A 64159-nucleotide genomic window follows, 5' to 3' on the forward strand; every position below is an offset into this window, starting at 1 on the left:
GCAAAAGTTGTGAGAAGACTTGCCGGTGAGTTCTTCGATGGGCTGGAATCGATCGGCTTTGCCAGGGACACGAAAACCATGAACTATTACTCGATGCCCTTTGCAAAGAGGAGAAAGTTGAAGTGGCTTGAGGAGCATTTTCAGCACTCAAGCCTCCCATTGCTCCCGAGGCTTATACTTTCAATATTTTCGTTCATGTTGTTTGAAAAACCTTATTACTCTTTACAAACTCATTTTTAAAAACATTTTTTTAAAAAAAAAATCAAGCCATTTTAAAAATGAATTTAAAAGATTTTTTTTCTTCAAAATATATTTTTTTTAATTTTAAGATATTTTGAGAAGTATTTGAAATAATTTTGATTATCACGTGACTGGCATGCGTTCCACAACTAAAGAAAAAAAAAATGAAGTGCACAAACAGTGAGTGAGGATCCCAATCTTTACAATAATCATATCCTTCATGGCGCATTCTAAATCTTAAATCCTAATCGATGCAGGAATACCTAGATGAGGAACTGGAAGCGGGTGCAAATACAGACGCGGAGAAGGCCCGGGGGACCAATCATTCAGCTGCTCCGGTAGATTTAATCGGTGCACCATCTTCCTTATCGAACGCTTTCTCGCTTTAATCGAATGCCTCGATCACCGCCCAATCACTCACATTCTCTCTCTCAAATCAATTTCTGACCGTAGAGCGAGGGGCATGAGCGTTCGGCTTGAGATACGAGTTAAGAAAAATAATATGCTCAAGTAAATACTCAAGGATAAATATATAAATGATGGAACATATAAAGAGTGAAATGTGAACGTGGTCCATGAATTTCTATATCTATCTAGAGCATCTCAAGATTTCTTGAGGCTCTAGGCAAAAAAAAAATTAAAAAAACAAAATTTTTTAATATATTTTTAATTTTCTTTAACATTTTTCATTTAGATTGAAAATAATAATTTAAAAAATATTTTTAAAATTAGTTATTAAAAAAAATATTATTTTTTAAAAAAACTAATTTTTGATATAAAATTTAGTTTTGTATTTTGATAATAATTTTATTTATTATTAATAAAAATATTAAATTATTTAATCTTTTTAGTTAGAATGTCAAATACACTTTATTAATTTTAATTTTAAAAAATTTATTTTTGTTAATGCATTTTTCTTTGTATTTTATGATAAAAAAAATCTCTAATTCATATTATTATCGAGAAATAAAAAGAAAGAACGAGGAAGAAATATTATCGGCAAAGGAAGAGAAGGACGTTCTCTGCGAGTATCATTAGTGAGGAAGGAGAAACATGTAAAATCGTTGATGAAAAAAGAAAAGGACACAATGCACTAATGAGAGAACTATTAGGATTTTTAAGAAATATTGAGGAGAAAAGAATTCATTAGGTTTTATAAGAATAGTATTACTAATTGCAAAATAAAATGGGAAATAAAATGGGAATCTGATTAATAATAAAAAAAAAGAGAAAAAAATATGTCAATTTAAAAATGAATTATATTTAAGGCAGAATAAAATCTCATATAAAATTATGGTAGACAATTAATGAGGAAATAAAGATAAGTATAAAGTATAAATAGGAAGTTGAATCAATAATGAATTAATTAACAAGGTGTCATTAATGAATTAGTATGACATTTATAATTAATTAATATTAATGATGTTAATTTAATTTTTCAATATATTTAATTAATTAATCAATGAGCCCCAAATAAAATTGGGACTCTAGGCATATGTTTTAATGGTCTATGCCTTGAGCGGGCTTGTGTCTATCTTTAAATATTTTTTTAAAATTTTTACTTAGGTATATCATTCCTCCATAAGCTGATTACCGATTTATGCAACCAAAGGAAGCAAATGCGATCGAGTCGCTCCGTGACCCTGAGTGACCTTCTTCGCTACGATCAATAGGTAGCGACTTTAGTCACCGAACCGATGCGGCACGACGCTGATATTTCCGGCATTAAGGTAGACCCGGAGTTATGCCCAGGTCCAACATCATCCGCATGGTCACATTGAGCACTTCAAATTGTTCCAAAATACCGATATTAAGGTAGACTCGAGTAACGTTCACTAGAAATTTGTGGGGCTGGCGTCCCAAGTTTAACATTTTTTTAAATCTGTGGGGCCATCATCCACATGAGAACGAATTCCTCCCAGGTGTAAAAATCAACTTCGCCAAAATCCATAAAATATTTTAATAATCCTGGAAAGAAAAGACAAGAAGGAATCTAGACACTTCCTTAAATTAACAATAAAACAGTAAAATTTTAAAAAATAAATTAATCACTTAAATTACAAATAATATCATTCATCTCTTACCATGCTATTAAAAAAACAATCTAAACACTTCTTTAATAAAGTAGTCAACTAAAACATATGTTTAATTCCATTATAGTTTCACGATATAATTATAATTTCTATAATCCATCGGTTTCCAAAAATAAAATAATAATAATAATAATAATAATAATAATAATAATAATAATAATAATAATAATAATAATGGCAAGTCAAGTGAAATTTGACTCCTTCAATGACTAGGCTTATTTTATTTGCTTCCTTCGTTTAAACCTAAAAGCAAGTGAGTGCCGTCACCTTCTGTATGGCCGATCAGATGGACGAGTTTGGCGACCTTATCGCCGCCTCCCGCTCCGCTATGGCCAAGCACATTCATGAGTTGAAGTAGCTTATCGCCACCTCCCGCTCCGCCGCCGCTTCATCCTCCAGCGAGAAGCTGTTGTTGGAGACTAAGTTCCGCGGCATCTTGTCCAGTCTCCTCCACGACTATGTCGTCCCATCTTCTAGTGCAGGTACATCTTCTAGTGCAGGTACGTCGGATTTTCTTCCTTCGTTTCCGAACATAAAACTTATTATTGATAGTAAAATATTAACTTTCCTGTTGAGATATCTTCAAGCATTTATAACAGCCTTGGTTTAGATGAACAATCCGGGAATAAAGCAGCTCGATAAGAACCTAAACCTAGAACTAACATAATATAACTCAATTGAGACATTGTGGAATAGGCTAAACTTCTTTCTATTTCTGTTTGAGCAAGAGCCAATGTAGCTCCTAATAGTACTGTTATTACACTTATTAAAGAAATAATATTCATTATGTAAGGTATGGATATGAAAAGAGGAAGAAATCTAGCTACAAGAAAAATTCCCGCTGCTACCATGGAAAATTCCCGCTGCTACCACCATGGTAGCAGCGTGTATAAGAGCCGAGATAGGAGTAGGTCCTTCCATTGCATCAGGTAGAACAATTGATAGTTAGAAAGAAATTTTATTACTTAATTATTACTTCATAAAATAAAATAATTATTTTATTACTCTATAAAATATAAAATGAAAACTTTTAGTTAATTACAATTACATTAATATTAATTTTTTAAATTTGAATAAATAAGAATTTAATGATAATTGCAATGAAATTTTTAGAAAATTCTATTTCTAGTTAGTAACTTCTATTTAATTTATTTTTGTTTTCTTCTTCTTCTTCAGCTCGGATAAAAAATGTAAGATTTAAGCCGATACAAAATTCAATAGGCCCGACCAATCTCCTAAAGCAAAATAAGCACAAGGAAAGAACAATAGGCCGGACCAACCCGCAGGTAGAGCCAATAACTCAATAGGCTAGACCAACCTCCTAAAGCAAAATAAGCACAAGGAAAGAGCAATAGGCTGGACCAACCTACAAAAAGGAAACTGCCTCTATGAAACCAACCATCCATAATATCAAATAGATCATTTTCTTCTTTGGTAAATTTACCAATGGCTATAGTCATAGTGATCCTCCTATTTAACTACTTCAACCATTTCTGAACACCTCATAGCATTTCCAAGGCATAGGTTAGTTTGATTATATGTGGACTTTTTCTAGTTCCATGCCCTGTACAATGATGGGTATCGAAGATACAAATTATCCTTTTCTATTGGGGCACAAACCAATCTAGGTAAATAAATCCATGAGCTCAATTTGATTAGTCCTTATAGCTTATCTTAATACTTTCTTTTATAACTTTATTTATACATTTATACTATAAATAAAATACTATAAAAATACTATTATTTTATAGTTATGTATCTGTCAGGTAACGAGAGGGATGTTAACTCGGTTCTCAAGTTGCTCTCATACGCAGCTCGCAACTACCCCGGTGTCTTCTACAATGGTCAGGCCGCTGTTGTACTTCCAGTAGTCGGCCGTGTTCTTCCCTTCCTTGCGGAACCTGCCTTCAGGTCACATCTTCAACCTTAGATCTAAACACATTTCCAATGAGCATCAAATAACTAATCCTTTTGGTTCCAATTTCTCTAGTTCCCGCCATGGAGATATATTTGAGACAATTACTTCTCTTTTATCGCTACTTGGAACTGGAGAGCCTGAAGTCTACAGACAATTCTTTTTGGATGCCATGGACCTTGTTCGAGGTACAATTTCATTATTAGAAGCGTTGTGATCTACTTTTTTTTCCACTCTCTCATGTAGAATTTCATTCTATATTCTATAATTGGCTTATGTTATATTCACAGATGTTTTGTACATTTCATCAACCTCAGATAGCGTTTTGCTGAAGTGTTTCAGCGAGTCATTTTCTTTGATATTAGAGTGCCCTGTGACGTTTAGTGAGCTTCCGGTTTGTTGCCAACCTCTGGATGGCCCGGGTGTACTGGTTGGTCTCACTGATAAAACTAGATGGCAACCATTTGTTGCATGGACAATCAGACTCATTAACAAGTGTATGATGGAAGGGACTCTCCATGTGGAAGAGCTTATTAATGTTTCTTTTGCTTATTCAGTCTGTTCTTCTTTACTGTGCTATCGGGATGCAACTCTGAATATGGTATGTTGGTATCGCTAAAATTAATTTATCATGAACATGCTGTATACATGCTGATGAACTTGCATTTTTGTATTCTATGGGAATTTGGTTTTATGCAAACAGGCTTGTTTTGACTTTGCACGAATAACAACTGAGGTGATCGATGCAGATATAATACCCGTTGAAAATGTTATTCGTTCAATAGCATGCATACTGTGTCTTGATGAAAGTAAGTCTGTGGCATTCAGGTATGGACTTTATGTTTGATATTTTGTTCAGTCTTTGTGCAGATTTTATTTCTACTTGCTGTAATTTTTAGAAGTGGCAACAAATTGATAAATACACACACAAATAATGTCGAAAGGTAGAGTGATTCTTGTCTACAAATGGTATTTTACACTATCTCCTTTTTGCATACAGAAGTAGTGCTTGATCTTGACATAGAGTTTAATACCCCTCTTCCCATTAATCCCACAAGCTAGGTTGGGAGATCATTTAACTTTTCTACATGGAGGTTATACAAACTTGAAAGTTAACAAATGTAAAAAACTTGGAGATTAGTACTGTAATTGAATAAGAAGTTGAGAAAAATAAAATAGCACATCTTCAAGAATATGTTAATGACCATTGAATCCGCCAGTGTCAACTAGTTGAGTGTTAATGTGGTTAGTAGTTTAGTAGTGTAGGAGAGTTTTTTGTAAGAACTTGAAATAGCTCCCTCATCAACCATTGATGATAATCTCTAAACTTTTTTTTTCTCTCCTTAGATATAATTACCAAGGGGATAGTTTACTGACCAATGCTATACACAAAGCCTTGACTTTTGGCTGGTTAGAAGTTTGTAGTAGGAGCTTGCTGTCTCGTTTGTTTGAGACAGCTGCAAGCTCTATCTTGCAACACTTCTTCTTTTAAAAAGTTCTACGTTCAATTCTCTAATGATGCACTAAATCTTTGCAGAAACACAATATATGATTCTTGTATGGGTGCTTGCCTCCATCTACTACATTCTTCTTGTTCGGATAAGATTATTGAATCCACAGCTAATGAGATTATTAGTGCTTTCCCTAGATCCATATGTAGCACAGAGAGCCGTGAACTTCAGGTCAATTAACTGTTAACTTTGGTATTTTTTTATAATTCATTTTTGGTTCTCTAAGTGACACATGGTTTCATCAGTTGGCTATGTGTAGTGCCTATACAAGAATTGCTAAAAGCTGCCATCCGCAAATTTGGGAACCTAGACTTCTTGTTAGGATGCTATGTTCAGAAAGACCTTGTTTACCCTTGATTCAATGCATCCGAGCAGCAATCACTATACTAACTCCCAGTTATGTTCTAGAAGGTGAAGTTGATACTAGCACATCTGTTGCTAATTTAAAGTCATCTGTGTTGCCGCAAATCAGTAGCAAAAGGTCAATGGAAATCAACTCTACTGTTGAGTGCAAGCGTCAAAAGACTTCAGATTTTCTTGTGGATATTGAGGAGAAGAAAAAGTTTGCAAATGAACTGAAGAGATCAATTTGTTTGTTTCTTGAATCTGCAAAACCTGCAAGTTTGAAAGCCTCTACACTAAAACCAGAAACAAATATAACAGCTCTTAGCCTCCTCTGCCTTTCCTTTTCAGCTCACCCACATTCCAGTTTATCCTCTACCATTTTCCATCAAATTTTTTCTTGGATTCCTTGGATATGCAAGCAGGTTTGTAAATCAATGTCAGATGAATGTACTGCAGAACAATACTTGTGATTTTTTTTATTCATTTTCCATTATTAACTCTCAACTATTTAGTTTGCTGCACAGGCAAAGGATTCAAGCTTACTAGTATCTGCTTTGCCAACCTATTTACAAGCTGTTCACAACATATTGTGTCTTCAAGGTATGCACCACCTAGCATTCTATCATTTTCTTTGTTGGATTGTATGAAATTACCAACTAGGTTTCTACAGTTTATTTTTGCTGGCTTTGTTTTAGGTCGTTAGTTCAGTCAAATAACTTCTTTTGTTGTTTTTTTTCAAGGAGGTTGTTTAGTTAAATTTTAACCACATTTTCAAGAAATCACCTATTTTTCAATTTTTAAGAAATGATGGAAGATACACACAAAAAGATGCATTTCAAAAGGATTAACTGATCAAAGGAAATAGGAGCAAAAAACATAGAACCATAACAAGTCAATTCAAGGAATGTGGAAACAAAGTAATATTACACAATAATATACACATTGCTCACCTGACTTTTAAACTTAAACTCTGAGGTTGAATATACTGATCTTTCTTCATTCTGAAATACTACTGTTCCTTCCAAACACTTGGCTACAAACATGCCTAATTGGACTGTTCTTTTTATTCGGTTCACATTTTTATTTAGGCACACAAAAAGTTTTAGTTTACCTTGATTTGTTCTTTTGTTTGGTACACAAAACAAGCTATGTTAAGGTTGTGGATAGTGGATATGATAGTTTGGAAAGTTTTAGAAATTACTAACCCATACCCATGATACATAGCAACATGCTACCAGAAGATCCAGAGTTTGTTAATGCATGTCAAGTATTTTGAAGTTTGAATCATGAACTCATACAATAAGCTTTGTAGTTATTGCAATTCATTTTTTTTTGTGCGGTTATGCATGTGAGTAGATGTCTGAGATTTTGAAGCAGTGCTTGGTTCAGTGCTAGATGAGTGTCTGTTTCTACTTTCATTACAGCATAATCTTTTAATGTTTAGGCCCATGTACTGATGTACCTTATTAATTTTGTGGAAAAATAGTTAACTGCATTCAATGAGATAGCCATATACATAGGAGGTCCTTTGAAAAATTAACTAAATCAGGCTTAAGCTGTTCGCTTAGGTTTACAAGACACTAGTTCATTTAATATAGCCATAATTCTCCCCATAGTTTGAGATTTTTTTGCCTGAGCCTCCCATCCCATACTACTTTTGTCTCCCTTTTTTATTCAATATCAGTGACCTATACTAATTTTGATTATCTTTTCTTATTTCTCTTCCCTGTGTAAAGTCACTCTTGTCTTGTCTGTTTTCTCATTCATTATTATTATTATTTTAATTTTGTTACTGTTTTTTTTTGTTATAATGTGAAATGTAGAATTTTTTGTTGTTACATGGTTGGTGCTTTATAACTTATTTATTTGTCATGTTAGATTATTAGGGATACAATTGTTAAATACGAAAGTTAACATTAGTTTTTTCTTAATTTAACATAGTTCTATTTTCTATTTCAATATTATTTTAACAATGGCTGCCTAAGCCCCTTGCCTACCTCCTAAGCACCTGACATTAGGCTGACCGTCTATCGTCTAGAACAACCTTTTATGCAATATCTTTTCGCCTTATTATTTGCTATTTTATATCCAAATTTGTTCATTTTTTGTAATCTTTAAATCTTGTTTTCTTTTTTGGTAGTATATCTGCAACATGTTTCTGATTATGTTGCAATTGTACTTTTAATTCTCCAAGAAATGACTTTGTCATGTTCCTGTAATTATCATCTGAGCCAACATTGTATTAACAGTGTCTTATATCAAGTTTGATCCTTGATTATTAATTCTAGTTTAGTTATCTGCATTTCTTAACGCCAACTTGTTTAATTCTTAATCAATGATTCAGATCTCGAGTCACGAGAAAAGTTGTTCCAAGACGATGAATTCTTGACTGATGTTGAAAGAAGCAGCTGTATATACCCAAAATATGCAGATCTTCTAGAGTTGTTGAAATTGCCTTGGACTTGTAATTCTATTATTCAGCAAGCTTGTGAAGTCGGTAAAATTAAATGTCTATGTATTCAAGTTTTCTCAAAGATTGGTCCTAAACTAAATGATGAAAGTGATTTAGAAGTTCTGGACTTGGCTATTCATGATGAAGATGAAGAAGTTTGTATTGAAGCTGTCACATCAATGCCAGTCATTGTATTATGCTCTGGTCAGATATTTTTTGAGAAAATTCTCAGAAAACTTGAGTGAGTAGACACTACATATGCTGCTTACTTACATTCATTGAAATCCCTAATGTTTGCTAATTTCTGTTGTTTTTCCAAGTCCTACATACTACCATCTCCGTTATTATTTTCTAGATACATCCAGATTGTTAATGACTTCTCAACTCACATGTTTTACAGAAAACATGCTCTTTTACTTGAATAGAAATAAACTTACTGCTTTAAATTGATATATGGACATTTCCTGATGCAAACACTTGTTTCTTTCCTTTTAAGTATATCATCTTTCTAGCTCTACATGTTAGCTTTGTATCTCATGAATTTCATTATTAAAGAAGCATGTTCTATGATGAATAGGCAGTGGGTGCTATTTATCATTATCGATCAGAAGTAACTATATCCATGTTACATCCATGTCAAAATTTCCTATGATATTCTGCATATTACTTGTCTCTTATTCAATTTCAAACCTCTGCCTTTAAGCTGTCATGTTTTTTCGGACTATATTTCTTGCCTTATAATGTTTGAGATTCAAGCTGTCCCTGAATTAAGGTTTTGTCTGTTGATTTCTCTGTCCTTTTGTATTTTTTCTCTATTTCCTTGTTATGTTATTAAACTCCCTAATATGTATGCTTACTCGGTCTTCCTATTACAATTTATTGGGACGAGCTTATTTACTTTAATTGTCCCCACATGGTTAAATTATTCCAGTTGTTGATCACTTAAGGTGGAGGCAGTTAACCTTTGTTCGAATGGCCAATAGATGGAATTAGTTCTGTAGACATTGACGGTAGAAGACTCTTGATAAAGTATGGTGCTTTCCTAACTATGGAATATGGATTGAAGTTGTTGTTGGTTGTTCCAACTCCCAACAAAATGATTCCTAGTTCCAAATTTCTTAATCAGTATGCATTTTGTTCCTAGGCTTGGGCAAACATGGACTATTACTACAATATCAACCTTTTTGTTTTCAATTGCTTTTACACCCTGGTTTAAAATTTCGTATCAGAGTTTCGGACTTTGATCGAATAATAAATTTTCGGTACCGTATCGTGTCGATATTATTTCAGTATTTTTTTAATATAGAATATATTAATAAAAATAATAAATTTAACTTAAATATTTAAAAAACGAAAAATATTAGAATTTTTTTAAAAATACATATGATAATTAAATAAATTTTATTATATATTTTTAGACTTAAAATAAATAAAATATATAATTAATATAATATTTTTATTAGGGTTTAATAGAGTCTATTTAGATTATTCCTACTATAGCTGGGAGTTAATTAAAATTATTAAACTAAGTTTTAATTAAAAATTAAGACATTGACATGCAATCCAGCTCGCGGGACTCGCCGACGTAACTGTGTGGGTTGACTGAGGGGTTGTGTGAGCCCTCTGATGATTTAATTAATTATTTTTTAAAATTATAATAAATAAAATATATAGTTTATTAGATAATTTTGTTAGGATTTAATTTAGCCTTTTTAGATTATCCCTTTCATAGTTACGAAGTTGATTAAGATTATCAACTTAAATTTAAATTAAGACTCCCTCCGACTCGGTCGTGGGGGTCACTAAGCCTTTTGTGGCCATCGCAAGGTCACACAACGCCTTCGTGGCTGTTACTAGACCTGGTGTCGAGTCGTGTCGGTGTCGATCGCGGTTGCAACGAAATTTTTCACTCGTTTCGACTGGCTCGGCATGACACGATATTTTAATAATACCTTTAACCCCCTATTTTCTATCAAGTAACATTTTACCCCTCTGTATTTAAAAAATAACATTTAACCCCCTTTGACCAAAAGTCAAATGTGAAAAAATGTAATAGACAATTGTGCCCTTCTCTTTTTGATATTTTTTTTATAATAATCTTAAGAGGAAAAAAACATATTGAATTGACTATTATATCCTTGGGTAAAACGAAGAAAATTAACACATTGAATTGACCAAATGTGAGAAAATTTGTAAAAGAGCTTTGACAAAAACTGAGAAAAATGCATCTAGACAGAAAAAGTTCATATTAGCAACTTTAGCATTGTTTTACCTATATTATGTTAGTTGTACCTCACAAAAGAAGGCAAACTGCTACAAGTATTTGCCTTGATATGAGGAGACAAACCAAAAGTTAATGTATTGAATCTAACATCTAGAAGGTACAGCCTTCACAAAGTATAATCCATAAGCACACCATAATATTGTTCAAAATTATGAAACTTGCATGCAAAATAACTTAAAGAAACAATAGATCACATATTTTCTCCACTTTCTGGACCAACATCCCTGACAAAATGCATTCCACTTGATGACTGTTGAGTGGACAATAAGTATTCACCACGCGCAGACATATGTGCTTGAAGCTACAAAAAATAAAGTGTATAAACTGTAAACAAAGATAATGTAACGCTCATAGATCTAAAAAACTAGATAACCAAATTGCTAAGTAAATGTGTATAAGAAACATACTCGAGGATTTTCATTAGTCCCTGCTATTTGATTGTTGGCCCCACTTGTGACACTACCTCCTTGAAAATAGTCAAATTCCTTCCAAAATTCAATAAAATTAGAATGTCTCCATATTTGTAAAATGGGAAAAATTGATAAACTAGTGGATTTTACCTGGTCAAAAGCCACAAATGTACGCATATTAGAGTATCCAATTCCATTCCACACTCCTATACCACTCAAAGGCCTACTATTTTGCCCCCAACCTCTATTAAAACTCCCAATATGTTCTTTGCTAACACCCCTTCCATTGCCTATGCTTTTCCCCTTTCTTCTCCCCCCTTCACCATCTTGGCCACAAATCTCAGCATTTCCTCTGCCTCTTCCCCTTCCTCTACTCCTAGAACTTCCTACACTTTTTTTTTCCAACACTAACCTTGCCCCTTCCTTTATGTGTCCTCTCAATTTCTACTCCACTCGAATTGACATCACCTTGAGGTTCTTGATTTTCAACACTTAGCACCATCTTACACATCCAAGAAAAACAAAAATGTTAGATGATTGTGCAAAAGCAAACTAACAATTATTTAAGAACTTGATACCTGTTGAATTTCCTTCCTCATCAACTTGCTGTTTGGATGTGTGGAATTTGTGCAGGATCTTAAATTGTGTCCCTGCTGTAAGCAATTGCAGCTGGTTTTGGCATATCCTTTCCTTGTTACCCTCTCAATATCATCTTTCTTTTGGCAAATTTCATCAGCACTCTTTCTTCTTAACTTTTTAGGTTTACCTGGCTTTCTTCTAGTAAGAGGTGGGTCAATAGGTTCACTACTAGATTTAACCCATAAATTGCGATCTGGTATAGGCATGATCAACTGCTGGTAGCATTTTTGGTAAAATGATACAGAGTAATAGGAATGCACATAATTTTCGAGCTCCAGATTCTGTGAATGGAGTAATGCAGAACATGCATGTGGACAAGAAATTCCAGTTATGTCCCACTCTCGACAAGTGCAACTTGCCCTATTTAAATGAACAACATAGTTTTGATTGTAGGTTTTGACATCCCACACCCCTTGCCCTGCATACAAAACATCATAATCATTAGATTTCTTGCAGTTTTCCTCAATTTTTATTCCTTAGGACAAATATTCCCTTTCACCTTACTAATCCATTCTCTTTTTCTTGAAACCTACACATTATCATTCTCCTAATTGTCTCCATCATTGTTAAAATAGGGTCATCTCTAGCAACATTTATGTATTTGTTGAATGACTCACTGATGTTATTGCTAAGTAAATCACACTTACTTTGCGTCCCAAAAAAGCACCTTGCCCAGAACTGAGAAGGAATTTGAGAAAGCCACTTATAAGCCTCTTGATCAACATTTTCAAGTTCAGCCATTTTTTGCTCCCATTTAGCTTGTGTATAAACTCTAGCTGCAGCCCAAAGTATGCTCCTCAACATCTTGTCCTTAAACCTCAGTTTGAAATTGGCATATAAGTCTCGTGCATAGAATCTGTGTTCAACACCTGGATACATTCCCTCAAAGGTCTCAACCAGCCCCTGAAAAAAAAGGGGTCAAATAATATGTTAACATCATACTAAAGGATAATGCAAATGAAATATGCATATTATTATAGAACTGTGAACTACCTTTTGTCGGTCAGAAATGAACACTATCCCCCTATCCATTGGTGAGCCAATTTGCTGTGATAGCAGATCCAAAAACCAAGACCAACTATCTTTGCACTCTAACTCCACAGATGCTATAGCTAGTGGGTACATTTGATTATTTGCATCCCTTGCCACTGCATGTAATAAATGGCCTCCAAAAACTCCCCTTAAATGACACTCATCTAGGCCAACCACTGGTCTGCACCCTTCCAAGAACCCTTGTGTTTGTGCAGAAAACATGAGAAACAGTCTTTGAAATACTGGATTTCTACCCACAACTGTAATTTTAGACTGTACAATGGCAGTGACCCTGGATTTTTCTCAACTATGTAGCACAATAATCTCACAACCTGGTATATTGATCTTTATGCTCACCCTGAATTATTTTATATGCTTGTTGTCTAGCCCGATAAGCCTGCCGTGGTTGCACATGTAGCCTAAACTTTCTTTTCACAACCTTTCTGAAACTAGTAGCATTCCATTTTGGGTTATCAGCAAACTCTCTTATGAAATTATTGGCTAGCCATTTGGAATTGGCATTCCTATTTCTAAATGACCACTTACACCTGTGTGGAGTCCCAACAATTGATTTAATTTGAATTTAGGCTGACTTCTTATAAATGCTAGCATAAATCTTCCATCCACACTCCTTTTTACATTTTCCACACGCTTTGTTCTTTTCATTCTTTGTCAGTTTTATCTCAAACTCTTTTTTAATTGGGTACATTCTAAGTGTCTTTCTATAAATATGGACACTTGGAAAAATTAATCCCACAGTCATCTCAGGGTTATCCGTATCTCTTTCTTCATTAAACTCAGGGAACTCAATAGCATTTTTCCTCATCGGATGAATGAACAACTTCTTCTAATTTCTCATCATCACTAATTTGATCTGCCTCTACAAACTGTCCATCTACCTTCGTAAATGTGAAATCAGAATAAACACCAGAAATTAGATTTGCATATTCAGCATATTCTCCTAACTTACTGTTAGCTGATTCACTTTCTTTATCAATCCCGCAATGGTCACTTAAACTATCACCATCTAGAAAGTACTCTATGTCACTATCATCATCAGTGAAAGCATCAGAATGTCCTACATATGTATCATCAAGATCCTCACTTCTTAAATCCTCATTTACACCCCCAGTTTCAGTATCATTATTGGATCCACAAATATTCTGGTATTTTTCATGACCTACATGTGTTGACTCCTGATTTAAAATTTGCTCACTATCTAAAGTATACATGCATTGAGAAGCAAAATTAGCATTGCTTGGGATGCCTACAATAGTCTCAGTTTCATTAACATCATACCAATCAGAGTGTTTCCAACCCATCTTTCAAGTCTCCTATGTATAGCTTAATATGAGGTTTATCCCTATAAAAGCCAAACATTTCAAGCACACAGTCATCCCCACTTAATTTCTTGAGTTCTGAACCAGAGCCCCTAAAATAGATAGGAATATGTACAGGGCGCCTCATCTGCTTTAACACATTTTGTAACTCTAACACTGACATATAATCAGGATTAACTCTTTCTATAAAGACCAGCTCACCTCCAACATATTCCCAATCATCATGTTTTCGCTGAAATTTACCACCGTAGTGCAATTCTAAAGTAAATATTGTATTTGTGCATCCAACTGATACAAAGAACTAGGAAAAGTGAAACAAAAATTAGTGATGAATCTGAGACAAATAGACAAATGACATACCATAGGTAATAAAAAACCATTGGAGAAATAGACAAATAGACAACTTGGAAAATAAATAAATGAAACTTTACAGTAATGGAGAATGGACCACACACATGTCAACGTTTTCATATCATGATCTTCATGGCCACACACATGTACTCTACTCAACCCACTGTAATCATGTAAAATTAAATAGGGTTTTATATATTTTAAGCCAATCAGGTACTTAATCGAATGGAATCATAATATCACTGATATCAATCATGCAATCAAAAGAAATTCAATATAATGCATTTTTACACAATCAATAGCCAAGAATAGCATCAACGTATACTGTGCTTCAAACCCTAACTCTATAAATACCTGAAAAAATGGATATTTTCTCCCGGAAAAACACAAACGGTGTCAATTTCGAAAATCTCCCACTTCGACTCAATCTTCCAAGATTGTAAGACAGATCTCTCTTTCAATTTTCGGCTCTCTCTTCGATATTTTTAGGGGTTTAGAAGGTAAACTTTTGTTTTTTTTTCGCTGTGAGAGAATGCTAAGCATGATCTGAATTGTTAGTTAGCCTTGTTAATTTTTTCTTTTTGTTTTTTATCCAAGGATATAAAGGTCACTTCAATATATTTTTTATTCTTTTAAAATTATTAAAAAAATAAATAAATAAGACAAGGACATAATTGTCTTTTACAATTTTTTTCACATTGGATTGTGGTCAAAGGGCGGTTAAATGCTGTGGGGGGGGGGGGGGGCAAAATGTTACTTGATATAAAATATAGGGGGGTTAAAGTTATTTTTCCCTGATTTCAATGATAAAGATTCTCCTTAAATTGATTATAAAACACAAACCTTTTTTACTAGAAGCTTTTCTAATATAATTTAATTCATATTATTATTAATCACATATTCTATTAACAATCAAAAATATTTTTTATTTAATAAGTATTATGTTTGTCATCCTATTTTATATTAGACTTTTTATTGATTTTTTAATACTGCAGATTAGTGGGTCGAAATACAAGTCCCAAAATCAGAAGAAGCATCCTCTTTTCTGTTGGTTACATGTCATGTTTATGGGATAGTCCTTGCAAGTTGTTTTTAGGAGATAACTATGAGAGGCAGGTCTGCACATCTGATATTCTCTTGAGTGGATTTTGCTGTCCCCATTGTGATAAAGGATTGCACAATAGAGCTCAACTTTATAATGTCATATCTATGACTATGTTGCACAGAAGAGACTTTGATTGTGATGACAGTTTTGTTAGATTCCAGGTTCAATTCTTTGAATTTCTTTACGATGATTCAGTAAAAGAGTTCCATGGCGTTTGCATAAAATTATTGCCAAGAATTCTGAGGCATTCAACCAGAGATATTCTGTTAAAAACCAAGCCAAAGTGGAATGAATGCATAGATTACCTAGTACTCCACAAATCAAAGGGCATCAGAGATGCGTTTCATATGGAGATCAGTTGCTTCATTGAGGATTCTATTTTTGATATATTGTTCAGTGACATGGAAGGAAATAGCAATTCTAATGAGAGAAGGTTCGTGGACAAACTCAATCAGGCTTTGACAGTATCTGAGGATTCTGAAATCCAGGTAACTATTTTGAAGTCAACTGCTGCCATTATGAATGCCAGTGACATTCATAGGCCCCTGTTCTTGTACTCATTTATTTTAATCATCGATCAACTTGATAGCGGTTATCAAATAGTTAAAATGGTTGCATTAAGATTCTTACGCAATTCTCCACATTTCTGTCATAAGGGAGGATTGGAACTTGTCCTTTCCAAGATACCTCACATTCGTGATGGATTATATGAATATTTCTTGTCAAGGCTTGTGAATCGCCCTAACATAATCAGAGAATTTGCAGAGTCTGTTCTTGACATGAAGGTTGACAAACTGATTGCAAAAATTGTCCCTTTTGTCATACCAAAACTTGTCATTTCACACAAGGATAACAATCAGACACTTAGTATTTTGCATGAATTGGCAAGCCATCTAAGGATTGATGTAGTGCAATTAATAGTCAAATGGCTGCCTAAAGTACTCGCTTTTACACTTCTACGTGAGGATGAAGAGGAACTATCCTCTGTCTTGGAATTCTATCATGTTCAGACAGGATCTCACCACAGAGAATTGTTTGATGCTGATTTATCAGCACTTTTGGATGAACTTTTATGCTTTTCTGGTGAAGGGGAAACGGATGAGACTGAACTGAGGTATTCATTTTGACATTGGAATATCATATAGTAGTCGTTAGATAATTGTTTTATCATTCCAAACTGTTCCTGTTATTCTATTCTGAATCTTGTGTTGTTTTTCAGGACCTCTAGAATTCCTGTGATCGTTGAAGAAGTAGCCAAAAGATTGACTAGTTCTGATGACCTTCCAAGCTTTCTAAAGAATCATATTGTTGGCCTTTTAAATAGCATCGACCGTAAAATGCTTCACTCTAAAGATCTCTGGTTGCAGAAACAAGCCTTGAAGCGCATTGAAAAGTTGATTGAGATGATGGGTCCTTACCTCAGTACACATGTTCCCAAAATTATGGTCCTTTTGATCTATGCTATTGATAAAGAAGCACTTCAAACTGAAGGACTCTCAGTCTTTCATTTTTTTATCAAGCATCTGGCTAAACTGTCACCATCTAGCACCAAACATGTTATCTCACAGGTTGTAGCTGCATTTATTCCATGTTTGGAGAAATGCAAAGAAAATACTTCTGTTCATTTAGATAAAATTGGTCATATCCTGGAAGATTTTGTTGTTGAGAATCGGCTTGTACTCGAGCAACAGATTAGAGAGCTTCCTCTGTTGCCTAGTCTTCCAGCATTGAACAAAGTCATACAAGAAGCAAGGGGATCAACATCACTGCGTGATCAGTTGCAAGATGCTGTTAATGGTCTTAATCATGGAAGTCTAAATGTAAGATATATGATGGTGTGTGAGTTCAGCAAACTATTGAATTTGAGAAGAGAGGAAGTTACTGCTCTTATTGCTGATGGTTTTTTTGTGGATTTGAATGTTATAAGTTCCTTAATCTCATCGCTACTTAGAGGTTGTGCAGAGGAGTCAAGGACAACAGTTGGCCAACGGTTCAAGTTTGTCTGCGGAGATTGTTTAGGCGCACTTGGTGCAATAGACCCAGCTAAATTTAAGGGAATATCGCTTGAGCGCTTTAAAATTGAATGCTCTGATGATGATTTAATTTTTGAATTAATTGACAAACATCTTGCCAGGTCATTCAGAGATGCTTCTGTTACAATTGTCCAGGATTCAGCTGCATTGGCTATACAAGAACTTCTGAAGCTAGCTGGTTGTCAGGCATCACTAAGTGAGGATCTTGCAAGTGAAGCTTCTGTTTCATTTGTTGTTGAAGTGCAGAATGAGATTAATACAAGGGGTCAAAGGTTGTGGAAACGATTTTCTAATAATGTCACAGAAATTATTGCACCATGTTTGACTTCAAGGTTTAAACTTCCTGTTGTAAGTGATTCAAAATTTGCTGGTACTGTTTATCGCCCTTCAATGTCATTCCGTAGATGAATATTCTATTGGATAAGGAAGCTTACTGCTCAGACAACTGGTCAACGCTCCAGTATTTTCAGTGCATGCCGTGGAATTGTTCGGCATGATATGCAGACGGCTGCTTATTTGCTACCATATTTAGTACTTAATGTTGTTTGTCATGGCACACTTGAAGCAAGGCATAGCATAACTGAGGAAATTTCATCTGTTCTTAATGCTGCAGCTTTAGGGCACAGTGGAGCTACAGTGCATGGAATTGCTGGTGGACAGAGTGAAGTATGCATACAGGCTGTTTTCACTCTTCTGGATAATCTAGGTCAATGGGTTGGTGATCTTAAACAAAAAACTGCTGCTCTCTCTCAGACTTCTAATTCTTCAGCCACAAGGAAAGTGCTCGGGCTTAAAGTTGATAGTGAAGCTATGGTCAATGTATCTGAGCTACTAGCATCCATTCCAAAAGTCACTCTTGCTAAGGCCGCATTCAGATGTCAGGCTCATGCTCGTGCACTGATGTATTTTGAATCACATGTCCAAGAGAAGTCCGGTTCATTCAATCCAGTCGCTGTGAGAATCAGATTTGATAAGCCTGAGGAGTCAAGTTCCACTGATTCAGCCACCACAAGAAGTGATTCTGATCATCCCTTTGCAGATGAAGACATATCATTTTTGATGGAGATCTATAGTGGTTTAGATGAGCCTGATGGCCTCTCTGGTTTAGCTAACTTGAGAAAAACATCAAAACTGCAAGATCAACTTCTAATAAATGAGAAAGCAGGAAATTGGGCAGAAGTACTGACGTTATGTGAACAGGCCTTGCAGATGGAGCCTTCTTCAGTTCAAAGGCATTTAGATTTTCTCAATGGATTGCTTAACATGTGCCACTTTCAAGCCATGGTTACACATGTAGATGGTCTAATCTCTAGAATACCACAGTATAAGAAGACATGGTGCATGCAAGGTGTGCAGGCAGCCTGGAGGTTAGGTAGATGAGATCTGATGGATGAGTACCTCTCTTCTGCTGAAAAAGATGTAGCAGACAATATCCCTGAGAGCATTGCTTCATTTGATTTGGGGCTTGCCAAGATTATCCAGGCCATGATGAACAAAGATCAGTTCACGGTTGCTGAGAGAATTGCACAATCAAAACAGGCATTACTTGTTCCCTTGGCAGCCGCTGGTATGGATTCTTATGTCCATGCATATCCGTACATAGTGAAACTTCACATGCTTTCTGAGTTGGAAGATTATAGTGCTCTTCTTGGGCAAGGTTCATTTCTTGAAACATCCTTCACTTTAGATGATCCAAAATTTTTAAAAATGACCAAGGACTGGGAAAATTGTTTAAGGTTCACAGAACCATCTCTTTGGGCTAGAGAGCCATTGTTAGCTCTCCGCAGGTTAGTTTTCAGTGCGAATAGTTTGAGTGCTCAAGTTGGAAATTGCTGGCTTCAGTATGCAAAGCTTTGTCGTTCTGCTGGTCACTACGAGACTGCCCACCAGACTATATTAATGGCATATGCCTCTGGTGCTCCAAATGTCCACATGGAGAAAGCGAAACATCTTTGGTCTATTAGAAAATCTGATGATGCCATAGCTGAGCTGCAGGCTTTTATCCCAGATTCAAATACTCCTGTCGATATACAAGCACCAAAGGAGAACCGAGATCTGGCTAAAATCATTCTCCTCTACACAAGATGGATTCACTATACAGGTCAAAAGCAGAAAGAGGAGATTATGAAAAATTATTCTAGAGTGAGGGACCTGCAACCCAATTGGGAAAAAGGATATTTTTTCATGGCAAAATATTGTGATGATCTGCTTGTTGATGCCAGGAGACGTCAAGAAGATAATGTTGCTTCCCGCACTGCTGGTAGTTCTTTGAATTCATCTACTAAAGAGAAGCCATGGTGGATGCTGTTATCTGATGTGTTTATGTTTTATGCAAATGGACTTCAGAAAGGGCACAAGAACCTGTTCCAAGCTCTTCCAAGATTGCTTACACTTTGGTTTGAATTTGGTAGCATATATCACCGGGATGGTTCCTCAACCAATGAGGCTATGAGAACAGTATTCACAAGGGTACTTGCGTTTTCTGTTCCATTCTGAGTACATCACTACATTATACTTTGTAATAATTTATCTGTCTTTTCTTTCAGATCTCAAGTATTATGCGGGATTGTCTGAAGGATTTGCCAACATATCAATGGCTAACTGTGCTATCTCAATTGGTTTCTCGCATCTGCCACGAAAATGAAGAAATAGTTCGCATTGTTAGGCGCATAATTACATCAGTTCTACAAGAATACCCGCAGCAAGTTCTTTGGACGATGGCTGCCGTTTCTAAGTCAACAGTTGCTGCTAGGCGCGAAGCTGCTTCTCAGATCATACAAGCTGCAAGAACTGCAAGTGAAAACAAGGACTTGTTTATTCAATTTGATATCTTGATTGGTCACCTCATTAAGCTGTGTTTTCATCCTGGACAACCAAAGTCTACAATTAATATCTCAACCGAATTTAGTGCCTTGAAAAGAATGATGCCCCTAGGAATCATATTGCCAGTCCAGCAGGCTCTTACTGTTACTTTACCCACCTATGACGCTAGTCTTACAGATTCACCTAGTTTTGATGTCTTTTCAACCTCTAATCAAGCAATGATAACTGGCATATCAAACAAGGCTGAAATCCTTTCTTCTCTTCAACGACCAAAGAAGGTACGAGTATTTTTCTGGTTTGCCTGTGCACTACTGGAAATAAAGGCAAGTTGTGCAGCAGTCAGTTTGATCTGGATGAACAATAGTGACAACCTCAAAATTAAGTTGATGAATTTGTCCATTCACATTTCTCTTGCATAATCAATGCCGAGCACTAAGATTACTAACATGGATTTATCAATTGAGCTCTGCATGTTTTTTTTTTTTTGCATGTTTCTGTGTGGAAAATTCTAATTAAAAGTACATTATTTTGTTCTCTAACTGTTTCGTCCTCCTAAACTAAGACAAAATATCATTGAGATGATGCATGGTATGTTTGTAGCTAATTCTTTTATCTGATCGTTATGTGAAAAACACTGGGAAATGCTTCTCATGTCATAATATGTCCATTCCAAGTTAGTTAATATTTGCTATAATGATATTATTTTGCAATTGCAGGTTGTCTTTATTGGAAGTGATGGTTTACAACATCCGTTCCTCTGCAAGCCAAATGATGACTTGCGAAAAGATGCGCGGATGATGGAATTCACCTCAATGATTAATCGTCTCTTTTTCAAATTCCCTGAGAGTCGCAGAAGAAAGTTATATATCCGCACCTTTGCTGTGATCCCCCTCACTGAGAATTGTGGGATGGTGGAGTGGGTCCCACATACACGTGGGCTTCGGACCATTCTTCAAGACCTCTACTCTTCCTGTGGCAAATTTGATAGACAGCAGACAAATCCTAAAATCAAAAAAATCTATGACCGGTGCAAGACATCAAAAGAGGAGATGTTGAAATCACAAATCCTCCCTATGTTCCCTCCTATTTTCCACAAATGGTTCTTGACCACTTTCTCAGAGCCAGCTTCGTGGTTTCGAGCAAGGGTAGCTTATGCACATACCTGTGCTGTTTGGTCCATGGTTGGCCACATTGTAGGACTAGGGGATAGGCATGGCGAGAACATTCTGTTTGACTCGACTACCGGTGACTGTGTCCATATTGATTTTGGTTGCTTGTTTGATCAAGGGTTACGATTAAAAGAGCCCGAGTTGGTACCTTTTAGGTTAACTCAGGTAAGGAATTAAGTGCATTTCTTTATTTATTTTGAAGATGTTTTTATTCTTAAATACATATTTTGTCATTGAGTACAGAACATGATTGATGGCCTTGGTATTACGGGATACAAGGGTGTCTTTTTAAAGGTCTGCGAAATTACCCTTTCAGTGCTGAGAACAAATAGAGAAATGTTGATGAGCATTTTGGAAACTTTCTTGCACGATCCCTTGGTGGAGTGGACAAAATTAGACAAATCCAGCAGGGTGGAAGTTCAAAATCCGTACGCACAGGTTGGTATCCATATTTCTCTATGAATTCTTTGCCATTGATTACATAGCCTGGTTTGGTCTATTGATTTCCTTTACTTTAAAATCCTTGATTCTTCAATATTCAATTTAGATGAAACAACTAAAGTTCTCTACATTTCTTTAAAATGAAACACGAATGAAATTGATCAAAAAAGTAATAAATTCTGAAATGAGATGGGGAGTTTTCTCCTCCCTCACATAGCTGGACTGAAATAGGGGTTTGATTCTTTGAGATGCTAATATTGTGTTTCTTTAGACATAAATAGGCAAGAAAAGAATGTAAATGAAATAAAATCCAAACTTTATTTGTCTACTTAACAGGAAATAAAGAGATAAAATCAATTTCTCATATTTGCGTTTATGACATTGAACATGAAAGAAGTGAAATTTAAGCATGTATACTTGTATGGACACAAAATTACTTAATATTATTTATTTAACAAAATAAGGAGAATTCTTGATTGATGGTGACTTATTTTATTGCATTTATGTCATGCTAATAAAAGGGTAATATGGTGCACAAAGTTAACGCCAGTGAGGGGTCTCAGGAAAGGGTCGGATTATATTGGGTATATGACACATAGTCGTACCTTGTAATTTACAAAAGGCTAAATATTTGACTCGAACCAATGATCTCAAGGTCACATGGCAACAATTTTACCATTGGACCAAGGTTCTTCTTATGACATTGTAATAAGAAAAAATATATAAATTTAAAAAAAAAAGTATATAGAGGATATCAAAATCTTTAAAACCTTGTAAGTAATCAAGAAGAATGAAATAAAGTAAAAATGAGATATTACAATACACCTTGCCAATGATCGAGAAGAATCGAATAGATTGGAAATAAGATATTAGCAATACATTTTGCAAGTAATCAAAAAGAATGAAATTATAGTGCAAATAAGGTGTGTTGCTATTCACTTTTCAAGTTACGGGGAAGAACTTGAGTGGAAAGAAGATATTGTAATTCATATTTACATAATTTTTTCCTCACTTAAAGCCCTTTCAACATTTCATATATTTCAGAAGGCCATAAGCAATATCAAGGCACGCCTCGAAGGAATCATGGTTGGGGTTGGAGCTGCACCTTCTTTGCCATTATCCATAGAAGGACAGGCCCAGCGTCTCATTGAAGAAGCCATCTCGCTTGAAAATCTTAGCAAGATGTACATATGGTGGATGGCTTGGTTCTAAACTCAAGGCACCATGGCCAGTTTTTTTGTGCTCCATCAGAGCAATGGCAGGTTGACCACAAATCTCCACAGCTTTTAAATCTTCTCTCCTTTTGTTATTCCTCATTTCTAGAGTTTTGGTGAGGACCAAGATAGATTTTTCACAGGCATTTTTGGCTAGCACAAGTTCTGTGAATTTTTTTTCTCCTTTTGTTTTTAGTTTCAAATCAAGTGCTATAATCTCCTCTCCTTATGCATCATCAACTAGAGAGCTACTGTAAATATTTTGATTTTTGATGGTTCAATCAGTATCTAACTGTTCTAGTACATTTTCTTTGTTAAAGGATTTCCTGTTAATAGTGTTCTTGGCATTCAATTTTAGAAATATGTTGAGCTTCATTTTGATGATTTCTTCTTACTTTAAATTATGCATGTATTTACAAGTAAAGAACTTAAATTCGGAACAAAGTGAATTATTAGTAAGCTTGAATTCTTTCTTTCTAAAGATGATATTGTTTTGATTATATATTTATAATTTATTGATAATAGTCTTATGATTTATAATTTAAAATAAGAGTATTTTAAATTTTAATTATTTTGTAAAGAGGAGTTTTATTGTAACAGTGAGATTGTCATTGGAGGTCAAGTAGTTTCTTATGAAATAGGATAAGATTATGTACAATCTTCTTCGTAATTTTATATTGACGTGAGTATTTTACTCATTGTATCTTTCACAATTTTATTACATTAGATAGTTTTATAAATTTTTTTGGTTTGAGTTAGTATTCATATATTCACATTTATGCATAGATCTTTCTAATATGCGAGTTAATATTATATCCAAATAATTTTTAATATTAATTTTTTATTTACTTAAAAAACAATTGTACATTTATGCCGTCATTTCGTACTTTGCCTTTTGTTTTAAACTCCCATTTTACCCCTTCCTCTTTCACTGTTTTCTTTTTCAAAATTCTAATAATAATAATAATAATAATCTCATAATCTTAATATTTTATCATGGAGAACTAACTCACTTATTGTCACTTTAAATTTAATTAGATTTTTAAGATTATAAGTATCGGATTTGTATTTATACCTTAAATAAAAATATAGATAGAAAATTAAAAGATTCTTTTTAAAGATGCTTCCCTTTAGAAATTTATCAAAAAAATAACACTTAGTTTATAGATTGATACTCAAAATATTTATCTGTGTTACATTTTAGAACAACTTTGAACAATATATCTATCTTGGATCTTATATTTTTGATCGAAATTGTTTTAAAATAGTGCACCTTTAGTTAAAGTTGTTTTAAAATACTTAAAATTGCTTGTGCCTTTAGAACAATATATTTTCAAACTGGGATGATTTTAATAAAATTGCTCTATTTTATAAATATTTCTAGATTTTTTTTAATAAAATTCATAATTCTTTAATTTCACATCTATACATATTAGCCAAAGTAATTATCACAAAAAAATCACAAGAATGAGACATGGTTTAATTCGTTGTAGATAGACAAACTGTTTCAAATTATCTCGTATTCTTTATTCGCTCGTTTAAATCAAAATAAGTTTTTATGTCTATCCCCTTCCAAAATATTAGAGAGACTGACATTTTCATCTTTTATCAACAATATATTGTTTAAACTTATTTAATAAAATAATTGACTTAAAATCGAATTTTAAATAAATCAAGTTGTTAAATTATTTTATTTTTAATTCAAACGGTTCATTTACGTATTATTGATTTCTTAATTTAAATTTATTTGATTATTTATTTTTTAAATATTTTTAATTTTATTTAGTTGATTATATATAAAAGATTATGGACCTTTTACTAACTAAAGTTTAAAATAAAATTACGTTAATATCTCTTTTTTTCTATTCACATTGAAAATAATTTTAAGATTTATTAGTAATTTTCATAGATGTACCAATTAGGGATTTATAGTTCAAGAGTCAGCTGCGATGTATTAGTAAGAATTTTTCTCATTAATTAATCAAAGATCTAAATTTTGAGACTCAGTTGTGACGTATTATTAAAAAAATTTCTTATTAATTAATCAGGATCTAGAGTTCGAGACTCAGCTGTAATTTTCTCGCCTACTACATATCCCATACTATCCCCATAAATTGAAAATCCATAGTGCCAATAGCTATGAGAATATCATTTAGTTGACCTATGCTTGTTTGAACAGCTTCAGTTAAACCTGTCTTTATTTTATAAGAATCGATACAATCTACATAAGAATCAGAATCCAGTTCTTTTTCTGAAAAATCGATATGATCTCTATCAAAATTCGATTCTTCATCAAATTCAACGGGTGAATCAAATTCAATAAAGTCTACATATCTCATATCTTCAATTGTGATGTATTATTGAGAATTTTTCGTATTAATTAATCAAGGATCTAGAGTTTGAGACTCAGCTGCAACATATTATTGAAAATAATTCTCATTAATTAATTAGGAATTTAGAATCTCTTTAGTTCCATGTTATAGGATTGATAATACTATAAGCATAGAAACTTTTATAAATACCTTGAGTTGGTAATGTTAAACAACATATTTTTCTTTACTTTTTGGTGAAAATCAAGTATAATATATTAAATTAATTTTTAATAGGGAGGAATAACTTACTTAAGTGTATTTGTTTATTACGTAGTATATATTATTTATAAGTTTATAAGAACTTTATTAAATAAATAATTTATGATTTGTTTAATATTTTTAGTAAATTTATAATAACTTTTAATATTTTTTTTTATTATTTGTTAATATATTTTTAATTGACATCAATTATGAAGTCTGATATAATTTTTTTATGAATAATAACATGTGTTTATTAAATTTAATGAGTTGTATAAATATCTTTATTTAATTAACCTTTATATATTGAACAAATATAAATAATCTCGCAAGCCATAAAGGTCTGGTTACTCGCAGACGCATTCTCCCCTCTTCGTTCGTTTGCCTCCCTCTCATTCCTCTGATTTGGTAGCAGAGGTTGGCGAAGAAGGGAATGGGGAAGGCGGCGAAGGGATCGCGGAAGGGGAAGAAGGCATGGAGGCCCGACATCACCACCAACCACGTCGACGATTACTTCGACGAGTCCATCAGGGATGCCATCATCGGCAAGGCCTCCGACACGAAATCCACTGACAGTGAGTGTCCTCTACTTCTTCATTTTTTTTTTGTTAGGGTAAATCCTGCTCAGTACTCATGCTCTTGTTTCTCCCGTTTTAAACGGCGCTCGTCTTGGAATTGACGATTCCTTGATCGATCAATAATGCTTTTTTCTATGAAAAGAACAAACTTATGAATGTGGACTGTAATGGAGCTGTAGGTCATGATAATCATTTAGAAGAAAAAAAAACGTTGTTCTGTTATGCGGATCACTTGTAGAATTGGGCTATTTGAGGATTGGAATGATCTTACTTTTGATTTAAATAGTTGACACCATAGGATAGGTAGTTCCTTTTTTTGGGTAATGAGAAATTGTCCGATGCTACCTAAACGAGTGATTGATCCAGTGTTGTAACTGCACATAGAAATAAAAATCCATCATTGTTTCTCACTTGTCAAACTCAAGTATTTGACATTTTACTGGTGATGGTTATCTTCAACTAGGGTACTAAACAGGGTTTACACATTACTTAGCATATTTTTTATTGTGAAGATCCAATCACGTATATCAGATGATGATTAGGCTTTATTGTGTCTAACTAAACTAATATCATTGGTGTCCCACTGGAAATATCAAGAATGGTGAACGGTCAGGTCTTATGTTGGACATACTTAAATTAACATTTTTTTTTTTCATTGTTTAACACAATATCCTATGTTTTTTTAAAGTTCTTGGGAGTGTCCCCAGTCATTTATACTGTCCACAAAATATCTTCTCCTTCTCAAGATATTTTTTTGTGATATGTCAAAAGTTCTCTAACTTCTGAGTAGAATGTGGCATACATTGAGTCATTGCTACTGTATTCCCTTAAATGCATTTAGTTATTTTTTAAAAAAGTCAAGAAGTAAAATTAATAGTTGTTTGACGAGATGCTATTATGAGAGATGGACTTTTCTTCTTTTTAAAATACAACTTACAAAGTGTTGAAATTCCATCTCAAGTGTGTAAGTTATGTTCCTCCCAAGTGTATGATGGATAAACAAAAGAAAATTATGGGATTATTTAAAAGCCAATATGTTACAACAAAGAACATTTGTAGTTTCTGTTTTGTTACTATCAATCTAAAACACAAAAATGCTGGTTGAACCTTCACATGTATTTTGCATTGTGTATCATTATGCCTTCCTAGTAATTAATTTGAGTAGCTTGTAAGTCGAGGTATGAAACAACTTGGAAAGCAACCCTTGAATGTTTCTTTTCTCTCTTTGTTCCATGTGAAATTCTCATTCCAATTTAGTAGTAACTTGGTCACATATGGTACATGACCATGCTATTTAGCGAATTCAATTGGTTCCCTGCTATCAGTAGCTGCATTTGTTTGGGTAGTAGTTCTTTTAGTAACTTAAGTAGGTAGAATACCATGTTATCCCGGTCTATTGATTGTTATTGACTGATTCAGAAATTCCTGCAAAAAGAAAAATTGAGAAACACAAGGAAAAAGTTCTCCATTATGAAAATCCTTTTGTCCAAGCTGTTACATCGTCTTCTTCAAAAAAATCAAAGCGGAAAAAGAAACAAGTGAACACACAAACAATACAACATGACAAATTTTCACAGGTGCACAATCTCTCTTAAGTGTTCTTTTTTTTATATATAAAAGTTTATGATATGCATCTCTTATACTGTTTATGTCCTCAGGTAGATGATATATCTTCCACTCTAACTGCCATATGGAATAATGAAGGTTCTCTGATTTCTCTACTTCTCATTTGGTCTATTGTATCGCTAAGTTCTAAAAATTGAATTCAACATCATAATTTATCTCTAAATCTTGCAGGTGAAGCAACTGACAGGCCTAAAAAGGTGAGTTTTTCTTTATTTGACAATCAATTTTTGGTAATAAGTCATTGGTACTCATGTGAAAGTGTCTCTGATAATTATTTGTTTCTAAAATTCATAATCTTGTAATAGATCCGAAGAAAAGTTTGGTAAATTTAAGGGACTTGAATATTCTATTTGTCTTTTTGATTTTGTCTTTGGTCCGGTACAAGACATCATAACGTATCACCATTGCTATCTGATTATTTCATTTGTTGAACTATTAATATCTGAATGAGCATTTGCTCCCCCATTGTGATTGTAAATTGTGATGCAAAGCAGAATTGTGTTGTTGATATCGTTTAGTAGGACAAGTATTAATGGCACTAAATTTTATATGGTCAATCTTTTTTCTGCATAATACTGTCCTCGAATGGCCCTATGAAAAATGCTAAATAGCTCCTATAGCATTTACTGGCTTAGATAGATAGCCCATTTAAGATAATGTATTGAGAGCCAAATTACTCTTTTTTATTATTCCAAATTGTTATGTGAATTAAATTAAAATATTTTGAGTGAGAGAAGATAAAATCCACAAAATTGCTCGAGCTGATCAATTTTCATAATATACCATAAACATATGATTAATAGTTTTTTGCTTTCACTGACAAGATGGATTATTTATCTATGATGCTGTTGGTTCGTGTTATGCCATTTTTTTCTTAACATCTAACTCGGGGTTTTTCTTTTAAATGTCTGTTCCTTCTTGAATAAGCATAGAAGTTTCTCATTTCTCAACCACTTGATTTTAATTTATCTTTCTAAAAATTTCTCCCCATTTTTGTTCTCGCAGAAACAGAAGGCTTCCATCATTCCGGTTGTTGAAGTGGAGCCCCCGGGCTGTTCATTTTATCCTTCATTTGAGGCTTGTCAAGTAAATATTCAAATCTTTATGCACTATTGGTTTGGTGTTATTCCCATTCTCCCTATTATATTCTCACTTTTGTGTTCTGTCCTACTGTTGATATAGGATTCATTTGCTCTAGTTGTTGCTAGTGGGATGCAGAAAATTTACAAAAAAGAATTGGGTCCTCAGCCTCTACTAGAAACAATTCCCGGTGAAGCAATTGCAAATGAAGATGTGAGCATAACAAATCTCTCTTAATTGTTCTTATTATAGAAAAATGGTTTCTTTGATGAGCCCTCCTACATTTTTTATTTGTTGCATCACAAATCTGATTTTTTTTTTATTTGTAGAAAAAAGCATCTTATTTGATGAACCCTTGTGCATTTTTGATTGCACTATAATAGATGAATTACATAATCATAAACCAGTAATTGATGGCATTTGATAATACTAGTATTGCTACATCAAATCAACATAGTTGTAAATTTATATAGCCCTTTTATATATTGATCAACAAACATTGAATCTTTATAATTGTAGGACGGGGCCCTCTCTTGGACAGCCGCCTTCCCCGACGAGGTGTGGGAGCACACTTTCTCTTTCCTACCGACCAATGTTGATCGCCATGCTGTTGCCCTGGTTTGTCGCTCATGGTACCAGATAGAACGGTTGTCGAGGCGGAAGATCTTCGTGGGGAACTGTTATGCGGTGGCGCCAGTCGCGGCGGTGCGGCGATTCCCGGAGGTTAGGGTGGCGACCATCAAGGGGAAGCCAAGTTTCGTAGAGTTATTGTACACCGATTGGGGTGGTGGGGCAGAGATGTGGATCCAGTCAATGGCTAATGGTTGGCCGCTTCTCGAGGAGCTTCGGCTCAAGCGAATGGTGGTCTCTGATGATTGTCTCAAGCTTATTGCCCGGTCCTTTAAGAACTTTAGGGTTCTGTCTCTAGCCTTCTGCGAAGGGTTTAGTGCTGCCGGGCTGGCCGCCATTGCGGCCAACTGCAGGTCCAAGTCTTTATTTTCTTTTCCAGTTTGCCCGCCTACTTCTCTTTATTTTCACTTTTACTTTTAATCCTGGCCTTAGATTTATAATTTGGTATTCATTCTAGAAAGATCAGGTGGTGTTACACCAAATTTGACCCTTTTTATTTTTAGTTTCCAATTTGAAATGACTTTAATGCTGGCTATTCAGATCCATTAGCTTGATTACCTGAAACGAGTCAACTCCACATTAGTACTATTAGTCCCTTTGTACAGGGATATTTTCCCCCGGATTTGAGGGGAAAACCATTCTTTCTCCCCTTTCAGATTTCTGTTTAATTTGTCTCTTTATAGACATCTTTTCTACTCTTTAAATTCAACTATCTTTTTGTTGGTTTGTATTTTTGACTCTAATGGATAGGTAGCCTCTCTTGTGTGGTAATTTGTGTATTTTATCCACCAAAGCCTAGTTAAGTGCTTATTCTGTGCTGAAATAATGGTCTCATAGTTACTTATTGTTTTCGTATCCTCAGTTGTGCTTTTTTAAGAGATTAGAGGTTTTGATATTTTATGGATTTTCTTTCTTGAAAAACATATTATTATCCTTTCAATCAACAGTAGAACTCTCTTATAATCCCAACATATTCCTATGTAACTTGTATACTCATGAGACAGTTTTGTGTTCTCAACTTCTTAACTTTTCTTGATTGAAACCATGTTAGAATCGAAGGCAGGAAATACATGTGCACTATGTAGTTAAATTGAATGAAACAGCTGAGGAATTCATGTTAAATTCGCACTTTAAAAAAAATTGTCAGTTTTTTAAAAGATAATTATGCTTAGCTGATCCCACCTAGTGAGATAAGGCTTGATTGTTGTGTATAAAAGATAATTATACTTTCTGTCAGTGTTTTCAATTGTAATGATTCAGATAATGATGATAATTATAGAGATGCCATGAACAGGGTGTTAAACCAGCATTTGTTAGAATACTGGATCTCTACCTTCTTGCTTCATCCAGTCTGGGCAATAACATTGCCAATGATTTGATTTCTTTGATGGGCTCTCTTAGGAAGAATGTGTCTGTTTGTGAAGATGATTTATGAAAACTAGAAAAGCTCTCAATTAAATAAAAGATTGTCAGAACCAATTGCTGGGAAGACTGCTATCAGGTGACTTTCTTGACTAAGTGTTGCTGAAGTGCATCATGATTTGAAGCCCATTAATCTTAAGAATAGTAATATATGAGACAAAAATGAGAGGTGCTCAAATTTTACCATGTATCAAAATATAGATTTAGCATCTACTGATAAAAACCAACATCTTCATTGTTTGCCTAAACTGTAAACTGTCCATTGAGTTGCTCTGGAAGTTGGCAGAGACACTCCATCTTTAGTATTGTGGGCAAGTTTACTGAAAGTGAACATGATTCCCATTTCAATGTTAAAGTGTTTGTCAAAGTATTCCAGCCTAGCTTATTTAACAATTGGCAAGTGAGAAGAATTTTCTTAAGCTTAATTAGATATTTGACTTTATGCTACAAGATTACATCCACACGCGACCATTATCTTGAACATATTGATAGTCAATTCTCTTAACATTGTTCATCAAATGAAATCTCGATAGGATTTACTCCTACTTTTACTAACTAGTATCCTTTTGCTGTTTGGATTTATTTTGGTGTTTTTTTCCCTCCACGACAGGAATCTGGAGGCACTTGATCTGCATCAATATAAAGTGAAGAAGAATTGTATAAACTGGATATCTCATTTTCCAGAATCCTTTACTTCCCTGGTTACTCTCAACATTGCATGCCTGGATGGTGAGATGAATGTATCTACTCTTGAACGCCTCGTTAGCAGATGTCCCTATCTCAAGACTCTCAGACTCAATCATGTCACTCCTCTAGAAAAACTTGTTGGCCTTCTACACAGGGCTCCACAGCTGGTAGACCTTGGAATTGGCATTCTCATCGGAGAAGGTTATCCTGGATTTTTCTCCAAGCTTGAATCTGCTTTTGCTCACTTAAAACATTTGAAGAACCTATTTTGGAAAGCTGGACCATTATACTTGCCAGCAATATATCCAATTTGTGAAGGTCTTACAACACTGCATCTCTTTGAGTCTAGCATAAAAGCACCAGAGCTTGCAAAAGTAGTTTGCCAGTGTAAAAATCTTCAACAGCTATGGGTACATCTTCATGTCCTCATCTAATTAATATCATTTTCTTCATTTCGATCAATTGCGTCTTTTGATATGCTATCCAGCTATTCCAGTGATAGGGTCTCACTTTTACATATGCATGTTTTTTTTTTCAATTCCTTATTGATAGTTTATCTTTTATCTGTGTACACCTTTTCGTAGAATTCACTATTGTCAGTCTTAAATTGTTATTATTGGTTTTATTTTTTGCTGCAGGAATGAATTTTATTAGTAGAACTGTCACTACTCACAAAAAGTCTATATGATTGTTTTATTTCCCTGATACTCTGCATATTAATAAGGGACATGCTTTGTCAGATTAGGGACTTAATTGAGGACGATGGGCTTATTGCTGTGGCATCATCCTGCAAACTCCTCCGAAAATTGCAAATAGTTCGTTCTGATCTACCTTACTGTCCTCTCACAGAAATTGGCCTTATTGCTGTCTCTTCTGGTTGTGTAATGCTCGAGTCTGTTCTCTATTTTTGCCGGCAGATGACTAATTCTGCCCTCCTTACTATTGCTAATAATTGCCCCAATCTCACGTGCTTCCGGCTCTGCATCACCAAACCTTACACCCCCGATTATATTACTCAAGAACCTCTAGATGCTGGCTTTGGGGCTATTGTTGAATCCTGCAAAGACCTCCGACGTCTCTCCATATCTGGTCTTCTTACTGATCGTGTGTTCATAACTATTGGGGCCTCAGCAAATCGTCTTGAGTGGCTCTCAGTTTGTTGTGCTGGTGATGGGGATGCAGGTCTTCATTACATTCTATCTGGTTGTAGGAAATTACGCATGCTGGAAATTAGGAAATGCCCGTTTGGGATCAAGGCATTGTTGGATAATGCAGATAAACTGAAGACAATGCGATGCCTTTGGATGTCGTCATGCTCTGTGACACTGGGGGAATGCAGATTATTAGCTAAGAAGATTCCACGGCTTAATGTGGAGGTTATTGATGAGACTGGAGGAGGGCCGGTGCATTCACGGCGTGATCATTTTCCTGTTGAAAAACTCTACATTTACAATACTTTTACTGGCCCAAGACTTGATGCACCACCTTCTGTCTTGACTGTTTGGTGAAATCAGGTAGAAGGAAGTGATATTATCTTTATCTTGTTTATCAATCCTAATTGGCTTTCTAGAAGTCAACTCTATTTTTGAAACGATGGGAAAGCAGTCAGTTTATAGTATCAAGTGCTGCATTATTATGGTTTTAGATTTCAATCACTAAGTTATCCAGAGTTCTTTACTTGTGATTGTCACTTATCAATGAGTTGTAGGACTATATGACTTATGACATTTACTCATCATATTGAGCATTTCTCATCTATTGATTTAAGGTATTTTAGATTGCTGAGCTGTTCCTTTTTTATTAACCTATCGATGTTCTTAACATAAATCTTCCTATTAAAGTGGAAGGGAAAAACCCATTGATCTTACATGAATTTGGAATGATTGATCTTACATGGATCTTTTTATTAACCTATCGATGTTCTTAAATGATTGATCCCTCCCTCAATAGAGGGACAAGTCTCAGCATGTGGAATTAACAATTTCGTATAGAGAATGCTGTTAACAAAGATGACATTAGAATTGAAGTTTGAGATTTCTTCCCAACTATTTTCAAATATTAAATTTAATAGCTATCTTTTCTTTAAAAAATGATAATTAAAAAAATGTATTTTTTTTAATGAGTAAAGAAGAGGTATAGTCCTATTATGTGGCAAAAGGTGAAATCGCTCGCCCCAGCGTCTCTGTCGCACCCGACCCAAGGTCATCACGAGGGAGGTAATCACAACATCCTGAGCGAGCATGTGGCAGGTGGGGTGAGTTGCACAGAGACCGGGGATTTACGCCCCGACTATCCTGAGTTTCGACCTCGCGACCTCATGTGATAAGTATCCCACCACATACTAACTCGGATGACCTGTAGGGTCACCACTTATTATTGAACTCCTGGCTCCTCGCTCTCATTGCTCAACTCTACGTCTCAGCCTTTCTCCACCCCCTAGTTTTGTTGGTTTCTCTAGAGCCGATCATATAGATATGGCGTAAGGTAATACAGATATGCAAGTTGAAGACAACCCTATTGGTACTCAAGCCCCACATTGCTCCCGACGCTTATACTTTCAATATTTTCGTCCATGGCTGGTGCAATGCATGGATCGGATGGATTAGGCGTTGTGGACTATGGAAGAGATGAAAGGATTGGGATTTAGCCCTACGGTTATTACTTATTCGACTATTGTTCAACCTTATTGCAGCCGGTTAAAGTTTGGGAAGGCTTATGAGGTTGTCGTCCAAATATCATCACACATATACCACTCTGATGAATACACATGCTAAGTCGGGACAACTTGGTGAGGCAAGAAGTCGAGCAAAGGAACATGCATGAGTATGGATGACAACTTTGATGAAGCAATTAGGCATTCCCTATTAGCAAAGGGTGTTTTTCTTCATTTTATTTAATTTTTATTGGCTCACATTAAATTAGAGAAATTTCATTCTATAAAAAAAAGATCAATTAAATATATTTTTTATCTTAATTTTTTAAAATATAATTTTACATTTTAAAGTATATATTTTTATAAAAAAAATAAAAATGTGAGTAATTTGCTTTCTTTGTGGAATTATTCGAAATGATAAATTTCAATTTAGAGTATATTTCCTAAAAAAAATTAAATGTAAAAATAAATTTTCAATTTTAGTTTTTTTTCCTTTTGTTTTTTTTTAACTTCATTGGTAGCAAACAGTGTTCGTCCACTAGAAAGCTCCGTGATCTTCAAACATACATGCCGCTACTCGGTTTCCCTAATTTATCTACTAGTCTAACCTTATCTAATCTATCCATAACTCAATATACACTTACAAATTATAAAGTTTATATATATCGAAGAAAGAGACTAATGAAGAAATGTTTAAGATTCGATATTCTCGTATAGTCCAAATTAATTATTTTAATTAACATAGATTATGAAAACATGAACAATCTTTTTCCATGCAAAGTTAAAAACAAGGAGAGATATATTAGAAACGAACTGTATCTTCCTTCACATATCTATAAATGAACTCTGAGATAAATATGACCACCTTTTCTATTATTATTATTATTATTATTATTATTATTATTATTATTATATCAAGGCTATTTATTTTTTTTATTGTCATTTAGTTTTTGGTTTCCCAGCTAAAGCTTTGAAAGGTGGTGTGGAATAGAACATCTCGCTGGTTAAGAACATGTAGTCGTCCCATCACTTTGTTATATAGAAAGTTACGTTTTCGTTCCTGTAATTTAATTTTTTTTTTTTTTAAATTTTAGTCTCGAGTCAATTTATTTTTTTTAGTCCAATAATTTATAACATTTTGCAATTTCAATCATTTTTATTTTTCTCTAAACTTAAAATTTTATTTTTCTCTAAACTTAAAATTTTTCATCCGAAAATACTCAGTTGACAGTCGGAATGCTAAGGATTATGATTAAGTAATAGAAAATTAAAATCTTTAAATTTAATTTACAACTCCGTATTTCGATCGTTAATTGGATATATAATTTTCTCCTTTGTTATGATATTGTCTATTCTCCATTAACTTGGGCATCTATAACCCAATACACTTAACACGACTTGTCTTTATATGATTTGTGTTGTGTTCGATTAGATATAACTAGAAATGACAATACACTGGATTTAAATCTGAACTCGTATTAAATTCATCCGGTTTAGGATGAGTTTAAATTTGATCAAACGGATTATAGGATGAGCTTAAATTTGTTGACTAGATTTAGAAACGGGTTCATAACGAATTACGAGTTTCAATGAACCCGTTATATATATAATCCGGTGGTAAGACGTGGTCCGTCCTGTAAGAAGTCATAGTGGTCAACATCCAGGATAGGCAGTCGATCGGGCGAGATACCTTCCCGAGCAGCAGGAAGAGTACCCGACCCGACATCTCGACATCTCGACAGCTCGGCCTGGTGCCGAGTTTCCGACGCGCATAAGGCAGGGAGAGACGAAGGCCGAGCGAACATCTCGCTCGACTACGGAGGAACATGGCATCAACCCAGTAGTTAAGGCTCCCTCGCTCGACAGGGCGGGATCGGACATCAAATCATCGGCCGAGCGGACATCCGAGTCGGTCCGACCTTGGTGTCGCCTGGAGGGCGTTAAGCCGAGCGGTCCGACCTTGGTGTCGCCTGGAGGGCGTTAAGCCGAGCGGTCCCCTCACTCGGCCAGGGAAAGGCGCTAGCCGAACGGTTCCTACGCTCGGCCCGATAAAGGACAAAGGGAGTAGTTGGCAATATCTTCCTAAGAATCAGTGCCGTCGATAAGGGGCGTGGTCGGCGGCATGGTCAGACAGGGGATCGTACGATAGAAACTTCCACTGTCACGTCAGAGATATGCTCGTACTACTAAGGTATGGCGTCATATACGCTTTTCTGACACATCCATTCCAGGTATGCTTTGAGAAGCGTGCACACCTCGAGAAGCGTGTGCGCGCCTCCGAGAGCCTTATATAAGGACCCCAGACTTCGACGGAGGTATGCTCACTTTTTTTTACTGTAGCTACAGTTCTTGTTTCCTATCTGCTTTCTTCTTCCCGCCGAATATCTTACTTGAGCATCGGAGGGCCATCGCCGAGGAACCCCTCCCCAGTTCGGCGTTGTGTTTGCAGGTCCACGTCCGCAGGAGATCCACATCTTCAGTCTTCAACTAGTCAACAGGAGCGCCACATCCCCAGATTCCATCGACTCAGCTCTCGGACATGATCAAATTGGTGTCGTCTGTGGAAACACACCTGAATCCGAGCCAAGGAGATGGAAGAAGCTGGACGCCAGTACACTGTGACACTCTTGTAGGACCGTTGCGCCCGACTAGGAGGGGGTTGTTGGTTAGTCCTGCAAAATAAAAGAAACAACCCTTCCTCGAACTCTTTAAGCTAACACTTGCATAAATAGATTAAGCAGTAAATTAAAAGCATAAAATAAGAGGCACCAGTGTTTCCTTGATTAACCGATGTGGTTGTTAATCCAAGGAAGATTAAGCCCAATATCAATCTCCTTCAGGCGGAAAAGCTTCTTACAATGTTGACGCACAAAAAGAAAGAAGCTCAACTAAAACTCTAAAGCACGCAAGCGTTGGATTTACAATTCTGAGTTTGTTAAAAAGCTTCTGGACCAAGGCTATATTTATAGCCTTGGTCGGGGCGCCCTGGGGGGATAAAACTTTATCCCCAACGTTCAGATCGAGTTTTGACTCGATCTGGTCAAATTCCAGGTCCGGGCGCCCGGAGCCATTCCGGGCACCCCGGGCTGTTTCGGGCGCCTCGGACTGCTCTGGGCACCCCGGGCTGGTCCGAGCGCCTCGGACCCCAAGTCAACTCCAGTTGACTTTTTTCGCCTCGGTCCGAGTCTTCAACTCCAGTTCCGCTCGCTTGGGTGATCTTTGCCATCCGGAAAAGGGCTCACCCGAACCCAGGTTCCGGTCTTCTCGAGCAGGCTTCCCTCCGGCTTCTTGTCCCTCAGAATCGCCGCGTGTTTCCTTCTCATCTGCCAGCGTACTCATTCGCAGTCTTCGTCCCTCGGACGCACCGCGTGTCGTCCTTCTCGCTAGCTGCGTCTCTTGCTCCCCGAGAAATGTTCCGCTCCGCCTTTCGTCCCTTGGAACCACCGCACGCTTCCTTCTCGCCCGCTGGTGTACTCTTTCGCAGCACCTCGTCCCTCGAACTACCGTCCTTCTTGCTAGCTGTGTCTTCCGCTCGAGTACATGTGCTCCTAAGCTCCTGCACACTTAGACACAAGGTTAGAAACACACAAGACCTAACTTAACTTGTTGATCACACCAAAACAACCTTGGAGTTCCAACAACTCACTCAAGAGGAACTCGACGCACTCATACAGGCGCGAGCGACCAGGATAATAGAGCAGCAACAGAAGGTGCTAGCCGATCGGATGGCACAACAAGCAACCTCAGCATCTGGGGGTCGAGCGGCGCAAGAAGACCAACCGAAACGACTTTCCATATGGGGACAAAACAAGGGTCCGACCGGCACGCAGGTGGAGGCGTAAAGTGCCAGGTCGGGATACCTGGTTCAAGACACTCACGAATCTTCTTAAAGACTAGATTAGGACCCCGCGCTCGGGTTGAATAGCTCAAGCTCCACTGAGTCAAGGCTAAGGAAAAGACATAACATTTTTAAAAAGTAGAGTACAATAAAATGTGCATACAGTTCATACATAGGTTATTTGAATTCCACGAATACATCGTTGGGCATCTCTCTAAGAATGCGACGATGATCTAGAAAATCTTCAGGAGGGACAGAAGGCAAATACCCTTTCTCCTTAAGTTGTTGAAGGGCCCCCACTGCACCGTAGGCCACGGATGTGATGAAACAATCCCTTACCTGTGCGCCAAACTTTGGAGAGTGCAAATATTCTTCTCGGCTTGTTTGTAAGCGGTCGCTCTCCCCAGCCTTGTAGGTCTCCAGGGCAATAACAGAGTTTGATAGTGCAGATTGAGCCTGAGATAGCTTTGCTTGTAGAGAATACAGTGTTGTTGCTTAGGACTCTAGGTCCCGCCTCTGGTCCATAATAAGTAGGTCTCGGGAACTCAGCTCTTGGGTCATGCGATCCATCTCCTGCTTATATGCAAGCTTGACATCCTTAAGAATTGCAGATTGCTGAGTCAGTTCTGATTGAGTCTCTTGACACTTAGTCTCGAAGGTCTGCAAAAGAGCTTCAAGCCTGCTCTTGTCCTCTCGGAGATGGTTGATTTTTGACTGGGCCTTTTCCAAGGTCTATTCCCGGGAGGTGCTCATTTTCTTCAAGGACGCCACTTCCGCTCTAAGTCTGAACACGACTACCTCAAGGTCAGAGATTTGAGACTCTAGGTCTGAAACTCGGTCCTTTAAGATTTTATTATATCGATATATGTGCAGGATTGTCTGATTCAAGCGGAGCGACTAGGCAAACATCTGTTCATAACCATATGAAAGTGAGAGTAGAAAGACAAAGTAGGAGGAGCATAATCGTGAAAGAGAGCGGAAGCTTACCTTGATAGCAATTTTAGTAGACGAGTCCACCAGGCCAGGCAGAGTGTGGGTGTCCATCACCTGCATGGTGTACTCCCACTGAGATGCTAAGCGACCTCACAATAGGATATTGCGAGCAGGAACATGGAGAGAGCAACGCAAGCCCCACTCTGTGGGCAAAGTGGTGCGGTAACCAAAATACCGAGGCCGAGAATAACCTAGAGCAGTCTTGCTCAGGCCAGGTTGGGTGGAAGCGGACCCTGGCTGAGAAGATGGACCAGGTGGGGTAGAAATAGATCCTAGTGGAGCCGAAGGGCCAGATGGAGAGGGTGTCGGCTCAGGATGAGCGGAAGGATCAGGTCAAGAAGAAGCAGTCGGTTGAGGAGAAGGTCTGGCCGGAGCGTTGGATTTAGGTCGTCGCCTTGGGTCAATTTCTTCTTTAACAGCTGGGGTTTCCCCTCGGTCAACTTTAGCCTTAGGTCGAGGCGATCTAGTAGGATCACTCGAGGGTTGTTGATCTGAAATGGACGTAGAGGTTGGTCGGGGTGATGGAGTGGTAATCGGGGCCTCGAACACCAGGTCGGAACCCAGGGTCAAGGCAGTCTGACAACCTCACTCGGGGGTGGAGAATCTGTAGGTGCAGCGGAGACCGGCAAGACGGGGGTGAATTGCTTCTGAAAATAAAATAAAATACCCTCCTCAAAACTTTCAACTCAAAATAATAAGCAACAGTAAAATAAACAAAGAAACAGACTTAGCGATTTACTTGGTTACAACCAAGACGGTTGTTAATCCAAGGCAGAAGAAAGCACTCTGAAAAGATCTCCTTCTCTGAAGGCGGAAAAGCCTTTTACACAATGGAAAGCTCAGACAAGTTGCTAGGAATGACTACAAAGTTGAAAGAACAATTGATGAATAATTCCTAGCTCCAGGGGCCTTTATATAGCATCTGGAAATTCTATCTCGGAGGTCTAAGGTGCCTCCAATAGAGGTCCAAGGTGCCTCCAAGGTAGTGAGCGGATATAACTCTATCCGCAGCGCAACGATCATTTTGACTAGATGAATGCACCTTTATCAAGTCTTGAAGGCGCCTTCAAGGTGAAGGCGCTTTCAAGCCATGATGAAGGCGCCTTGAGCAGGTTTTCTAGCAAACTCGCTTCTCTGCTTCAACTTCCAAAGCTCCGTTCTTTTGGGTGATTTCGGCCAACCGAAATAGGGCTCACCCGAACCCAATTTCCGGCCTTCTCCTCGAGCAGCCTTCCTTCCCGGCTTAACGTACCTCGAACGCCGCGCACATTCTTCTCGCCCACCGGTGTACTATTCCGCAGCTCTCTTATCCTTTGTACGCACCGAGCCCGTCGACTTCCTTCCCGTGTCGTCCTTCTCGCTAGTTGCATCTTCCGCTCGACTTTCTGCACTCCTAAGCTCCTGCACACTCAGACACAGGGATCAAACATAAAGCAGGACCTAACCAACTTGGTTGATCACATCAAAACAACCACGGGGTCTAACAGGATCTAGAACGGATGTAGAGGATTGCCGGGATGATAGAGCAGCAGTCGAGGCCTTGGGGGTCAGGCCTAATCCCATAGGTTGGCGTCTGGTATAGTGTGACAATGGCTGCTCATTTGAATCTGACTCCTCCGATGAAGTTTAGGGCCAGCGAACAGGAGGCACGGGGGGAGCAGGCCTTGAGGACTCAGGAACAAAGCGAATGCATGGAGTTGCTCAGGCGGCTGATCGAGGAGCGGTTGAAGTGGTCGCCCCTATGGAAAGGGGAGCAAGGTGCGACAGACCCCTCCTGTCGAGTATTATATGTCCCCGATATTGTATTTCCATATCGTCAGGGGGAGAGGTCTAATCGGGGATGCTCAGGCTAGGGTGTCAGCTACAAGAAGAACATCAAAGTCAGAATATGGAAACAAAGGTCAGTCAGGGTAGGGCAAGTCGTACCTAAGGAACGTGGTAGCTTTGAAGGGGTGCAACTCAGTCTGAATAGAAACAACACATCCTCTGATAGTAATCTGAGCAAGTCCAAGCGCTAGCATCCTAGTTGTGCGAAGACCTCTATAAAGTCGGGGTCTGTCTGAAAATCCCTTAGAGGCGGTGTCGAAGGTAGAGCCGAGCGCCGCTGTATAGGTCATTCTACGACTAGGGAAAACTCAGGAAGAAATATTTTCTTTCCACTCCGAATCTGTGGATGGAAGAGGAACAAAAAATGTGGTTTGAGTGCGGGCCTAGAGACGGAAAAGACTCTCATTGTGACGGCGATGGGTAAAGAACCAGTGGAATAAGAGGGGAGTTCAGGGTATGTCGCGCACTTCGTAGAGGAGGACGAACCCAGACAAGATCCTCATGGAATTAGGGGTAAGTTGGTCGAGAGGGATGCGGAAGTAATGACTCACTTGGGAAAAGAAAGGTTGAATAGGGAAGCGGAGGCCGACAACAACTTGCTCCTTGAAGAAGGTCGTGTACCCTACTGGGGGCTGAAGAGACCCGGTGGATCTCAAAAGGAATGATGATGTGCATGGCCATAGGGATCTCATAGGTGAAGCGAAGATCATCCAAATCTACGTCAGTAAAGGTCGAAACTCTAGGAGTGTAGGTAGGTGTAGGGGAATCCATGAGATAGTGTAAGCACGAAGCTCAAGGGGCAGAGCATAGGCAGCGCCGGAGACAAGAGGAAGGCTTACTCATGAGACAGAAAGTTCAGTAAAGCAGAGGGGGAAGGATATTTATAGCTGCCAAGGGGGGCATAAAGGGCCTCATCATCAGCCCCCATCAAATGATTCATATTTAAAGTAACTGACGTTAGCTGTAAACCTAAGAGCAACGACAGTCGCCGAATCCTTCTAGAAAATTAAGCTGAGGGGGCATGTTGAAAAACATGCAGGTGAAAGACATAAGGGAATGAAGCGTTGTTGTGACTTTGGGAATAAACAAAGCTATAGCGGATCCCCCCCCTCGAAACTCTCGAGTACGGTGTCTCGCGACCAGACGAGTAGCTCGATCGCATGAAACTCAGCCGGGCGCCCTAAGATAGACTGGTCAAACAAAGTGAATGATCGGGTTGCCTAATCACCAAACCCAGCCGGTGCGCTAAACAGACTAGTTAAATTAGAGGCCCAGTCGAGTAACAAAAATCTGACCGGTCGCGTGCCTTAATGCTTACACGGAGGCTAAGTCAATGAACCCTCTGCAAGAGGGAGGAGTAGTGAACAAACTACTCAAATGAAGCAAACAAGGAGTGGTGGGGAATACATATGAGCATACTCAGGAAACAATACTTGACGCTAAGATCATCCGTCCAAACATATGCCTATAGGAATTTTCAAAGTCTAAATACACATTCGGGAAAGAGAAGGATACAAGGTTAGCGCAAGTTAATCATCAAAAGACGAGAAGGCATCGTCGGGAAGCTCTCAGAGAAGGTGACCCCTGTCTAAGAAATCCTTAGGAGGGGCTGACCGAAGGTAGCCTTTCTCACGAAGCTATAGCAAGGCTCCCACGCCACCGTAGCAGACCATCTGGTCGATGATATTGCCTATCTTCACTCCAAAGACTCCGTAAGCAAGGTAAGTGGCCTTATAAGCTTCTAGATGGGCAACCTCACCGGTCTGATAATCCTTCAGCTCATCCTTGGCCTTGTCCGCATCAACTCGGACCAGGGCCAACTCTTGGTGTGTGGTGGTAACTTCGTCCTTGGCCTTGGATAGGTCTGCTTGGAGGGAATTCAGGGAGACGAGCCTACCTCCCATTGCTTTCGAAGAGCAGCTTCCTGGTCAGTGCTAACGGTCAGGTCTGCCTTCGTTGCCTCCAGATCCCTCGATAGAGCGACATGCGCTTCTTGTAATTCCTTTAGCCGTGAAGAGAGGGTCGCCACCTCGGTCTCCTTCTCCTCTAAATCAGCCAAAATTTGAGTGTGCCTCAACCCTTCAGACTTGAGCTTGGATTCACTTGTCTTCAGGGCTGATTGCAAGGTCTGCACCTTTTTTGATTCTGCCTGAGCCAGGTCTCGAGCAGTTCAGATTTTTTCCCCGACAGTTTGAAGACAGGATTATATTGGGTTATCAGAGGCGGTCAAATAAAAAATGTGGCCGACGGTAACAGAGGATTCCTAACTCCCGAAGGTGAGCCCTTAGTGACTCATTTTATCGTTGTAGGCTGACCACGTACTGTGATATACTTAGACTCATGGTGCAAGCTTGTCAAGTGCAGGGAAAGATTAGCATCAACTCAAGGAGCAGGAAAAAAGACAGAGGTGTAGGGGATCGATGGCCGGTTAGAAGAGGGGTTGGATAGACGACGCCCTCAAATCGATTTCTTCCTACGTATTCGTTAGTTGCGCAAGAGGAATTATAATAATACAAACACAAATACGAAAGCTAAATACTAAAGGAAAGAATGCAAACCAATACACGTCGATGTAACGTGGTTCGGAGATAACTTGCTCCTACTCCACAGTTGTCCGTAAGGTAGACGATCCCTCAATCCGTCGATGGATTAGCCCCCGGCAAACTCCGGCTATCTCAAGTCGCTCCTTGTGGGTGGAGAAACCTCACCACAAACTTACCAAGACCTCTTGGATTACACAAGCACTTGAAAACTCTTGTGACTACTAATTAGGCTTTAACCAAGTCTAATTTCATCACTTTGGCCGGCCATCACAAGCTCCTTCTTATAGAGCTTGGAAGAAAACAACCCTGTTGTTTTACCATTACCAGTTTACTGGTCCTTGCACCAGTCGACTTGTGTCAGCCCAACGGCTCTCTACCAGTCGACTGCTACAGTGCACCAGTCGATTGCTACAGTACACTAGTCGACTGCTACAGTGTCGTTGTTTGCTACAGTACCCGTTGATAAGGTCCTAGAACAGAACTCTGGGGTGTTATGGAAGCACTAGAGTACTCCTGTCCAAGCATACCAAATGCTGCTGCTGCAGGTGGAGCTATCCCCTGCTGACGATGTGAAGATTGGGCTTTCTGCCCTCCTCGATATACCCCTGACTGACTAGACTGTCCCCTCTGACCTGACCCTCCGGAAGCCGTGTGCTAAGCCTTCAGCTGACAATCTCGGCTCTGGTGTCCAGGCAGTTTGCAATAATAGCAAACTGGCTATCCCAGAGAGCAAGCTAGGGTAAGGTGATCTCTGGGCCCACATCGGAAACAGTGAGTATCGCTGGAAGGTGGTTGCCGGTTCTGCGGGAACGTCCTAAAGAAGACCGCCCTGACTTCTGAGGCCTACGAGATACCCTAGAAGTACCCTGACCTGACCGACTGCGACTACTCTGCTGCTGTCCTGTCGTCGGTGTCTGCTGGATCTGTCTGGATGCCTGACCCATATGCTTCCTCTTCCTGTCCGGATATGCTCTCTGCTGAGCTAACTCTATCATCAAAGTTCGATCCAGTGCATCTGAGTATGATACGATCCCTAAACCGGCAAGCCTTACTTGCAGATAACCATCCAGTCCCTGTATAAACTGCATCATGCGAGATCTGTCCTCCGCAGCTAACTCTGGACAAAACTTAGCCAACCGGTTGAATTCAGTATTATACTCTGTCACTGTGCGATTGTTCTGACGCAGACTCATGAAATCCTGCCGGAGAGCCATCTAATATGATAGTGGAAAGAAACGGCTCTCAAAAGCCTCTCTGAACCTGGTCCAAGTGACGTTCCGCTCGCCGATAATGGAACGCTGAGTAATCCACCAAGCGTTAGCCTCATCCCGTAAATGGAAAGCACCCAGCTCTGCTTTCTCCCACTCTAAGCAAGCCATATAGAAGAAGGTCTGCTCCATAGTCTCTATCCATGATAAAGTCATACTCGGATCAAGGTCTCCTCGGAAGAGTGTGAATCGAGTCTTCATCGACTCAGCCAATGCTGGAATCCTAGCTCGTGCTGCAACAATATCAGTGAGCTGTGTCGGGACGGCTGCATGAACTGACGGAACCATTGGAACTGGTGCTACAGGTGGTACCGCGGAATAAACCGGAGGAGGTGCTCCCGGTGCTGCTGAATAAACTGGAGCATAAGCCGTCGGTGGTACTGCCGGGTGAACAAAAGTGGCCGCAGCTGGAGGTACAGTAGGTAGTGGTACCGGATGTGGAGCAGCTGCTGCTACTGTAGGCACTAGGGGTACAGGTGTCACTGGTGTCGGATACACTGTAGGTCCAGGTGGCGGTGGTACTGAATACGCCATAGGCTGCGCTGGAGCAGACATCGGAAATGCCAATGGTACCCCTGATGGTACCGGAACTACAGTAGGGATAGGTACACTCGGCATAACCGAGGTAGGTACCTCTATAGGAGTCGTCGAGGTCTGAGATCCCGACACGCCCGCAATATGCTGAGTCTGTCCCTGACTGACAGGCTCATCATCCGTAGGCATCTCTGGCATATCCTGAGATCCCGTGGTCCTCGCACGTGGTCGTCCAGCACCACGTCTCGCCGCAATATGCGTAGATCTCCTCATGTCTATTAAGTTATATTACAGATATTACTACCAATATAACAATCATAAAATAAACATCATACCTATTTGCTGTCTGGAGATGTTCCGTCGCTGTCCAGTCCCCAATTTGACCTCAAAATTCCGAACGAAGAAATCGCCGGAAATCCATATAAATCCGAAACGGAAATCCGAAACATAACCGAAATAGATATCCAAAAATCCATAACACCAAAAGCAGGTATCATAACCCGCTCTGATACCACTAAATTGTCATGCCCCGGAGGAGTCCTTGTCCGAAGAAATTTCGGCAGCATCTCCCCTGTACGGCGGACAATATGAAACTTTCTACATATCCAAATACCTCAGCCACACGCGGCTGGAATAATAACAGTAAATAAACAATCACCCACGCAGTTTATATAATAAGTAAACAGAATAATAATACCCTGACTTGAAATCAACCCTACTCAACTACACTCGTAAAGCTCAAATCCGACGATAAGATCAACTTACCTCTTCTGCCGTCTAGGCAGGCATGTAGTAGAACAAATCTAAACGAACAAATCTAAACCATACGAAAATCCATCGATCATAAGAATCCATACAATATCCAAATCCTCAAACAGAATAAGTCTATCACAGTCTAAATAACAAACCAAAAGATAAAAACAGCTTGTGGTCGGCAGGGGACTAGCAACTGGAACTCTTTCCTGACAGCGTCAACCTGAAAAATAACAATAATGGAGGCGGGGTGAGTCCAACACTCAGCAGGTACAACTGATATACAAAGTAAGGAAATAACACCTAGCACTAATCATGCGTACAGTCTCCTGATGTAATAAAGATAAATGCAAACTGAAGTAAACAGGAGAATACTGTACTAACCAGGACCGGGGTATAAGGACAAATAGTCCGAGTGATATGGAAATCCTGTATGCATGTCAAACATAGGTATCCAAACAATATGCAGCATATAAATGCATCAAACACAAACACAAGCAATAAATGCATCATGCATATGATGCCAATGATGCGTCCTGGTCACCCCTGACGCCAGTCGATCATCTCACACCCAATAGCGAGGCCGAGTGGGTAGGGCTGTGACAACCGTGCACTCTGTCGTCACTATTCCTGATGAGTGACCGAGTGGACGGGATGCTGTCGGAGTACACCTATCCTCCTACCCCAAATCATAAATGGGGGAGCGCAATGCTCTCAACTCCCGGTACACGATGACGGAGAGGAATCCCTGCCGGATAACACGTTGTGTCACACTACCCATAAGCGGACCAACGGTGCCTAACAGAGTCCCTGCTGCAACACACTCTGCCTGAATCGACCACTAACCCATGAGTGGTGGTGTGTGCAGATCTATGTAACTGGCGATGTGCTCAACAATAATGGAGCGAATTATCGCACAGCATGCAATCATGCAAATGGTGCATGACACTAACCACAAAATATCCTAACCTAATCCATGTGTATATAAAAGTGCACCATAGGTCAACGAATCAAATCAAATCAAAGGTACACAAAAGGTATAAAACCTAGGTCCTGAACATGGTAAAGTATGGTATATCACTACCCCTATAAACATGTATAAGCAGGTAAAATATACATGAGATGCAAATCAAGAAATCAATCAATCATATAACAGGTATTGGGTAGTGACTAACCGAAACAAATAAGGAACATAATTAATGCAACTTGTTAAATTCACTACTATGTATATCAAATGACATAAGTCAAAAGTACCCGCCTCCAATCGAAAAGGTCCAATCTGGTCCAAATACAACGTCGAGATACTCGTCTCGCGTCAAAGTCCTGTATCACCAACATAAATATATTTTATTTAGCTAAAATTCACGTAAATAGCTAAATAAAACCTCTAACTCTAGATTAGTGATCCTGTCCGAACCAGGAGTCAACGGACGCTGGGGATGTGGCGCTCCCTGCTGGATCCTCGAGTGCTCCGGCGAACCTGTAACAAAACCGAGCCGGGGGGGGGGGGGTGTCCCGGCGACGGCCCTCTGACGCTCAAGTTCGGCGAAGGAATAAGAAAGTGGCTTAGAAAATGTAGACTTGTGTACCTCCGGTTAAAGAAATGGAGGCCTTATATAGACCTCTCGAAGGAGCCTGGGCACACCAATCGAAGCGATCACCTGCTTTCGACCATGCCTAGGTGTGGGCCTGTCAGAAGGGCATCCATAAGACCATACCACTACTGTATCAACCTTTCCGTGACATGATGGTGGGGCCTTTAATAGTGTCATCTTGCGTACAGTCTAATCATCATGCCTTTGCTGACATACCATATCCCGAGCCGAGCGAATAGGCCGCTCGGCTAACCACTGTTTCCGGCCGAGCGGACACCTCCGCTCGGCCATTCTGTTCTCGGCCGAGCGGACACCTCCGCTAGGCCACTCGGCTCCGGTTCTCCTGAACCCAAACCTTTGACCTCGATATCTCGTTGACCTTTCCCTCATGTGGGTCCCCCTGTTTACCACCGGATCACTTGTCTCCCTTCAAGTCTAGTCAAGGAGGCGTGAGTCCGACCGATCGGATCTGTGTCCGAGCGATGTCGCCGCCTTATCGCCGCCGATATCCCGAGCTGCTCGCCCTCATGCCAAATTTAGCCGCCTTTTCGCTTGTATGCCTTGGCGCCCAACGTGGATGTTTGCTTGTCTAAATCCTCTTGAAAATCGCGCAAGTCTTTTTCATTAAGCCGAAGCATGCGCGGTATGGGCGCATTAATTGCGCTTGGTGACAGAGCGCCACGTGGCTCATCTCTAGTGGCGGTGACGCTCCGTACGATGGGACGCCCTTCGTTTTGAAATGAACGGCTAGATGATGACCTCGTCTCTTGTGCCCTTCATCCGACGGACGAGGCTGAGCGGTCTCGTTTGTATAAAGCCCTCGTTCTGGCCTTCACGCCGCACTCTCTGTTTCATCTCGCGTCCTCTGTCGAAGTTGCTTGCTGCTAGTTTACTCCGGCGACTCCCAGTGCTTGCTTTCCGGTGGTTTTCGAGTTCCTGGGCTTCTTTCCTTTGATCTTCCCTCAGTAAGCTTCTTTTCTTCTCTCGTCCCCTTGGTTCCGAGTATTGCTAGGCTTCCTTCCCTTCTTTAGTCATGGCGAGCACTTCTGCCCCCGCTACCGAGGTTCACGGTCCGTGGTATATGAGTATGGAGAGTAGATTAGATGAGGAGCGCGCCCGGCGCATTGTTAGGACCTACGGGATCCCGCACGACCATGAAATAGTTGTAGCCGGCCCAACCGACCGGCCCCATAACCCGCCGATCGGTACTATTTGCTTTTTTCTGGACCAATTCCAGGGCGGCCTTAGATTTCCTACCCATCCATTTATTTTGGAAGTTTGTAATTATTTCCGCATCCCGCTCGGCCAACTTGTGCCGAATTCCTTTAGGCTACTGAGCGGGGTGGTCGTCCTCTTTAAGCTGCACAGTATCCCACTTGACCCCAAAATATTCCACTACTTCTTCTACCCCAAACAATCCGAGTTGGGTACTTTTATTTTCCAAAGTAGAATAGGCTTCAAATTTTTTGAGAACATGCCGACCTCCAACAAGCACTGGAGGGAGTTCTTCTTCTATATACGACTTCCCGAGCGGCCAGCATTCCGAACCAAATGGCAGACCACTCCTGACGATCCTATGCAATCCTACCTTCATGCGGCAAATTGCTTGTCCGGTCAGAGGTACAAAATCGACCAGTTGCTTCTCAAGGGGTGTTGTACATTTTGGATTATCTCCCGTTCGGAATCTCCCCTACCGCACGGGTAAGGACTCTTTACTCCCTTCGCCTTTTTGTCTAACTGATTTTAATTTCTTCCACCGCAGCTGAAGTCATGTGGCGCCCAAGGCTACCGTAATCTTAAATTGAAGGCCGTGGAAATTGAGGTGGCTACCAAAAAGAACTCGCCGAGCGGGGTCTTCCCCAGCCGCCCTGCAGATGCAGGAGAGGGGGACGCAATCACCGAAATGAGTTACCCAACCCGCTCAACGGAGGTTGAGGCGGATCCTGCTTCTCCGCCCACCGAGCTGGAGTCCCCAGTGCCGGATTCACCACGGAAGTTCGGCGGAAACGTCAAGAGACTCCACCTCCGCCGACCCCAGAGGGCTAACCGCAGCGCCGATCGAGATCGCCTCCAGATCGCACGTCAGCAGATCAGACCCCGTGGCTCCCCACGCATGCCCTCCGGCTCTCCTCCACGGACTCGCCGTCGCTTGGGCGAAACTTCAACCATATGGGAGTCCTCGGGCCAGCGATCGCGGCTGGAAGTGCCGACCACCCGACCATCAAGACTACCTTCGATTCCCGTCGGAGGAATATTTATCTGCCGATCGGCCATCAAGCCCCGCTCATGAAATAACCTTGACGGGTCCGCCCGCCAAACTTTTCGAGGACGCCCAGATTCGGTGGCCCTCATGACGCCCAAGCACGATAACCACATGCGCAGCCACCTGTAGGTTCATTTTTCTTCCGTGCCATGCCACTGCTCGTTCCCGATTTTATTATTTCCTTACAAGATTGGGTCGAGCAAATCGCCACTAGCCATCTACGGCCGAGTGGAGGATCTTATGGAAAAACTCCAAGTCTCGGTCGGCCGAGCGGGAGAAACAAGCCCATGAGGCCGAACAGAAGAAGCCTAGCTATAGAGGTGGCTCGACTTGAAGGCTTGGTGAAGAAGCGCGACGAAGACATGAAGCGCGCCAGTAGCCGGAAGAAGCGGGCGATCGCTGATCTGGACAAGATGAAAGTTGAAGTCCGAGCCCTGGATCAGCGATCCAAGGAGTTGGAAGCCCAACTAACCGCAGAACGGGATGGGCGCTCAGCTGAACGCACTAAAGCGGAGGTGGACCAGAAAGTTCTCCAAGATTCACTAATTGCCTCCCGGGCGGCGCTCAGAAAGTACAAGGAAGAGGAGCCGAGTCGTCTGGCTGCTGCACGTCAAGATTACCTCCGCTCGGAGAGGTTTGGCACGAAATTTGGCGGCAGCGTCTCTTCAACCTTTGCCGAGGCCGTTAAGGTCACTATGGCCTACTTGAAGAAGGGTGGCCACCTTCCTGCGGGAATGCACATTCCCGCCTCCGATCTGGCGGCCATGACAGACGACATTCCGGACGGTTTCTTCAACTTCGAAGACCCCGAGTGAAGAGTGTTCCTCGTCTCTATCTTGTTTTTGCGTTTCTTACGCCCAGCGCAACTTTTTGTACTTGCCGTCCGGCATGCTTTCCCTTTAATGCAATTATGTCTTTGCTTGCATCTTCCTGATCATTATCCATATTATTCTTCTGTTTGCTTAACGTTTATGCTTAGAGTCAGTCATGCTCTAAGTGTTCTCCGTCACGCGACCGATCAGCTTAACCCATTAAACAAAGTCCGAGCGGGAGGGCCTACTCGCTCTGCACGTATCTAGCCTGTGTGAAGTCAACAAACGCCAAGTATCGAAGGACCAACGCCCGAGCGGGCCTAAATGTTTTAATACTTGTGGTTTCCGCGGTTTCTTATTCTCTGATATTCGTTCGTCCGCCCGGGGTATTTATAGTCGCCGGACCGACTCTCGATTTTTAACGATGGCGCTCGTCGATTTTCCGCTCGCTTATAGGCGCTGCTCTCGATTTTTAACGTCGGAGCTCGACGGCGCGGTATTTATAGCCGGTCGGCGGCTCGATCTTTAACGACGGGCTCTCGGTCTTCCGCCGGATTTATAGACGCCTGCCTCTCGATTTTAACGCTCGGAGCTCGACGACGGATATTTATAGCCGGTCGCGCTCTCGATCTTTAACGACGGAGCTCGCCGGTCTTCCGCCCGGATTTATAGACCCTTGTCTCTCGATTTTAACGCCTGAGCTCGACGGCGCGGATATTTATAGCCGGCGGGCTCTCGATCTTTAACGACGGAGCTCGCCGGGGCGGAGATTGTCGGCGCGGCGACTCGATCTTTAACGACGGAGCTCGCCGAAGATATATATAGCCGGTCGGCGGCTCTCGATCTTTAACGACGGAGCTCGCCGGTCTTCCGCTCGGGATTTATAGACGCCGACTCGCCTCGATTTTTAACGCCGGAGCTCGACGGGATTACCGGTCGGCGCGGCTCTCGATCTTAACGACGGAGCTCGCCATGATATTTTATCGGCGCGGCTGACATCCCGTGAGCCGTCGGCCCTCATACCATATTTATCTGCTCGATCTTTAACGACGGAGCTCTCGGGCTTTTAAGCCTACTTGATTTAACGCTACCGCCGAACCACAGGTCTTCGAATGAGCCTTGGCTCAGCATAATATACCTCCCACCAGCACTGGCCTTCGTCGCCGAGCGCTTAGCTCCGAGCACTTACCTCCGCCGAAGCGGCACGGGGCCTTGATAACCAACCGCTCGGCTATGAACACGTAATGCCTTTGGAATAATTTGTTTCTTGCGATAAAAGGAGTACTATTTTGAATTTACACAAAATAGAGCAAAAGCGCACCTCTCACCCAACTCTATATGGTGAAGGTGATTTGCACTCCATGGCCGATCCAGATCCGACCTTCCGCATCCTTGAGGTAATAAGCTCCCAGGAGCTTCTCGACCACTTAAAGGGTCCCGCCCAGGAGCTTCCATCTTGCCGACATCTCGACCGGCTTGACCTTCTTCCAAACTAGGTCGCCTACTTGAAAGGCTCGGGGATCACGCTCCGGTTGTAGTTCTACTTTATACGCTGCTGGTATGCCATCAGCCAAATGGCAACCTTGTCCTGTGCTTTGTTGACTAAGTCTAGCTCCATCAATCTCCGCTTGCCATTCTCCTCGTCATAGTGTTGCACTCGATCAGACTCCACATCGATTTCCACCGAGACTAGTGGTTCACTGCCATACACCAGATGGAATGACATCACACCGGTCGCCTCCTTCGGGGTCATGCGCAGGGCCTATAAGACGTTAGGGAGTTCGTCGACTCAACTGCCTCCTGTGTGGTTGAGCCGAGCTCACAATCCTCTGAGAATCTCCTGATTGGTGACTTCCGCTTGACCATTGCTTTGGGGGTAAGCCATCGAGGTGAAGCCTGCTGGATACCATAGCCTTCGCTCCATTCTTTGAGCCTCTGACCTGCGAATTGCCTCTGTTGTCTGAGATGAGCCATCGAGGGATGCCGAACTAGCATAAGATATTTTGTCAGACGAACTTGATCACCATATATTTACATATTTTTGCAAGTGGCTCGACTTCTACCCATTTTGAGAAGTAGTCCACCGCCACCAATAAGAACTTCCGTTGCCGGTAGCCATGGGGAAGGGTCCCACGATGTCCATCCCCATTGGTCGAACGGGCAAGGCACTTTGATGCTTTCATCTCATCGGCGGTCGGTGGGACATGTGATACTTCTGACAGGATAGACAATTTGCAACGGTCCGGGCAGCATCCTTTTGAAGTGTTGGCCAAAAATACCCGGCTAGCAAAATCTTCCTGGTTAACGACCGTCCGCCTGGATGTCCACCACACGAACCTTGGTGCACTTCTCGAAGTATGTACTCGGCATCTTCCCAGCTGACGCATTTTAGGAGCAGACGGGAGAAGGCCTTCTTGTAGAGTTGATCTCCTATGAGGGTGAACCGACTAGCCATTCTCTTCAGTAAATGAGCTCCTTCCCGGTCGGATGGGGTAGCTCCCGAGCGCAAAAACTCCACAATAGTTGTCCTCCAGTCGCTCGGGTATGTGATGCCCTCCATCCGATCGACATGTGCTACTAAAGATACTTGCTCGATCGGCTTCTGAGAGCCGACCGGGGATAACGCGCTTGCCAGCTTGGCCAATTCATCCGCCACTTGATTCTCCGCCCGGGGGATCTTCTGAATAATCACCTCCCTAAAGTTGAGCTTAAGTTTTTCAATAGCCTCCACGTAGAGCTTGAGCCTTGTACTATTTATCTCGAAAATCCCCGAGATTTGCTGAGCAGCCAACTGGGAATCTGAATAGAGGACGACCCGGACGGCTCCAACGTGCCGAGCGGCCTGCAATCCAGCAATAAGGGCTTCATATTCTGCTTCGTTGTTGGTCGCTCGGTAATCTAGCCGGACGGAGAGCTGCATCCGCTCTCCTTGTGGGGACAGCAAAACTATGCCAATTCCGCTCCCGTGTCTAGTGGATGATCCATCCACGAACACTTTCCACACAGCTTCGGGTTCCGGGTCCTGCACCTCGGTCACAAAATCGGCTAAGGCTTGTGCCTTGATAGCCGAACGGGGTTGATATTGGATATCAAATTCGCTTAGCTCGGTTGTCCATTTGATGAGCCGTCCGGAAGCTTCCGGATTTAAAAGCACTCGTCCCAACGGGCTATTGGTCTTAACGATAATCGTGTGCGCCAGGAAATAAGGACGAAGTCTCCGAGTGCGGTGTAGTGACACTCGGTATCTTCAAGATATGACTTAGGAAATACACTAGTTGTTCCATATTTCCCTCTTGCAGGACTAAAATCGACCTGACTGCGCTCTCGGTTGAGGATAAATAAACCCATAACGGTTTGCTGACCATTGGCTTGGCAAACACAGGCAAGGTGGACATTTAATCTTTCAGTTCTTCAAAGGCCTGGTCGCGCTCTTCATTCCATTGGAACTTTGTAGCTATGCGGAGGACTTTGAAGAACGGAAGGCTCGGTCAGCGATCTTGGAGATGAAGCGTGATAGCTCCTGAATCGACCGGTCCACCACTGAGCTTCCCTCATGTTTCACGGTGGTGGCATGTCTCTGAAAGAGCCTTCACCTTGCTAGGATTAGCTTCAATACCTCGTTCGGTCACAATATAGCCAAGAAACCAGCCTCCTTTGGCGCCGAACAAACACTTATGAGGATTTTGCTTGAGTCCATATTTTCTGAGTGTATGACAGGTTTCTTCCATATTTGCATAAAGTGTGGCCGGAAGGATTTGATGAGGATGTCATCTACATAGACCTCCGTGTTGTGTCCGATTTGCTCGCGGAAGACCCTATTCATCAATCTTTGATATGTTGCTCCGGCATTCTTCGATCCGAACGGCATCACCGTATAGCAATACGTCCCGTCCGGTGTAACGAAGCTAACTTTTCCTAATCCTCCCGGGCGAGCGGCACTTGATGATAGCCTTGGTAGGCGCCGAGCATACATATAAGCTCGCATCCGACAGTAGAATCTACGAGCTGGTCGATTCAGGGTAGAAATCCTTCGCAAGCTTTGTTCGGATCTCTCAAGTCGATGCACACCTCCATTTGTTGCCCGGCTTGAGACCAGCACCACATTTGCTAACCAGCTTGGGAATTGAACCTCCCATATGTGGTGGCCTCTAAGAGCCTTTCTACCTCCGCTCGAATGATAATATTCGGCGCTGAAATCTCTTCTCCTTTGTTTTATTGGCCGAGGCCGGACGTGAAGCTTATGTTGGGCTATGCTAGGGGAGACACCGGGCAGCTCATGCGTCGACCAAGCGAAGACGTCATGATTCATCTGGAGGCATTTGACCACTTCTTCTTTCTGTTCGTCCTCCAGGTCGGCGGCAATAAAGGTTGTAGCCTCCGATCGGCTCGGATGGATCTGAACCTCCTCCTTTTCATCATAAATTAAAGCAGGAGGTTTCTCGGTTATGGCGTGTACCTCGATCCGTGGAGCCTTTCGCGCGGCGCTGGATTCGGCTCGGACCATTTCCACATAGCATTTCCGAGCGGCTAACTGATCTCCTCGTACTTCACCGATTTTGTCCTCGACCGGGAATTTGATCTTCTGATAGAACGTTGACACAGCAGCTCGGAATTCGCTTAACGCCGGTCGCCCCAGTATCACGTTGTAGGATGAAGGGGAGTCGACCACCACAAAGTTTGTTGTCCTCGTTCTCCGGAGCGGTTCTTCCCCTAAGGAGATAGCCAGTCTTACCTGTCCGACCGGAAGAACCTCATTGCCCGTAAACCCGTAGAGGGGGGTTGTCATGGGCAGCAGCTCGGCTTGATCGATCAAAGGCCTTTCTGAAGATGATGTTGACCGAGCTGCCAGTGTCAATGAAGATACGGTGGATGGTGTAGTTGGCTATCACCGCTTTGATGATAAGGGCATCATCATGCGACACTTCAACTCCCTCCAGATCCTTGGGCCCGAAACTGATCTCGGGTCCGCTCGCCTTTTCTTGGCTGCAACCCACCTCATGAATTCTGAGCTGCCGGGCGCTTGCCTTAGTGAATTAATTAATTGGGATAATATATAGGTGTTTCTTAGCTTCCTTGGCTGGTATCCGCTTGGTCGCCATTGACCTTCGAGAATCTTATATGGAAACCGCTGTTCGATCTTAATGTTCGCCGACCGGACTCTTGATGCCGCTGCCGGCGGTCGGGTGAAGGCGATCGATGAGGGCCACCCCGTCGTGCGGGATGGGTGATTGAAGGCAGCCCCGACAGTCGCGGGTGGGAGTCGGTATTATGGAAAGAGCAAAACATTGGGGTCCATACCTCTTTTTCTTCATCTTTGACCGCTCGGCCGCTACCTCTTGGACCACCGGGACTTCGCATGATGTGCCCGGATGCCTCAACTCTTGGTCCTCTTGGTGGCTGATGGCGACATCGCCTGCTCCCTTGTTCGGCATGAGTTACCTTCCGTCGGCGCCTCCGCCTCTTCCACATTTATATACTCATTCGCCGGTGTAGCATGTGGTCGTAGTCTCGGGCGGTTTCGAGCGCGCGGAAGAAGTCCCTTCCGCGAGGCCTTGCGTGAAGGCGTTTACCATTGTCTCCGAGGTGGCTGTGGGGATGTCCATCGCTGATTAAATCGTCAGATATACGCCCGGAGAGATTCTCTTGGTTCTTGTTTGATGGTGAACAGTGACGCTTGTCCTTTGATAACGTCGGCCGCTCGCAAAGTGATGAAGAAATGCCTTTCGGAACTCCTGGAAACTAGTGATAGAGCCGTCCGGCAGCCTCCGAAACCACCTATGTGCAGATTCCGATAGAGTGGTGAGAAATACCCGGCACTTTACGTCATCGGAGTACTGATGCAAGGTGGCGATGCTGTCGAACTTCCCCAAATGATCGTCGGGGTCGGTCGTCCCATTGTAAGCTCCGATCGGCGGTGGTGTATAGTATTTTGGTAACGGATCCCAATGTATGGCTTCGGAGAACTGCCGGTGAACCTGCTCGGGTGGTGCGGGGAGCTTTGCCCTTCCTATGATCCCGAACGGGAGGCTCATCGGATGAAGATCCTTGCTCCCTGTGAGCGGGCGCGATTTCTGGGGGAGTACCGAAGAGTGCCTGAGGGAACCCTCCTGTTGAAACATATTCCGGGCGGTCTGCTTGCGCCGCCCGGCCTGCTGAAGCCGAGGTTGTTTGCTGTTGCGCTCGCTCAGCCTGTGCTTTCTCCTTTTGCTGCGCCACTATCTGGTCCGCCCTCGCCTCAACTATAGCGTCAATGCGTTCCCACAGACGGCCAAATTGATCTGCCCAAACCAGAGTCAACGGACTGGGATGTGGCGCCCCGCCGATCCTCGAGTGCTCCGGCGAACCTGCAACAAAACCGAGCCAGGGGGGGTGTCCCGGCGACGGCCCTCCGACGCTCAAGTTAGGCGAAGGAATAAGAAAGTGGCTTAGAAAATGTAGACTTGTGTACCTCCGGTTGAAGAAATGAAGGCCTTATATAGACCTCTCGAAGGAGCCTGGGCACACCAATCGAAGCGATCACCTACTTTCGACCATGCCTAGGTGTGGGCCTGTCAGAAGGGCATCCATAAGACCATACTGCTATTGTATCAACCTTTCCGTGACATGATGGTGGGGTCTTTAATAGTGCCATCTTGCGTACAGTCTAATCATCATGCCTTTGCTGACATACCATATCCCGAGCCGAGCGAATAGGCCGCTCGGCTAACCACTGTTCCCTTGCCACGATTCCGGCCGAGCGGACACCTCCGCTCGGCCATTCTGTCCTCGGCGGAGCGGACACCTCCGCTCGGCCATTCTGTCCTCGGCCGAGCGGACACCTCCGCTAGGCCACTCGGCTCCGGTTCTTCTGCTTTGGCGTCGGAAACCCAAACCTTTGGCTGGGTAATCTCTGGTTCCGCTCGGACGGGACCCCATCTGTGGGTCCCCCATTCTTACCGCCGGATCAATTAGGATAAACCCTAATCATACCATTAAATAAATTCCAAACCTAATCCATTTACTCATAACAACTTAGACTTAAATAGATTTATGTGCTATTCATTTCTTGTCCTTTCCTACAAATTGGTGCACGCTACAACAAAAGAAACAATTGCACTACACCTTACCTAAATTCTCACAGTACAGATGTTGATCCACAACTAGGAATAGTGCTGCCATAAGGAACAGCTGCTGCTGGAAACCAAAACTTTACTGCTAGCAAAGATTGATTGTTGTTGTAAACCAAAGGGTTGCTGCCCAAACAATACAGGTTAGGCTCGTACACTATCTAAATATCTCAAGATTACAAGATGAATCAAATTAAAGCCTTACATCTCATACCCAAAACCCAAACCTCTATTGATCCTCAACTGATCATAAAACCAAAAACAAATTGACGGTGGAACAACACCTCGAGTAGGTGGCTGAAGCTTCGTCGACGATGGCAGCAAGTTTTCTGATGGCCGGGCAAGGTCAGGCAATGGCGGCGCTGGGTCGGCAGATTTAGGGCAAAGGAGCTTGGTCGGCTGCCGGCGCTCGAAAGAGGAGAAGAAGACTTGGTTCGGAGCTAGGGCACGGTCAAGTGGAGGAGGTCGGCGCGAAGACGGCGGCGTCGGCAGGCACAGTGGTGGTGGCAGCCGACGCTAGAGCAGAAGGAAGGCCGGCGGTAACTCGTCATACCAGAGGAAGGGAGGGGAAGTCGCCGGTCGGCCGGGGCTGGCTAGGGCACAGAGGAGAGTCGGTGAGGAAGAAGATGAGAAGAGGAATACAAAAGGCTCGACTTTTGTTCACGGAAGAAGAAGGAAACCGCTGCAGCCGGTGGTTAGGGCAAGGAAGAGGGTGTCGGGCGCACGAGGGGAGAGGTTTCGGCGAGGAAAGGAAAACGGAAAGAATAAAAGAAAAAGGAAATATAAAATAAACATTTCCTCGCTTAAAATGGGTAGCCTAAACAGGCTTTTCCGGACCCTATTTTTTTTATTCCCGTTAACTCGCCCGTACGAGCTCCGAAAAATTCCCGAAAAATTTTCAAAAATTTCGGAAAATTCCCTTATTAATATTCGCCTATTTTCCGGTATTTTACATCTTTGGCTACCCAACACCATATTTAATTCCTTAGATCCAACACTGAATCTTTTAAGGAATTGTTCTAACTTATCAAGCTTTGACTTCAAAGCTTGATTTTCCCTTTCTAGGTTCCTAATCCTAGAGTTAATTTATCTACATTGGACATTCCTAGACCTACCCTTTCTAGGCATATGTCTCCCCTTCTTAGGATTAATACCTTAGGTCTATCATTTCTAGAGTTTTCATGAATGGATACCATAGAGTTTTGATCTACATTAACCCTACTCCTATCATGATATTTGAATCCAAATTTTTTCATGGGCATACTATGATTAATAAAATCATTTCTCCTAGCATGCATGAAAGAATAAGAATTTAAATTTGCCTTCAAATTTAAACTAAGGTTATAAGCCTCCATTCTTCCTCCACTTCTTCTTCTCCTTCTTCAAATGTGTCAACTTCTTAATTTCTTTCTTCTTTGGGCATTTGGTGCGGTAGTGTCCCATTTCTCCACACGTGAAGCACCTAATGTGCATTTTTCTCCTTTGGACTTCTTCATTCCTACAACCCTTGTTAGTATTCAAATTAATTTGAATGAGTTTAGGAGTTACCTCTTTTTTACCCAATGGACATCTACTCTTGTAGTGCCCCTTTTCATTGCACCCGAAGCATATTATGTGGTCCTTTGATTTTCCTTCGGTGGAGGTGCTCACTAGATTGACTTCCAAGACTTCTTCTTCTTCTTCACTTATCTTGGGGTCATCTTCAACCTTTAAGGATGTAGATGCTTCCTCATCTTCCTCATCCACACCTGTGGATGACCTCTCTTCATCCTTCTCCTCCTCGGAAGTTGAGTGCTCGTCACATTCCGGTTGCACCTCCTCCACTTGAGCTTCTTCATCTGTTTCTTCGAATTTTTCTTCTTCTTATGTAGGCATAGGTTCTTCCCATTAAACCTTCTTTATCTTGCTCTATGAATCGTGAGCATTCTTGTACTCACCTACACACCTCATTATATTAGAAGGCAACATGTCAATTAAAATTGATATTACCTTTTATTTGCCTCTGATCTTGAGGTTTGCTCCTCCATCCAATATCGTGGTCGGAGTTTCTTCTTTTTCTTGTCTTTCAGGACTTCGAACGGTTCCTTGATCACCATCATGGTATCCCAATCCATGTCGAAGAAGACTTCCATCTTCATCATCCAATAGGTGATGTCCCATAAGCCTCCGCCTTCAAACTTCGACGGTTCAATCAAGCCGGTCATCTTCTTTTATTTGCTCTTCTCGACAATTAGTCCGGTGAAGTGCGACCTCGACACTGATACCACTTGTAGGGGATCGATGGCCGGCTAGAAGGAGGGTTGGATAGACGACGCCCCCAAATCGATTGCTTCCTACGTATTCATTAGTTGTGCAAGCGGAAATACAATAATACAAACACAAATACGAAAGTTAAATACTAAAGGAAAGAATGCAAATCAATACATGTCGATGTAACGTGGTTCGGATATAAATTGCTCCAACTTCACGATTATCCGTAAGGTGGACGATCCCTCAATCCATCGGTGGATTAGCTCCCGACAAACTCTAGCTATCTCAAGTCACTCCTTGTGGGTGGAGAAACCTCTCCACAAACTTACCAAGACCTCTTGGATTACACAAGCACTTGAGAACTCTTATGACTACTAATTAGGCTTTAACCAAGTCTAATTTCGTCACCTTAGCCGGTCATCCCAAGCTCCTTCTTATAGAGTTTGGAAAAAAATAGCCCTGTTGTTTTACCGTTACCAGTCGACTGGTGCCAGCCCAACGACTCTCTTAACGACTCTTTACCAGTTGACTACTACAGTAACTGCTATAGTGTCGTTGACTGCTATAGCGCCCCCCCCCCATTTTTCCCCGAGTACAATCTGTCATGCACTCTTACTCTCACGACTCACTTGACTCTTCTTTGCAGCCTTGACCTCTTGCCTTCAAGCCTACTTCCTTTGGCTCTCGTCCCTCGGATGCATCCAAGCTCGCGGCTCGTACCCAATGTCATCCTTCGTGTATGCCTCGAAGTCGTTTCCCTCAGCCCTTGTCCTTACTGCCTTGTCCATGGTCTTTCGGATGCTCCATCCTTCATCGGACTCGAAGTCATCAAGTTGAGTCATATGTGTATCCTGCAAACCTGTACACTCACATACACATATCAAATAACAAGAGTAAACCTAACTTAAACCCTTTGCCCAAACACCAAAACATATGGTCGCACGGACCATTGGGATTGCTCCAAAGGAAACTCACCGATACTAGCCGATTGGAGAATAGATCAGCTAGCTTTAGAGGAGGGTCTTCCAAAATCTGGTCGGTAGCGGCCTTCCACGACTCGACCAAGGCCCCATGAAAGTTCACTTGGCCATGGTGAGGAGAGGCGCTGGCCGATGGGATAGAGCCCTGCACCTATAGAGAAGATAGTTGGAAGGAAGAGGTGAAGGCATACTTGCCCTTGAGATGCTCCTTGGATCGTCAAGAGGAGGCAGGTGCCAACGTAGGAGCAGGAGGTGGAAGAGACGGGGTCGCAGAATCCTCAGCCTGGTCTCTCGCTCGGGAGATGGTCTGCTCTGGGACAGAAATTGGGACAAGAGAACTTGTAGCTTCTGTTATTGGCGAGGGGGTTACTCGGGCAGGGGTTTTCGCCTTAGCTTTGGGAGAAAGAGGAGGCCTTGATGGAGAAGATTGAACTGATGGGATGACCCATTTCCTTTTGCACTGGAGGCACATGTGTTTTTCTGGAGGAGGAGAGGGGGCCCGCTCCTCTGCAATCGCATCGGTTCCAAGGGTCTCGGGGTCCCCGGATGGCTAAGAAGAGGCCTCTACTAAGGCGCTAGCCTGCGTGGCATAAGGAACCTCATGTTCCTCCAAAATCTCTGGACCCAGTTTCTTCAGAACATCGCTGGGCAGCTTGGAAGAGTCAATGGTGTAGGTGCAAAACATGGCTGCTTCTACAAAACACAAAGAAAATACCTCAGTTAGCGAAGACCGGTAAGTGAGAGTATTGAATCTTACCAAAAGGAGTGCCCAAAGGCATCCGGATGGGGTTGAGCCCAAAAGTATATAACATGCTCTCTCGCAGCAGAAAAGGGAATCGTAGTTGCACACCCTCCAACTTTTCGGATGTTGTGTGGCAGGGTGGTTGATGTTGGTGGTCGCACAACTCAAAGGGAGTGGGAAGATTATAGCGTCACTCAGCTGGCCAGGATGCTGGCTCGGGAAACTGAACATAGAAAAATCTAGACTTCCAACCTTTGTTGGAGGAAGGCATCCCGTCAAAATACTTATACCTGACTCTGGATTGCACCATGAAAACACCCGGCTTCGAGCGTTTAACGGTATAAAAATGGTGAAAAAGTTGTGGGGTCAGAGGATTTGATATAGGCGACAAAGGATCACCATTCTGTACATGGCGCGGAAGACGTTGAGGGCGAATTTGGATAACGAAATACCAAAATACCCGCTCAAAGAAGAGAAGAATGGATGGATAGGAAAGCAAATACCGCTAAGGAGCTGGTCCTTAAAAATGGTTACAAACCCAGCATGAGGGGAGGAAGGATGGTCATTCGGCCCTGGGGAATGAAGCTTACAGGCCTCAGAAAGTTCCAAACTCGACCGAATTGCCCTAAGATTACTATTATCCATGTCGGAGCGGAAATATGCATACCAAGGCACCTCCATCTCACCGGTCATTACAAGATCAGAAGGAGTGGAAGAGGAAGAAGGATGAGTATTACGGAAGACAAAGGAAGTGCATGAAGGAGGAGGCGAGCAAGCGAAAGCAAGAAGGAGAAGGAAACTTGAAGGAAGTTGAAGTGATAAGGAACGATGGCGGACGACCATTAGGGTTTTTAAACCAAAACCCTTAGAAAGCATCAGAAAGTGAGTTGGACAACTAAAACGACCTAGCACACATCAACCTTCAGGTCAAGAAGCAAAAGCTATCTGGGGTTGCGTGCAAAAAGCGTGTGTCATACATTATGAAGTGTTAAGTTAGTGAGACACGTGTCATCTCCCGAGGAAAGGACAATTATGATATGAGTGGCAGGAAAATCATGGAAGGAGATATGCGAACAGGAATGTCTTACCTTGTGAAGACCATGCCTCAGAGACTGAAAATTCCATGTGGCTGCCTCGGGAAAAGAAGAAGAAGGCGGCGAGAAGTGTCATTACAAATTCGGCGCCTTTATGCCTCCTCGAAATCAGAGTAAGATTTAAATTTGACTAAAGTCTTATAAATTACACCTTGTGATTGTAGGAGCATTAAGCTAAGTCCTCGAGCACGATCCCTTAAAGTCACAGATGTTGCTCATCTGAATCACTGCCTAGTCAGACTTCCAGATCCATCCCTGATTCGGTCTCCAAAGGAATCCTTGGTCAGACCTCGAGATCTATCCCTGGTCAGACCTCCAGATCCATCCCTGGTCAGGTCTCCAGAGGAATCCCTGGTTAGGTCTCCAGATCCATTCCTGGCCACGTCACTAGATCCATCCCTGGTCAGATCTCCAGAGGAATCCCTGGTTAGGTCTCCAGATCCATTCCTGGCCAAGCCTCCAGATCCATCCTTGGTCAGACCTCTAGATCCATCCATGGTCAGGTCTCTAGAGGAATCCCTGGTTAGGTCTCCAGATCCATTCCTAGCCAGGTTTCCAGATCAAGTCCTGGGCAAGCCCCCTGATTGTTCTCACGGCTAACGACCTCTCGGTCGAGATTCTAGACTCTTTCCCCAACGTGAGTTATAAGTGAGCATGCCCTCACACATCCAGACTCTCGCCCTAGTGTGAGTTATAAGTGAGCATGCTCTCACGCCTCTAGACTCTCGCCTTAGAGAGAGTTATAAGTGAGTGTACTCTTACACCCCCAGACTCTTGCCCCAGCGTGAGTTATAAGTGAGTATGCTCTCATGACCAACAACCTCTCGATCGGGATTCCAGACTCTCACCCCAACGTGAGTTATAAGTGAGCATGCTCTCACGTCTCCAAACTTTCGCCCCGGCATGAGTTATAAGTGA

General features: G+C 41.1%; 3 protein-coding genes across 11 annotated transcripts in view; all 3 read left to right on the forward strand.

Moving 5' to 3' along the window:
• LOC122047626 overlaps positions 1 to 262 on the forward strand; it is a 13239-nt gene extending 12977 nt beyond the window's left edge. For 4 of the 8 annotated variants that reach the window (XR_006130606.1, XR_006130611.1, XR_006130609.1 and 1 more), the window contains one exon: positions 1 to 258. This exon is cut by the window's left edge and continues 270 nt beyond it. The gene's annotated coding sequence lies outside the window, so the exon portion shown is untranslated. The other 4 variants (XR_006130619.1, XR_006130621.1, XM_042609019.1 and 1 more) reach the window with 1 other exon arrangement.
• Positions 263 to 4362: 4100 nt separating this feature from the next.
• LOC122047628 (transport inhibitor response 1-like protein Os05g0150500) lies at positions 4363 to 33748 on the forward strand. 2 transcript variants are annotated; one of them, XM_042609023.1, is made up of 14 exons: positions 4363 to 4436; positions 4539 to 4849; positions 4952 to 5076; positions 5786 to 5930; positions 6005 to 6526; positions 6617 to 6704; positions 8449 to 8597; positions 8674 to 8797; positions 28343 to 28368; positions 29177 to 29257; positions 29354 to 29464; positions 29771 to 30234; positions 31914 to 32400; positions 32731 to 33748. In XM_042609023.1, the coding sequence occupies exons 1-14, from the start codon at positions 4421 to 4423 to the stop codon at positions 33496 to 33498; spliced, it is 3417 nt and encodes a 1138-aa protein (XP_042464957.1). In that variant the 5' UTR covers positions 4363 to 4420; the 3' UTR covers positions 33499 to 33748. The 2 variants fall into 2 exon arrangements, with proteins under 2 accessions (XP_042464957.1, XP_042464958.1); XM_042609024.1 differs by lacking the exons at positions 4363 to 4436; positions 4539 to 4849; positions 4952 to 5076; ... (3 more) ...; positions 8449 to 8597; positions 8674 to 8797 and adding exons at positions 26302 to 26542; positions 27965 to 28122; positions 28204 to 28249.
• Positions 15614 to 23720, forward strand: LOC122047629 (serine/threonine-protein kinase ATR-like). The gene is made up of 6 exons (XM_042609025.1): positions 15614 to 16831; positions 16937 to 20219; positions 20297 to 20851; positions 21290 to 21907; positions 21986 to 22180; positions 23228 to 23720. Exons 2-6 carry the CDS (start codon positions 19137 to 19139, stop codon positions 23393 to 23395), a joined length of 2619 nt encoding a protein of 872 aa, XP_042464959.1. The 5' UTR covers positions 15614 to 16831; positions 16937 to 19136; the 3' UTR covers positions 23396 to 23720.
• Positions 33749 to 64159: the final 30411 nt, after the last annotated feature.

This window comes from Zingiber officinale, chromosome 2B (genome assembly GCF_018446385.1).
Source record: "Zingiber officinale cultivar Zhangliang chromosome 2B, Zo_v1.1, whole genome shotgun sequence".
NCBI lineage: Eukaryota > Viridiplantae > Streptophyta > Magnoliopsida > Zingiberales > Zingiberaceae > Zingiber > Zingiber officinale.

Bases quoted from the DNA above. Each gene is read 5' to 3' on its own strand.
- LOC122047628 (XM_042609023.1), top strand. The intron at 8,598-8,673 runs GTCGGTAAAATT...AAAGTGATTTAG, and splicing joins TTATTCAGCAAGCTTGTGAA to AAGTTCTGGACTTGGCTATT. The intron at 29,258-29,353 runs GTAAATATTCAA...CTGTTGATATAG, and splicing joins CTTCATTTGAGGCTTGTCAA to GATTCATTTGCTCTAGTTGT.
- LOC122047629 (XM_042609025.1), top strand. From the start codon at position 19,137: ATGGATGAGTACCTCTCTTCTGCTGAAAAAGATGTAGCAGACAATATC. The intron at 20,220-20,296 runs GTACTTGCGTTT...CTTTTCTTTCAG, and splicing joins TGAGAACAGTATTCACAAGG to ATCTCAAGTATTATGCGGGA. The intron at 20,852-21,289 runs GTACGAGTATTT...TTGCAATTGCAG, and splicing joins CTCTTCAACGACCAAAGAAG to GTTGTCTTTATTGGAAGTGA.